The sequence below is a fragment of the Nelumbo lutea genome, chromosome 6, assembly GCF_056320005.1.
Source record: "Nelumbo lutea isolate HS-2025 chromosome 6, American lotus-T2T, whole genome shotgun sequence".
Lineage (NCBI taxonomy): Eukaryota > Viridiplantae > Streptophyta > Magnoliopsida > Proteales > Nelumbonaceae > Nelumbo > Nelumbo lutea.
Genome location: NC_142689.1, coordinates 44,559,857 through 44,631,945, shown reverse-complemented (window position 1 = coordinate 44,631,945; position 72,089 = coordinate 44,559,857). Strand labels below are relative to the sequence as shown.

At 40.2% G+C, this 72,089-nt stretch overlaps 1 protein-coding gene across 1 annotated transcript; it reads right to left on the bottom strand.

Annotated features, from left to right (window-relative positions):
* Positions 1–26,798: 26,798 nt before the first annotated feature.
* LOC148848804 (putative glycosyltransferase At5g03795) lies at positions 26,799–58,157 on the bottom strand. Its single transcript, XM_088951869.1, has 3 exons — positions 57,452–58,157; positions 39,472–40,036; positions 26,799–27,498 (listed from the first exon to the last, which is right to left on the bottom strand). The coding sequence occupies exons 1-3, from the start codon at positions 57,828–57,830 to the stop codon at positions 26,997–26,999; spliced, it is 1,446 nt and encodes a 481-aa protein (XP_088807995.1). The 5' UTR covers positions 57,831–58,157; the 3' UTR covers positions 26,799–26,996.
* Positions 58,158–72,089: the final 13,932 nt, after the last annotated feature.

The following is a 72,089-nucleotide window of genomic DNA, read 5'->3' as shown; positions in this document are numbered from 1 at the left end:
CAAATAAGGAAGCCCAACTGGGCAGCAGTTAGGAAGGCTAAGTGAACACATAACCTTAATGGGCTTAAATCCCATTTCAAACTGGGCTAATTTAATTAGTTAAATATGGGTAGAATTATGGAATGGATTAGCAGATAGGATAGGGTCTTAACCCTATCCACTCAGAGAGTCCAGATTTTAAAGTGATTCAATTCTAGAAACCTCCTAATAAGGTTAGGAGAAGGTTGATCTAATATGTAGATAAGATAAAGGTTTATCCTTATCACCTAAAGAGATGTCTGATCCAAATATGATTTGGATCAGCAACTCCTAATGGGATTAGGAGCTGATCCTTTAAGGTTACAAAAGAAGGAGGGGGCGGTAGCCTTTAGAAGACACATATTCACATCCTCTTTAGAGCTGAAAACATAGAAGGAAGAATTAAGCAACCCTGCAAAATTCTTTCTTGCCGCCTCCTTCCTGTTGCCGCCTACCCTACCAGTTTGATCTCCATTTCAATGGGAGAAATCAAGATTCGATCTTGACATCAGTTCCTTGTGAAGGGACCGATGGAAAGTTGTGCTCACGTGCCATCCTGCTACTTCTTGCGAAGGATTATGTTCTTGGAGAGAACACTACTGATTCTGCTCCATCCTACATTGCGCCATCTTCAGTGGGAGTAGTCTTTGGATCCTTCCTTGGGCGTGAACACCTCCATTGAGAGATAATATTTCTCTGTATCAGGTATAATCTTCTCCTACTGCTTTTTTTCAGATCTGGATCAGTTTATGGTTCAAAATTGATCCTTGAAAATATGATTTTCTAAAATAGGGAATGCGAGTCCCTTGAAGGGAGAGAATTTTTTTTTGAAATTCGCCCACCTTATTCTGCAAGTTTTGGGCATCCATACAATGGATCTCTCATTCCTTCACTTATATTCTTCTTCAACCTTACCTCCCCTGTTTTTCCTCCCCTACCATCGCCACTACAGCTCTTAGTAACGGCAATTTGGATTGGAACTCCCTCACTAGATAACATGGATTTGAAGTCTAAACAATACAAGATGATAAACGTGCATTTGAAATCTAAACAACACAAGACGATCATTACTAATATGGGTTTTAGATCATAAACAACTAGTTTTTTCTCTCAGATCTCTATTGTCGTCGATCTCTCCAGTGGCTCTCATCAGGGTTATCTTAAATCTGGATTCAGATCATAAACAATTACATGATGATCATTTTTTTTCTCTCAGATTTCCAATGATGTCGATCTCTCTGGTGGTTATCATCAGGGTTTGGAAAAAGGAGAGAGAGATAGGGAGAGAGACAGGTCAAATGATCCTTACAATTTTTTAGTTAAGTTAAAATGAGGGATAAAAATGTCACTTCGTTAATTGGTCAAGTGTTTGAATTTAAGGGTAAAATAGTCATTTTACATTTATCCGTCCATGTTTATCGACCTTGGTAATGTTTAGGCAATTGTCAAAAATAGTAGGGATAGCATCAGTCAATTTTCAAACAATAAGGGTACAACACTTAGTCAATTAGCTAAACCATAAGGGTAGTTTAAGAAATTTACCCTAATATATATATATATATAACCCAAAAAAAAAAGAATAAGAGAATAAGAAAATAAAACATAAAATATTAAAAAATATATAAAATAATTTAAGAAAAGCAACAAGCATAGAAATAGGGATAAAAAATCAGAAATGATAAATAATTTATAAAAACGTTAAAGAAAGATAAAATAAAAAAAAGAAAATATAATAATAAAAAAGGCATAAGTGGAAATAAATTAAAAATAGGGAACTAATAATAATAATAGATAAATAAAAAGAATATAAAAAGAAAAAAATAATAAATAAAACAATAAATAAATGAGAAACAAATAATAATAAGATAAACAAATAAAAACTAAGTAGCATTTACTTTTATGTTGGCTTTATTCTTACGGTTGTATTCCTTATTGTTATTTTGTTTTGTTTGTGTTTGTGCTTGTTGGAATCCCATGTGGACTCCACCTATTGGACGCGGGAGAGGGGTGACTAACCCCTTCCCTCTCCCATTTGAGTCTTACTAGGGCTGATTAACTGGTGCCTCAGGCTTTAGAGTCATTATTAAACAAAAATGGTTTTGATATAATTCCCAGAGGTCCCATCACCTCCATTTCACTTGATTGATGGGTGACGACTCCAAATCAATTCAAGTGAGTCGTTCATCGGCGCTCACACCAAGTATGGTCCTTACCCAACTTTTTAGAGTAATAGCATAGTTAAGCCACAAAATAAGCCAATTTGAACAATCCTAAAGCCAGCGGATGGACATATTCAAGCTCAAATAGAACAATCCACAAAGCAATTCCAAAACCAGGTAAGCCAAGTCCTATCCAAGAACCAAGCCCAACCCTCATGGGCTCCATCTTTACGAGTTTAGTCTAACCATGGGCAGAATAATCCAATTAAGCCAGGAGTAGTTCAACCAAGCCCAAGTCCTTATGCAAGAAGCAACAATAGCCCAACCAATCCAGACCCAAACACCCTAATCCTTTGCTCCAACATAGCTAGGCAAAAATGCCATACAAGGGGCAACATTCTTACCCATGATCACAATTGACCCAGGGCTAGACTAGCGATTGACCCACCTCTAGTAGAGCCTTAGCAAGTTGTAAGGCAATAACTTGGATTTATCAAACCTTGACTTGACTGCCAAACATAGGCTACCTCTAGGTTTCAAGTGGCCTAACATGGATAAATACGATGGAACTAGTACCCAAGGTCCCATATCAGAATATATCTGCAAATACTAATGCAATGGGCTTAATTGATAAGCTTCTTGCCAAATCCTTCTTAAGGAGCCTAATTAGACCTACTACGACTTAGTTAACGAACACCGACCCTAACTTAATGAAGACTTGGCCAAGCCTACTTAACACCTTTATGAATCACTACTCGTACAACACAAACATCCTATTATCAAGGTGAAAACTAGAATTGGCCAAGCAAGGACCAAAAGAATCCTTAAGTAGCTGACTGAAGAGGATCAAATTTCAATGATCTTCAAGAGCTTGAATAAAAATATGCTTGTAGGCTGACTCTAACTTATCATAATACTTTTCAAGCTCTAGTTTATGTAGTTTGCCAAGTGGAAGACTCTCTGGCAGTCGAGCATACATTTCCCCTTGAAGTATTGTCAATGACTAAAATCTCATCTCACAATGTGCACATCATAGGTGCTGAGTCATTAGAAATCAATGTGGGCCAACTAGGGAATGAGCTTCAAAATCAAATAGTGATAACATCAAAAAGGAATTTGTGAAATAAGTCGATCCAAGCTCTAGAAGACCAACATCCAATTGATCCTCAAGTCCCAATAAAAGAACAAAAAGCCATACTAAGTCATTAGGTCAGCACTATGCAGCAAAAGAGCTAGTTGTTCGATCCCAAGACCCATCCAATCGGTGGAAGTTGTATTAGAAGCCATGGAAGAAAAGTCTTTTGATCCAACCCAACTCATCAAGCCAATTTTGAGGTCAGGAAAGGAACCCCCAAAATGGTAATGTACATTATCATTGTAATGCAATAGAAGACTGAAGAAGATCAACCCTTTGATCCAACTCAATTCATCAAGTCTATAAAGCATATACACATTAGCAAAGTGGTTCAAAAATAAGAGCATAATGTGCAAATTAACCAACTAGACTTAGAACAAGGATCTATTGTCTCAAGTCAAGTGATTCCTATAAACTAGGGGGAAGAAAATCTTAGTATAGGTCTAGACTAGGGGCAAATTCCACCTCATAATCTCAGTAACTCACCTTTGAATTTGACACAGAAGATTGACAAGGGATAGAGTCGGGATAGAGCCTCATCAAGATGATTCAAATCCCAACTATGAATTTGACTTAGAAGATTGGAATGGTACAAGGCAATTGGAGCAAGACCTAAACCAGGTTAACCAAGACCCCATGATTAAATTAAAATACTGGCATGGCATAGTGCAAGCAAAACAAGAGCCTCAGTAGACTAATCTGGAGCCCAACTCCATTATAGAAATAAAAGACTAGGACGACATAAGACAGGAAGAGAGAGGCCAAAACCAGGTTGACCAAGGCCTCATCATTGGCAAAGAACTAGAAGGCAAGCAACATTAAGAACATGTTGACCATGACCCTAATCAGCCCAACTTGGGGAGTAACTTACAGCTTGAGTCTAGAGATGCAACATGGAATCCATTAGGATGCAGACTTGGATCGGACCAATCTCAAGCCCATCTATGACTCAAATGGAGAAGAAATAACTCCTGATCTCCTGCAAGAAATTAAGCAAATAAAGCATCTCCTAGGATGGACTGTCTCAAATGTTGTCATTAACTCAGGCATCAAGGTAGAACTCTTAGATCTCCAACAAGGTATGCCTCTTGACCCTCTTGACCCACCATGGGTGACCCCTAAATCCATCCTTGATCAAGGACCAAGTTTGAGGCCTCAAAACTTATTACAGTTTTCTAAGCAAGGTAGTTTGTCTCTTGACCCATCCTCAGGTAATTTGTTCACTGGACACTGATGCATCATGGGCTAGTCTTGAGCCCACATTTGACTTCAACCTAGTCTAGGGCTTCACAATTTTTCACAACTACTTGATTCACTAGATCCACCATTGGTTAGACTTAAGCCCACATTTGACCTGGGCCCAATCATAAGGCTTCATAATCTTTCACAACTACTTGGCCCACCTTGGGGTAATCTTTAACCCATCTCTAACTTAGGCCCAAATCAAAGGTCACATGGCTTTTAGGTGCATTAAAACTTCAAGAAAGATTCCATTTGTTTAAGTGTGAAGCAGTCCAAGCAAGAAACAATCACTAACTTAGGCCCAAATCTGGAGCTTTCACACTTTTTTAGGATGAAGACACATTCAACCAAAAAGGAGATCATGATTTAATCCAATTGACCTCACACAAAACAAACCTTTCAACATTCTCGATTAAGCAAAATACAAAGTCATGCATGATCTTTTTTTTCTGGTGGTTGGTTCTTATCTTTACTTTCATCCTCTTATGTGTGTCTTGTTAATAACTTTAATTTTCATATTATTTTTGCATTTCTTCATTGTTTTTCTTTATCCCCTATGCACATAAGTCAATCCAGACCCCTCATTTGGTGTAATAAGTCAACCATTCTTCCAAGTATAGTTATCTTCAATTCTAGAGACTCATTTCTTGATTCAATGTGCCTAAATTTCCTCAAGCATCCCCTAATGGAATTCCTCATCCTAGTGTTTGATTCCAATCCCATAGTTCTTATGTGATGAAAATCCGAGACCTTCATCGATGGTGTAAATCCCTCAGGCCTTAGTTGTCTGGTGAGCAATGTCGAGGCAAAACTTTGAAAAAGAATAAAGGGTAAAATAGTCTTTTTGTTCTTTTTTTATTAACGAATGTTAAGGGGCGCTAACGGTAAGGGAAGTATTAGTCAATTATCATAAACAATAAAGGTATTGTTAGTCAATTTTCAAACAATAAGGGTACACTTAGTCAATTAGCTAAACCATATGGGTATTTTAAGAAATTTACCCTTTAATTTACATGGGAAGTAGGGGTATTTTGGTAATTTCCAAGAAAAATAGGGGTATTTTGGAAATTTTGAAAATTAGGTCAAACCTGGGGTCTTGGTTCAATGGATAAGATTTTGGGTCAAAAATGGAGGGTTAAGTTGGGTCTGAGTGCAGAGAAAGGTTTTGTGTGTATGGGCTAATGAGATTGGCTGAAACAGAATCTTTCTAGGTAGATGGAAAAAAATGGGAGTATTTTTTATTGAAATTTTACAGGGTGGGGTTCTTGGACATTCTGAGTTGATTGGTAGGGTTGGATTGTCCCAATTGGGCCCGAATTGGGCAAATATGGAAATGACTCAATTCGGTTAATCTAGAGTCTCGAAACAGAATCTATGTGTGATCGAGGGGCAAACAAGCTAAAATTTTATAGGTGGGTATTTGGAGGTGTCCGAGATCTGATGGTGATGTCTGATTAGTCTTGGAAGGTAAAGATCATAGGAATTTGGGTCCATGAGATGTTCTAGAACAAAATCTTGGTTTAATGAAAGGGCAAATAGGGGAATCTAAGGTTAATACTTTATGGAAGGGTATTTTGATGTATCCATAATGGTATGGTCGGGTTGGTTCAGATGTGTTAAGATGAAGGGGATCTGGGTTCCAAGTGTTTAGGTTAACGAGAGCCGTCAGAATGAAATCTCGGTTTGATGGACGGGTGAACGGAGGAATTTTGTGTTCAATTTCATGGGTAGGTGTTTTGAAAGGTCTTGTATCTGATGGTTGTGTTTGATCTAATGGTTAAGGTGTAAGTAGGGGTCAATTGGGGCCATCGGATAGGTATTGAGTAGGTTTAACGGTGGTTTGAGGGCTCTTGGGGTGAAATTCAGGTTTTCTGGGTGTTTGGAAAGGATTAAAAGGGTATGATCGGGTGTTTGCTCTTTGTACAAATCCCGCACAAAGATGCAACTCTCTGACGTGTTCCGAAACCCTAGGCCTAACTTGTTCCAAACTTGACGATGCTCTAACTGTTAGTGAAGTCGGACTAGGAGAACCAATCTTCGCAGTTGTTGAGTCGTCGCCAGTGCCTCAGTTTAAAACCTTCCCCTTGGTTGTAGTTACTAGAACCCACTACTCAAAAATCTTTATCAATGGGTCTCTGATTCTCAAATAGCAAAGAGGATTGGTCTTCATCATTGGCATCATCATCGGATGAAGATGAAGTCAATATTGGCATTGCGCCATTACCACCAGCGTTGTGCCGCTAAACTAGGCTACGAATCTTGTTTGTAACAGGGTCTTTGGATTACACGGAAGGGGTGCTCAGTGCTCTTGAACCGGTTCCCCCTCTTCCATCGTTGAAATCTCATTTCTTTGCGCTTTCCCTGTCGTTCTCTTCTCCAGCGTCATAAGGGAAAACATCAACAGCAATGGCAAGTGGTGGCAGTGGTGCTCAATCCCAACCTTCGCAAAACTCCGATTGATTGTTGTTGGGGAAATGAAATTGGAGCTCTAACCATTTCTTCTTATGGTAGCTTGTAAATCATATACAGTGGAGAGCTTCAATTTTAATGGAAACTATGCTCCAAGTCTTGTGATAGAGCTTCAATTACCCCACCGACATGCTCTGCTTGGGATGAACCTAGCTTTCAACTCTAACACCGACCATAACTGGTCTCTAGGCGATGGGTGGGGATTTCACATCTCCCACTCTATCTCTTTCCTTCTTCGTGTGTTAGACAGTTTTTGTATGCCCTTAGCTTCAACCAGAATGATGTACATTATGAATTTATTATAAATGAATAAAGTACATATTTGATTCATGTTCCTTTGTTGTGTTTCTATGTAATACCCTTAAACTAGACACTTAATGAGACTCATGTTAGTTTAAAATGTACATAGCCAGTGGGTCGGTCTGGGGAGATCTATCCTGATAAGGCTGACACTGATGTGCCACCAAGTCGGTTGGGGTGGCCTGTCTCAGCCACCGGGGTGAGACCCTAGGCACATACAGTGTAGGATTAATTGAATCTTTGAACGGGACCAGATTTCCGGTATTGCCCTGGACCATGGAGATTAATGGGCAAAACTGGAAAGTTACACCTGACCCCTAAACTCGACTATGATACTGCACTAGGTGTCGGATTGGGTTGTCTTTGATGTACCAATCAATGAGATCCTTAGCGGGGGTCAAAACCTGGGTAAGTTGGGACAGTTTGAGAATTTATCTGAGTGGGTGATCATAGTGACAGGATCAGCTCCGTTGTCAGACAAAGGTAATGATCGGGGATGCACTCTCACTGATGGAAACCAAGACTACCGGCAACCGATTTCAATCGTTGAGATTTGTTTGGCAAAATATATTTTATATGAGATATAAAAGTATATATATATATATTTATATATATTACGGTTTCCGAAATTTTTGCAAAAGGTTTTAATTCCCAGAATCCATATTAGTAGAGAGTGCAACACTGTTCTGAAAGAATGGTAGGATCCATCTAATGGACGCCAAGAAGGGTGCAGAATGGAGGGCGGATTTAAAAAAAAATCCTACCTTCTTCCAACTGGGAATCATATTCCCTAAATTTAGAATACATTATTCAAGGATTCTACTTGAACCATAATCAAACCAGATCTGAACCAAAAGGAAACAGGAAGGATTATACCTGATCCGGAGAAACAGTGGCCGGTCTGTTTGCAGAAGTGACAGACATCCGATGCCTTATTCTTCTTCTGCTTCTTGGGTTTGGCAGCTTTCTTTTGGGGCTTCTTTGCCTTTCTCTTTTTCTTGCCCGATTTGTTAGCTTCAACAAGAATAACCACAGGCTCATCCTTCTTTAAAAGATCATCGGCCCTCTGCAACATATTGCTGAGTTCCTAGACGTTGACATTCAGCTTATTCATATTGTAGTTCATAGTGAATGCATTGAAGGAAGAGGGCAAAGAATTCAGGATGGCATCCACTTGCATGCCAAGATCTAGCCCGGATCCAAGAGCTTCAAGTTCATTAATATATCCCATCATCCGTAGACAATGGTCATGAACTTTCTGCCCCTTGGACATCTGCACAGCCATGAACAACTTCAGGACCTTCTCTCAAGGCTACCGTCCCCTCCTTCTTTTTGTTAACTTAAAAGATCAGCTCCTAATCCCATTAGGAGGTGCTTATCCAAATCATATTTGGATCAGCCTTCTCTTCTAGTGATAAGGATAAACCCTTATCTTATCTGCAGATTAGATTTGCTTTATCCTAATCCCGTTAGGAGGTTTCTAGATCTGAATCACATTCAGATCTGGACTCTCTGAGTGGATAGGATTAAGACCCTATCCTATCTGCTAATCCATCTCAGAATTCGCCCCTTCAATTAACTAAATAAATAGCCCAGTTCAAAATGGGCTTTAGGCCCATTAAGCTTATGTGCTCACTCAACCTTCCTAACTGCTGCCCAGTTGGGCTACCTTGTATGGCGTGGGACCCAAGCATTGATCAACACATCAGCCACATGGGTTCGGCCCAGCCTTTGTTACAAAGCCTAGTCGAATACACTGTTAAAGGCAGTGCACCCCCTGAAACCCATCAAATGGGCTCTATGGGCCCAACACTTACCCTAAGTGGTCCCTGGGCCAAACCACCTTGTAACACCCAGGGACTGTGGGCAGATGCAAGATTAGCCCATCAGGTATTATTCTCAATGGTCTTACACTTAACCTCTCAGCCCTTAATGATCATACACTGCCCGACAAGAGAGGACCTCTCCCTCGGCTACAAGGAACAGCGTTGCACTCTCCACTTATATCTCATATAAAATATACTTTGCAAAACAAATTTCAACGGTTGAAATCGGCTGCCGGCAGTCTTGGTTACCAACAGTGAGAGTGCATCCCCGATCATTACCTTTGTCCGACAAAGGGGCTGATCCTGTCACTATGATCACCCACTCAGATGAATTCTCGGATTGTCCCAACATACCCAGGTTTTGACCCCCGCTAAAGATCTCACTGATTGGTACATCAAAGACAGCCCGATCCGACACCTAGTGCAGTATCATAATCGAGTCTAGGGGTCGGGTGTAACTTTCCAGTTTTGCCCATCAATCTCCAAGGTCTAGGGCAATACTGGAAATCTGGTCCAGTTCAAAGATTCAATTAATCCCACACTATATGTGCCTGGGGTCTCACCCCTGTAGCTGAGACAAGCCACCTCAACCGACTTGATGGCACCACAGTGTCAGCCTTGTCAGGATAGGTCTCCCCAGACCGACCCACTGGCTGTGAGCTTTCTAAACGAACACGAGTCTCAATAAGTGTCCAGTTTAAGGGTATTACACAGAAACATACCAAGGGAACATGAATCAAATATGCACTTTTATTCATTTACAATAAACTCATAAAGTACATCAATTTTGATTGAAGCTAAGGGCATACAAAACTGTCTAACAGCTCCCACTTGCACTTAGGTCCAATCAGGTATTAGCCGAAGTCCCATGTTTTCCATGTGTTTCTCAAACACTTTCTGTGATAGTGGCTTTGTCAATGGGTCTGCTACATTTTCCGCTGACGCTACCTTCTGAATCAGGACGTCCCCTCTACCAACAATCTCCCGCAGTACGTGGTACTTTCTCTCGATGTGCTTCGACTTCGAGTGGGCTCGTGGCTCCTTAGCCTGAGCAATGGCTCCATTGTTGTCACACAACAATGGGATGGGTGATGTGTCGGACGGAACTACTCCCAACGCATGAATGAACTTCTTCATCCATACGGCTTCTTTGGCAGCTTCACTTGCGGCAATGTACTCGTCCTCGGTCGTGGAGTCTACAGTGGACCCCTGTTTGCTGCTTTCCCAACAAACAGCACACGATCCTATCGTGAAAACATATCCAGATGTACACTTTCTATCATCTGGGTCTGACTGAAAATCGGCATCTGTATACCCTTGGATCTATAGTGAGCTACCATCGAAAACTAGACAAAACTCTTTTGTCCTTCGAAGGTATTTAAGTATGTTTTTCACAGTAGTCCAATGCTCATGCCCAGGGTTGGCCAGAAATCTGCTTACTACACTCACTGCCTGAGCTATGTCAGGACAAGTGCACAACATAGCATACATGATACTCCCCACGGCAGAGGCATAGGGAACGTCTTTCATGCCATCAATCTCCTCAGAAATCTTGGGAGACATCTTCTTGGAGAGAGTGACTCCATGCCTAAAAGGAACATTTCCTTTCTTGGAGTTTTCCATGCTGTATCTCTTGACTATTTTGTCAATATAAGCAGATTGGGATAATCCTATTATCCGCTTTGATCTATCTCTACAGAGTCGAACACCCAGTATATAGGAGGCTTCTCCAAGATCTTTCATGGAGAATTGCTGTGATAACCATACTTTCACCGTAGTTAACATACCAACATCATTCCCAATGAGTAGAATGTCATCTACATACAAAACCAAGAAGGTAACCTTATCTCCACTATACTTTCTGTAGACACAGGGTTCATCCGGATTCTGCTCGAAGTCAAACGATTTGACAACAGAGTCAAAACGGATGTTCCAACTTCTAGAAACTTGCTTAAGTCCATAAATGGATCTATTAAGTTTACATACCATGTTTTCCTGACCTGTAGGAATGAAGCCTTGCGGCTGCTGCATATAGATATCTTCAGTAAGATCTCCATTCAAGAATATAGTTTTGACATCCATTTGCCAAATCTCATAATCATGGTATATTGCTACAGCTAGCAGGATCCCTCTTTCTGAGTGTACCCTTTCGCCACCAGACGAGCATTGAAGGTCTCAACCTTACCATCGGGGCCGTTCTTCCTCTTGTAAATCCATTTGCAACCGATTGCTTTTACCCCGGAGGGTGGATCTACTAGAGTCCAGACTCTATTGGTCTCCATTGAGTCCATCTCTGCTCTCATGGCCTCCACCCACTTCTGGGAATCTATGTCCAACATAGCTTCCGTGTAAGTCACGGGATCCTCCTCACTAGTCAAGGTTTCCACCAAGTAACTATCTTGGTCATAACCATAACGGACTGGTGGCCTGGATACCCGAGTGGATCTTCTAGGTTGGTCACTACCTAGAACTTGTGGGACATCTCCCACTGCTCCTGAGCTCTCCTCATCAAGAACTACTTCCTGACAATGGGTGTCCAGGATATAGTCGGTTTCCAAGAATTGCGCATTACGACTGCAGAACACTTTCTACTCACTTGGGTCATAGAATAGGTAACCTACAGAGCCTTTTGAGTAGCCTACAAATAGGCAACGGCTGGTCTTGGATTCCAACTTGTCTGCACTCATTTTTTTAACGTGTGCTGGACAACCCCAAATCTTCAAGTGTTTGACACTTGGTTTCTTTCCGGTCCAAAGTTCATATGGAGTATTCGGAACCAATTTGGTTGGAACCCGATTCAGCACATAAATCGCAGTCTCTAATGCGTAACCACAAAAGGATGTGGGCGGCTCTGAGTGTATGAGAAGCGACCGGACCATATCCAATATGGTCCTATTCCTCCTCTCTGAAACACAGTTAAGCTGTGGTGTAGCAGGAGGAGCTAATTGTGATACTATCCCATTGTCCTTTAAGTAGTCCCTGAATTCGTTAGAGAGATACTCGCCACTTCGATTAGATCGAAGGGCTTTAATTTCTCTCCCCAACTGTTTCTCGACCTCTTGTCTAAACTCTTTGAACTTTTCAAATGATTCAGACTTGTGTCTCATTAGGTACACGTAACCATATCATGAAAAATCATCTGTGAAGGTGATGAAGTACACGTGTTGATTTTGTGTCCTAACACTCAGGGGACCACATACATCAGTATGTATTAGGTCAAGCATGTCTGTACATCTTTCAGGCTTACCGTTAAATGGTCGTTTCATCATCTTCCCTTGTAGGCAATGCTCACAGGTGGGAAGATCTTCTATAGTTAGAAAATCCAAATGACCATCCTTTACCAACCTTGTGATTCGGTCAACACCGATGTGGCCAAATTGGTAATGCTACAGACACGTGGGATTGAAACTAAGGGCACTTGGTAATGCTATAGAAACATACCAAGGAAACATGAATCAAATATGCACTTTTATTCATTTACAATAAACTCATAAAGTACATCAATTTTGATTGAAACTAAGGGCATACAAAACTGTCTAACATAGCTATGCTTGTTGAAGCTAGCAAGATAGGCAAGAGAAAGATGAAGGAAAAGAAGCCTCTGAAGAAAGTCACTAAGGGTAAGAAGCATAAGAAAGACAAAGCATCGGATGCCTATCACTTCTGCAAGAAAACCGACCACTAGAAAAGGAACTATCCTGCCTACCTGGATCCCAAGAAAGGTAATTTTAAATATTGTGTTATAGAAACCAATTTATTGGTAGCTTCTGCGTCCTGGTGTATTGACTCCGGGGTTACAACTCATGCATGTAACTCACTACAGGGGTTCAAGGTAAGCAGAAGGCTGAGTGAAAGAGAAGTTATGCTCTACTTGGGGACTTCTGCAAGTGTTGCAGCTGTGGCCATAGGAACCGTGGAGCTAATTTTTAGAGAATAAACTATTGTACTGAAAGATGGTCTTTATGTACAAAATTTAAGAAGAAATTTGATTTCTGTCTCAAAGTTATGTGCGGATGGTTATTCTGTCCTTTTCAATAATACGATTACTATTAAAAGAAATAACAGATTCATCACATACGGGGAATTAGAGAACGGTCTCTATGTTCTACATCATTCTCTAGAAACTAACATAACCGAAACTATGTTGGCTAAAATCCCCAAGAAAAGAGTCAGTGATACAGTTAATCCCACATGCCTGTGGCATTATTGACTTGGCCATATCGGTGTTGATCGAATCACAAGATTGGTAAAGGATGGTCATTTGGATTTTCTAACTATATAAGATCTTCCCACTTGTGAGCCTTGCCTACAAGGCAAGATGACGAAACGGTCATTTAACGGTAAGCCTGAAAGATGTACAGGCACACTTGACCTTATACATATTGATATATGTGGTCCCCTAAGTGTTAGGACACGATATCAACATGTGTATTTCATCACATAAACAGATGATTTCTCACGATATGGTTACGTGTACTTAATGGGATACAAGTCCGAATCCTTTGAAAAGTTCAAAGAGTTCAGACAAGAGGTCGAGAAACAGTTAGGGAGAGAAATTAAAGCCCTTCGATCAGATTGAGATGGGGAGTATCTCTCTAACGAATTCAGGGACTACTAGAAGGACAATGGGATAGTATCACAATCGGCTCATCCTGCTACACCACAAATTAATGGTGTTTCTGAGAGGAGGAATAGGACCTTACTGGATATGGTCTGGTCACTTCTCGTACACTCAGAGCTGCTCACATCCTTTTGGGATTACGCATTAGAGACTGCGGTTTACGTGCTGAATCGGGTTCCAACCAAATCGGTTCCGAACACTCCATATGAACTTTGGACCGGAAAGAAATCAAGTGTCAGACACTTGATGATTTGGGGTTGTCCAGCACACATTAAAAGAACAAGTGCAGACAAGTTGGAATCCAAGACCAGTCGTTGCCTATTCATAGGCTACCCAAAAGTCTCTGTGGTTTACCTATTCTATGACCCAAGTGAGCAAAAGGTGTTTTGCAGCTGAAATGCACAATTCTTCGAAACCGATTACATCCTGGACACCCATTGTCAGGAAGTAGTTCTTGATGAAGAGAGCTCAAGAGCAGTGGGAGATGTCCCACAAGTTCCAGGTAGTGACCAACCTAGAAGATCCACTCGGGTATCCAGGCCACCAGTCCGTTATGGTTATGACCAGGATAGTTACTTGGTCGAAACCTTGACTAGTGAGAAAGATCCCATGACTTATGCGGAAGCTATGTTGGACATAGATTCCCAGAAGTGGGTGGAGGCCATGAGAGCTGAGATGGACTCAATGGAGACCAATGGAGTTTGGAGTCTTGTATATCCGCCCTCTGGGGTAAAAGCAATTGGTTACAAATGGATTTACAAGAGGAAGAAGGGCTCCGATGGTATGGTTGAGACTTTCAAGGCTCGTCTGGTGGGGAAAGGGTATACTCAGAAAGAGGGCATCGATTATGAGGAAACCTTTTCGCCTGTGGCCATGCTTAAATCCATTAAGATCCTGCTAGCTGTAGCAGCATACCATGATTATGAGATTTGCCAAATGGATGTCAAAACTCCATTCCTAAATGGAGATCTTACTAAAGATATCTATATGCAGCAACCACAAGGCTTCATTGCTGCTTGTCAGGAACACATGGTATGTAAACTCAATAGATCCATTTATGGACTTAAGCAAGCTTCTAGGAGTTGGAACATCCGTTTTGATTCTATTGTCAAATCGTTTGACTTCAATCAGAATCCAGATGAGCCATGTATTTACAGGAAATCCAGTGGAGATAAGGTTACCTTCTTGGTTCTGTATGTAGATGACATTCTACTCATTATGAATGATGTAGGAATGTTAACTACGGTGAAAGTATGGGTTTCACAACAATTCTCCATGAAAGATCTTGGAGAAGCCTCCTATATACTAGGTCTTCGACTCTATAGAGATAGATCAAAGTGGATAATAGGATTATCCCAATCTGCTTACATTAAAAAAATAGTCAAAAAGTACAGCATAGAGAAATCCAAGAAAGGAAATGTTCCTTTCCGGCACGGAGTCACTCTCTCCAAGAAGATGTCTCCCAAGACCTTTGAGGAGATTGAGAGCATGAGCATGAAGGACATTCCCTATGCCTCTGCCACAGGGAGCATCATGTGTGCCATGCTGTGCACTCGGCCCAACATTGCTCAGGCAGTGAGTGTGGTAAGCAGATTTCAGGCCAACCGAGGGCAGGAGCACAAGGCTGCTGTGAAAAACATACTTAAGTACCTTCTAAGGACAAAAGAGTTTTGTCTGGTATTCCATGGTAGCTCACTACAGATCTAGGGGTATATTGATGATGATTTCCAGTCGGATCCAGATGATAGAAAGTTTACATATGGATATGTTTTCACGATAGGATCGTGTGTTGCTTGCTGGAAAAGAAACAAACAGGGGTCCACTGCAGACTCCATGACCGAAGCCGAATACATTGCCACAAGTGAGGCTGCCAAGAAAGCCATGTGGATGAAGAAGTTCGTTCACGAGTTGGGAGCAGTTCTGTCCAGCACATCACCCATCCCATTGTTGTGTGACAACAATGGAACCCTTGCTCAGGCTAAGGATCCACGAGCCCACTCGAAGTCGAATCACATCGAGAGGAACTACCACATACTTGTTAGACAGTTTTGTATGCCCGTAGCTTCAATCAAATTGATGTACTTTATGAGTTTATTGTAAATGAATAAAAGTGCATATTTGATTCATGTTCCCTTGGTATGTTTCTGTGTAATACCCTTAAACTGGACACTTATTGATACTCGTGTTAGTTTAGAAAGCTCACAGCCAGTGGGTCGGTCTGTGGAGACCTATCCTGACAAGGCTGACACTGTGGTGCCACCAAGCCGGTTGGGGTGGCTTGTCTCAGCTACAGGGATGAGACCCTAGGCACATACAGTGTGGGATTCATTGAATCTTTGAACTGTACCAGATTTCCAGTATTGCCTATGGGCAAAACTGGAAAGTTACACCCGACCCCTAGACTCGATTATGATACTGCACTAGGTGTCGGCTCAGGCTGTCTTTGATGTACCAATCAGTGAGATCCTTAGCATGGGTCAAAACCTGGGTATGTTGGGACAATCCGAGAATTCATCTGAGTGGGTGATCATAGTGACAGGATCAGCCCCTTTGTCGGACAAAGGTAATGATCGGGGATGCACTCTCATTGATGGAAACCAAGACTGCCGGCAGCCAATTTCAACTGTTGAAATTTGTTTTGCAAAGTATATTTTATATGAGATATAAAAGTATATACATTAGGTTTCTAAAATGTTTGCAAAAGGTTTTAATTCCCAGCATCCATATAAGTGGAGAGTGCAACACTGTTCCTTGCAGCCGAGGGAGAGGTCCTCTCTTGTCGGGCAGTGTATGATCATTAAGGGCTGAGAGGTTAAGTGTAAGACCATTGAGGATAATACCTGATGGGCTAATCTTGCATCTGCCCACAGTCCCTGGGTGTTACAAGGTGGCTTGGCCCAGGGACCACTTAGGGTAAGTGTTGGGCCCATAGAACCCATTTGATGGGTTTCAAGGGGTGCACTGTCTTTAACAGTGTATTCGACCAGGCCTTGTAACAAAGGCTGGGCCGAACCCATGTGGCTGATGTGTAGATCAATGCTTGGGTCCCACGCCATACAAAGAAGCCCAACTGGGCAACAGTTAGGAAGGTTGAGTGAGCACATAAGCTTAATGGGCCTAAAGCCCATTTCGAACTGGGCTATTTATTTAGTTAATTAAATGTGCGAATTCTGAGATGGATTAGCAGATAGGATAGGGTCTTAATCCTATCCACTCAGAGAGTCCAGATCTGAATGTGATTCAGATCTAGAAACCTCCTAATGGAATTAGGATAAAGCTAATCTAATCTGTAGATAAGATAAGGGTTTATCCTTATCACTAGAAGAGAAGGCTGATCCAAATATGATTTGGATAAGCACCTCTTAATGGGATTAGGAGCTGATCTTTTAAGTTAACAAAAAGAAGGAGGGGGCGACAGCCTTGGGAAGAAAAATTTTAGATCCTCTTTAGTGCTGAAATCAAGAAGAGAGAATTCTGCACCCTGCGAATACTCTCTTGCCGCCTCCCTGTTCTTGCCGCCCTGTTTGCCAGTTCGATCTCCAGTTGTGGGAGAAGTCAAGATTGAATCTTGACATCAGTTCTTTGAGAAAGGATTGAGAAGGAAGTTGTGCTCACGTACCATCCTGGACTGCGCCATCTACAGTGGGAGTAGTCTTTGGATCCTTCCTTGGGCGTGAACACCTTCGTTGGGAGATATTACTTCTCCGTATCAGGTATTATTCTCTCCCATTCCTTTTGGTTCAGATCTGGTTCAGTTTAAGGTTCAAGATTAATCCTTCAAAATATGATTTTCTAAATAGGGAATGTGATTCCCATTGAAGGGAGAGAAAAATTTTTGAAGATCGCCCCTTATTCCGCAATCTTTGGGCGTCAATGGGATGGATCTATCATCCTTTCAATACTGTGGGAGATTGTTGGTAGAGGGAACGTCCCAATTAAGAAGGTAGAATCAGTGGAAAATGTAGCAGACTCATTGACGAAGCCACTATCACAGAAAGTGTTTGAGAAACACGTGGAAAGCATGGGACTCCGACTTGTACCAGATTGGAATTAAGTGCAAGTGGGAGCTGTTAGATAGTTTTTGTATGCCCTTAGTTTCAATCAGAATGATGTACATTATGAGTTTATTGTAAATGAATAAAGTACATATTTGGTTCATGTTCCTTTGGTGTGTTTCTGTGTAATACCCTTAAACTGGACACTTAATGAGACTCGTGTTAGTTTAAAATGTTCACAGCCAGTGGGTCGGTCTAGGGAGACATATCCTGATAAGACTGACACTGATGTGCCACCAAGTCAGTTGGGGTGGCCTGTTTCAGCCACCAGGGTGAGACACTAGGCACATTTAGTGTAGGACTAATTGAATTTTTGAACCAGACCATATTTTCAGTATTGCCATGGACCTTGGAGATTAATGGGCAAAACTGAAAAGTTACACCCGACCCCTAGACTTGATTATGATATTGCACTAGGTGTCAGATTGGACTGTCTTTGATGTACCAATCAGTGAGATCCTTAGCGGGGGTCAAAACCTGGGTATGTTGGGACAGTCTTCATCTGAGTGAGTGATCATAGTGACAGGATCAGCCCCTTTGTCGAACAAAGGTAATGATCGGGGATGCACTCTCACTGATGGAAACCATGACTGTCGGCAGCCGATTTCAATCGTTGAAATTTGTTTTGCAAAATATATTTTATATGATATATAAAAGTATATATATATATATATATATATATATATATATATATATATATATATATATATATATATATATATATATATATATATATATTATGGTTTCTGAAATGTTTGCAAAAGGTTTTAATTCTCGGGATCCATATAAGCAAAGAGTGCAACATTGTTCCTTGCAACTGAGGGAGAGGTCCTCTCTTGTCGGGTAGTGTTTGATCATTATGGGCTGAGAGGTTAAGTGTAAGACCATTGATGGTAATACCTGATGGGCTAATCTTGCATCTACCCACAGTCCCTAGGTGTTACAAGGTGGTTTGGCCCAAGGGCCACATAAGGTCAGTGTTGGGCCCATAGAGCCCATATGATGGGTTCCAGGGGGTGCACTATCCATAACAGTGTATTCGACCATGCCTTGTAACAATGGCTGGGCTAAACCCATGTGGCTCATGTGTAAATCAATGTTTGGGTCCCACACCATACAAAGAAGCCTAGCTAGGCAGCAGTTATGAAGGCTAAGTGAGCATATAACCTTAATGGGCCTAAAGCCCATTTCAAACTGGGCTAATTTAATTAGATAAATATGGGGCGAATTCTGGAATGGATTAGCAGATAGGATAGGGTCTTAACCCTATCCACTCAGAGAGTCCAGATTTGAATGTAATTCTAATCTGGAAACCTCCTAATAAGATTAGGAGAATGTTGATCTAATATGCAGATAAGATAAGGGTTTATCCTTATCACCTAAAGGGAAGTGATTTGGATCAGCAGCTCCTAATGGGATTAGGAGCTGATCCTTTAAGGTTACAAAAGAAGGAGGGGGCGGTAGCCTTTAGAAGACACATATTCACATCCTCTTTAGAGTTAAAAACACAGAAGGAAGAATTAAGCAACCCTGCGAAATTCTTTCTTGCCGCCTCCTTCCTGTTGCCGCCTACCCTACCAGTTCGATCTCCATTTCAGTGGGAGAAATCAAGATTCGATCTTAACATCAGTTCCTTGTGAAGGGACTGATAGAAAGTTGTGCTCACGTGCCATCCTACTACTTCTTGCGAATGATTACGTTCTTGGAGAAAACACTATTGATTTTGCTCCATCCTACACTGCGCCATTTTCAGTGGGAGCAGTCTTTGGATCCTTCCTTGGGCATGAACACCTTCCATTGAAGATAATATTTCTCTGTATCAGGTATAATCTTCTCCTACTGCTTTTTTTCAGATTTGGTTCAGTTTATGGTTCAAGATTGATCATTGAAAATATGATTTTCTAAAATAGGGAATGCGATTCCCTTGAAGGGAGAGAATTTTTTTTTGAAATTTGCCCACCTTATTCCGCATGTTTTGGGCGTCCATACGATTGATCTCTCATTCCTTCAGTTATCTTCTTCTTCAACCTTACCTCCCCTATTTTTCCTACCCTACCATTGCCACTACAGCTCTTAGCAATGGCAATTAGGATCGAAACTCCCTCACCGGATAACATGGATCTGAAGTCTAAACAATACAAGATGATAAACGTGCATTTGAAATCTAAACAACACAAGACGATCCTTTCTAATATGGGTTTCAGATCATAAACAACTAGTTTTTTTCTCTCAGATCTCTATTGTCGCCGATCTCTCCAGTGGCTCTCATCAGGGTTATCTCAGATCTAGGTTCAGATCAAAAACAATTATAAGACGGTCATTTTTTTTCTCTCAGATTTCCAATGTTGTCGATCTCTTTGATGGTTCTCATTGGGGTTTGGAAAAAGGAGAGAGAGATAGGGAGAGAGAGAGGTCAAATGTTCCTTACAATTTTCTAGTTAAGTTAAAATGAGGGATAAAAATGTCAATTCATTAATTGGTCAAGGGTTTGAATTTAAGGGTAAAATAGTCATTTTGCATTTTCTGTCCCTGTTTAACGACCTTGGTAATGTTTAGGAAATTGTCAAAAATAGTAGGGGTAGCATCAGTCAATTTTCAAATAGTAAGGGTACAACACTTAGTCAATTAGCTAAACCATAAGGGTAGTTTAAGAAATTTACCCTAATATATATATATATATATATATATATAACCGAAAAAGAGAATAAGAGAATAAGAAAATAAAAAATAAAATATTAAAAAATATATAAAATAATTTAAGAAAAGCAACAAGCATAGAAATAGGGATAAAAAATCAGAAATGATAAATAATTTATAAAAAGGTTAAAGAAAGATAAAATAAAAAAGAAAATATAACAACAAAAAAGGCATAAGTGGAAATAAATTAAAAAGAGGGAACTAATAATAATAATAAATAAATAAATAAAAAGAATATAAAAAGAAAAAATAATAAATAAAACAATAAATAAATGACAAACAAATAATAATAAGATAAACAAATAAAAACTAAGTAGCATTTACTTTTATGTTGACTTTATTCTTACGGTTGTATTCCTTATTGTTATTTTGTTTTGTTTGTGCTTGTGCTTGTTGGAATCCCATGTGGACTCCACCTATTGGACGCGGGAGAGGGGTGACTAACCCCTTCCCTCTCCCATTTGAGTCTTACTTGGACTGATTAACAGGTGCCTCGGGCTTTAGAGTCATTATTAAACAAAATTGGTTTTGATATATTTCCCAGAGGTCCCATCACCTCCATTTCACTTGATTGATGGGTGACGACTCCAAATCAACTCAAGTGAGTCGTTTCTCGGCGCTCACACCAAGTATGATCCTTACCCAACTTTTTAGAGTGATAGCATAGCTAAGCTAGAAAGTAAGCCAATTTGAACAATCCTAAAGCCAGCGGATGGACCGATTCAAACTCAAATAGAACAATCCACAAAGCAATTCCAAAACCAGGTAAGCCAAGTCCTATCCAAGAACCAAGCCCAACCCTCATGGGCTCCATCTTTACGAGTTTAGTCTAACCATGGGCAGAATAATCCAATTAAGCTAGGAGTAGTTCAACCAAGCCCAAGTCTTTATGCAAGAAGCAACAATAGCCCAACCAATCCAGACCCAAACACCCTAATCCTTTGCTCCAACATAGCTAGGCAAAAATGCCATACAAGGGGCAACATTCTTACCCATGATCATAATTGACCCAGGGCTAGACTAGCAATTGACCCACCTCTAGTAGAGCCTTAGCAAGTTGTAAGGCAATAACTTGGATTTATCAAACCTTGACTTGACTGCCAAACACAGGCTACCTCTAGGTTTCAAGTGGCCTAACATGGATAAATACGATGGGACTACTACCCAAGGGCCCATATCAGAATATATCTGCAAAATCCTTCTTAATTGATAAGCTTCTAGCCAAATCCTTCTTAAGGAGCCTAATTAGACCTACAACGACTTAGTTAATGAACACCGACCCTAACTTAATGAAGACTTGGCCAAGCCTACTTAACACCTTTATGAATCACTACTCGTACAACACAAACATCCTATTATCAAGGTGAAAACTAGAATTGGCCAAGCAAGGACCAAAAGAATCCTTAAGTAGCTGACTGAAGAGGATCAAATTTCAATGATCTTCAAGAGCTTGAATAAAAATATGCTTGTAGGTTGACTCTAACTTATCATCATACTTTTCAAGCTCTAGTTTATGTAGTTTGCCAAGTGGAAGACTCTCTAGCAGTCGATCATACATTTCCCCTTGAAGTATTGTCAATGACTAAAATCTCATCTCGCAATGAGCACATCATAGGTGTTGAGTCATTAAAAATCAATGTGGACCAACTAGGGAATGAGCTTCAAAATCAAATAGTGATAACCTCAACAAGGAATTTGTGAGATAAGTCGATCCAAGCTCTAGAAGACCAACATCCAATTGATCCTCAAGGCCTAATAAAAGAACAAAAAGCCATACTAAGTCATTAGGTCAGCACTATGCAGCAAAAGAGCCAGTTGTTTGATCCCAAGATCCATCCAATCGGTGGAAGTTGTATTAGAAGCCATGGAAGAAAAGTATTTTGATCCAACCCAACTCATCAAGCAAATTTAAAGGTCAGGAAAGGAACCCCCAAAATGGTAATGTACATTATCATTGTAATGCAATAGAAGATTGAAGAATACACATTAACGAAGTGGTTCAAAAATAAGAGCATAATGTGCAAATTAACCATCTAGACTTAGAACATGGATCTATTGTCTCAAGTCAAGTGATTCCTATAAACTAGGGGCAAGAAAATCTTAGTATAGGTCTAGAATAGGGGCAAATTCCACCTCATAATCTCAGTAACTCACCTTTGAATTTGACACAGAAGATTGACAAGGGATAGAGTCGGGATAGAGCCTCATCAAGATGATTGAAATCCCACCTATGAATTTGACTTAGAAGATTGGAATGGTACAAGGCAATTGGAGCAAGACCTAAACCAGGTCAACCAAGACCCCGTGATTAAATTAAAATACTGGCATGGCATAGTGCAAGCAAAACAAGAGCCTCAGTAGACTAATCTGGAGCCCAACTCCATTATAGAAATAAAAGACTAGCATGACATAAGACAGGAAAAGAGAGGCCAAAACCAGGTTGACCAAGGCCTCATCATTGGCAAAGAACTAGAAGGCAAGCAACATTAAGAACATGTTGACCATTACCCTAATCAGCCCAACTTGGGGAGTAACTTACGGCTTGAGTCTAGAGATGCAACATGGAATCCATTAGGATGCAGACTTGGATCGGACCAATCTCAAGCCCATCTATGACTCAAATGGAGAAGAAATAACTCCTGATCTCCTATAAAAAATTAAGCAAATAAAGCATCTCCTAGGATGGACTGTCTCAAATATTGTCATTAACTCAGGCATCAAGGTAGAACTCTTAGATCTCCAACAAGGTATGCCTCTTGACCCTCTTGACCCACCACGGGTGACCCCTAAATCCATCCTTGATCAAGGACCAAGTTTGAGGCCTCAAAACTTATTACAATTTTCTAAGCAAGGTAGTTTGTCTCTTGACCCATCCTCAGGTAATTTGTTTACTGGACACTGATGCATCATGGGCTAGTCTTGAGCCCACATTTGACTTCAACCTAGTCTAGGGCTTCACAATTTTTCACAACTACTTGATTCACTAGATCCACCACTGGTTAGACTTAAGCCCACATTTGACCTGGGCCCAATCATAAAGCTTCATAATCTTTCACAACTACTTGGCGCACCTTGGGGTAATCTTTAACCCATCTCTAACTTAGGCCCAAATCAAAGGTCACATGGATTTTAGGTGTATTAAAACTTCAAGAAAGATTCTCTTTGTTTAAGTGTGAAGCAATCCAAGCAAGAAACAATCACTAACTTAGGCCCAAATCTGGAGCTTTCACACTTTTATAGGATGAAGACACATTCAACCAAAAAGGAGATCATGATTTAATCCAATTGACTTCACACAAAACAAACCTTTCAACATTCTCGGTTAAGCAAAATACAAAGTCATGCATGATCTTTTTTTTCTGGTGGTTGGTTCTTATCTTTACTTTCATCCTCTTATGTGTGTCTTGTTAATAACTTTAATTTTCATATTATTTTTGCATTTCTTCATTGTTTTTCTTTATCCCCTATGCACATAAGTCAACCCAGACCCCTCATTTGGTGTAATAAGTCAACCATTCTTCCAAGTATAGTTATTTTCAATTCTAGAGACTCATTTCTTGATTCAATGTGCCTAAATTTCCTCAAGCATCCCCTAATGGAATTCTTCATCCTAGTGTTTGATCTAGGCCATTACCATTTTTCAAAAGGGAATTATTTTTCTTAGCATTAGTTTGTTTTCCAAAAAACAAAAGAAAAATCAAATATTTTCTTATAAAACCAAAAAAAATCATAATACAAAAAAAAACAAATATTTTCTAAAAATCCAAAAATAAGAATAAGAAAATAAGAAAAAACTTCAAAAGCAAAAAAGGGAAAATATTAAAAAACAAAAAAAGTTTTCATTCAAGCATCCTTTTTTTTTTGAAAAAAAATAAGGCTTTCATTGTCTCTATAAGCAAGGTTCGAGTGAGGGAATTCATTGGCACTCAAGCACATCAAGAAGGATTCAACCTATTGACATGAAGCTAAACATTATACCCAAGATCAAATGGATCCTAGAAATTCTGAAGTCTAAGGTTCTCTACCATTGAAAGTTGGTTTAAGTGTTGGAATCATGACAAGAAAAAAAAAGTGCATCGTCATTTGCCTACAGTTCATCAATGTTATACCAAACATGGAACAACCATTTATCATCAACCCAATCATCATCATGCCAACACTCAGTGCAACAAGTCATCAACCATTAGTCTAATCCACATCATGGCAAGTCACAACCATGACAAGTCACCTTAATCTGCATCATGACAAGACATCTGATCAACATGACAAATTATCATTCCAATCACATCATCACAAGATTCTCAACATTGTAGACATCCTATCAACTCTTAGTGCAATTCCTCAACATGACATCTCAACAGAGCCACATGCAATAAGTGCCAAGTATGCCATCAAAAAATGGAAGGTGTCATTCCATCCCTTCCCAATTCATCTAAATTACCTATGTTTACACATTCACCACTTGTAACCCAATGAGTGGGCCTTAGCCTTTTCCCCATGAATCATGAAATTTGACCCCAAAACCCTTTTTCCCAAAGTGAATAGCTCACCTTCTCAGTCTCTTAGGCATCATAAAAAAATAAAAAATAAAAAAAGAAAGAAAGAAAGAAACTTTTGAAGCATGACCAAGATTATTGGAGTTAACCACCTGTCTTAGGCAAGGGGTAATGAAAGCCCTAAGTAACCTATAGAAGGGGAGTGCATATTTGGCCCAATACATACCTTGAGAGACTCATTATTACATTTTAATCCCTTGAAAGCCACTTTAGACCCTTTCACCTTTCTTAAAGTTCTGTTAAAGAATAGCCACCCACCTCCATCCAAACTAGGGGGAACATGGTAATGAAGAATTTTTATTATACTATTTTATTTAAATTATATTATATTTTTTTAATTTCGTTTTATTATTACACATAAACAATTGTATACATCAAAATTCATATAAAATAAAATCTCAAGATTTTTTTTCAATTGTCTATTTTTTAATTTATTTTAAATTTTTTATATACCTCTCATGACTTGACCTGACCCATGGCCCGACTTAACCCAAATCTTGGCCCACAGCACGACCCAGGCCCACCTGAGCCTGTGCCACGGGTCGTGCTGGGCCAGACCTTTGAAATATATAACAAGCACGGCCCAACCCAGCCTGCAGGCTAACACAACACAACCCGCCAAAAGCATACACGACACGATTTATACCTCCAGGCCAGACACAGAGCAACAAGCCACTAACTCCTACTATATATGGAATCTAGAATGTCTGCAACTCCGACACCGATCTGGTCATCAATCTCTTTCATGGCTACAATGAGGTCAGGTGACGACTGTTTCAATTAGACATTTTAAATATTAGAATCAACCCTTTTCGTTTGTTACAGGAGTATTTTAATCTCCCGTTACGGGACGTCATATGGATGTTGATAGGCGACAGGCCTGTAAGCAGCCAAAGTTTGCCCACGGAATATGCCCCCTATGCCTGCTCTTCCAGCATTGCCCAGCTGGAGATCTCCATTCCATCAAAACTTTTTCTACAAGTCGACCTCATTGTAAAGGGACTTTTTACTCCTTTGCATAGAGCTGTCTATCAATCGATTGTGTTTATCCCACAAAATCAAACCGACCCAACAAATTATGCAAGTTATGGTTTTATGGTTTGTTTGTTTGATTAATAATAATTGGGTCAGGACCGGTTCTCATTGTTCTGAACTGAATACGTAATTAAATTGAGGTCACTTGGTCTTATTGTAATTATTGTTATATTTCATGTCTAGGACAAATTTCTTAAACAGCCCATGAGAAAATTTCCATTAAAAACCAAGGTTCAAAGTATCGATCGATACTGGCCGAGTATTGACCCTTTTTTTTTAACTTCCAGTTCTTTTTTTTTTCCGATTTTGATAAAGGGGCCAGTTTAAGTCTCAGCTACCCTCTGAACCAGGCCCTGACCCGATACAACCCTACATATCGAGAAGGGCCCAATACAATACGTATCGGCTGATACGTAACAATTTTTTTATCCTTGTTAAAAACACTTGTTTAATAAGCATAAAAACAGTTTATGATTCTAATGTCATTTTTATTAAGGTTATATTATCAAAAATGATGTTTTAAATTGCGATCCCAATTGACAATCGGTTCAGTTCTCGGTCTGACATCCTTACCTTTCCTGGATGATGTTAAGTTAATTGTTGATATTTATGCATGCATGCATGTAAACATATATGATGCTGAATTGCTAGGGTAAAAGGTATTAACTAATTATGCAAATTCTCATTTTACCCCTTAAATATTTATCTATATTAAATATGGATCAACATTGGTTAATGGCCTCTTTATAAAAAACAGATCAATGAGTTGCTTGCCAACTGTAAAATCTTTTCTCCTTAAAAGATCGAAACAAACAAAAGGAACGGCGCAAGAATATCGTATTAGGTCAAAATGTGGTGGTACATGCATACAGGTAGAACTTGATCAGAGCTCTACCCATCCATTCAATGGAACTACAGCAGAACTTCGTCGAAGCCAAAGCTCGTACATGACCATATAGAAAGCATCATAGTCTACTGGAAAAGGATGCCACTTGAAATGTTTACGCACCTTCAACAAGTTCCTCTGCAATGTTGAGTACTGATCATAGCTTACTGACCGTAGGATTTTCTTCAGCAATGGGATGTCTAATGTAGCAACAGTAAGTGAGAAGTGTTTCCAATTCAGTATGTCTGCAAAAGGTAGATCATAGAAGTTCGCTATGATAACAGGAATACAACCAAAATACATTGCATCCCCAATACGTGCAGTGTTCACTTCAAAACCCTTGACATGGAGGCAGAATTTGCTTTCAAGAAGCTCATCAGTGTATGGTGTCTTGAGACGACCAGAGTGCACAGAGATGTCAGTGTCATTTTCCCATGATTCAATAAGCCTTTGGCGTACTGGGGAGTTTACTGATCCAGCAAAAAAGGCTAGTTTTTTCCTGAAATTTCATTTTTTTTTTCATAACCATGTAAGAAAAAGATAATGGTGTCGGAAAGCCCCACGGTAGTAGTTTAATTAACAGGGCAATAGCATCAAATTTATTTCTAATTCGGAAATGACACTACATTTCTGTCTCAATGTTGTAATAAAGATGAATACTTACAAAATAATACCCAAGAATGGAAAGAAGAAATGAGATTCAAGGAGAGTGTGCCACTTTTCATGGCCTGAAGTTTATGGACGAGGATCAAACCTATGAACTAATTTGGTTGGTGAGGATGACATGCTTTTACAGTAAATTGTGTTTTTAAAGATCCATTTTGGAAACTTAATAATCAATGAGGAGGGATACTTAATAGAAATAAGATCTCTAATCCCTCAAAAGAAATAGAAATATGACCAATTTGCCTACTGCAAAAATTTTGAATTTATAATGATCAAACAAAAAATATGAGCACGCTGGAAGTCCTTTTGGTGGTTGAAGAGATTGAGCTGTAGTCGAATTCATTGACAATCAACATTACTGTGTTGAGTGTCATTCTAGACAAGGAGAGGAATCCAAGGAAGCATCATGAAATCATCATCACTGGTGTAGCTCAAATGAGTGCACAACAATCGAGACTCTAGTTACATAAAGGAGATAGCATGGTCCAACCATGATTGGATGCTCAAGATTCTCTGCAAGTTGAACCACGCATAAAAATATTGGCCAGAATGACTTGAACCAGCATGCTCCAAAACCAAAGAGACTAAGAGAACCCTTCCACCATTTCAATCAATAAAAAACATATTAATAGCGTTAGAATCCATGATAGACCCAAGTGCAAAGTTGTACTTCCAGATTCTATTATAAAGGTTAAACTGTAGAGATAAAGAGAGTTAGCCGAGGGCTATTTTTTGTAATTTTACTCTTTGTTGTACTTCAGTTTCTTTTGTACACTACTATCTGTATATTAAGGAGAGATTGGTCCTTTTACCTTTTAATACAAATATCTTTTCCTGGGTGTCTACCGACACTTTTGGCACACCTACAAATCTGCTCTCTCTCTCTCTCTCTCTCTCTCTCTCTCTCTCTCTCTCTCTTTGTTCTACAGTTTCAGATCTGACTCTGACATGGTATCAGAGCATGTCACAATCTGATCAGATGCTGAGAAGACACCTTTGTTCTTTGAGTCTCCTGGCATTTAGGGGTCTCCCTAACAGTATTTGGGAAGCTCTTTTATGCCCTTGAATATCCCTTCTCAAGGCTGTTTTGATCAGCCCTTGACAGACCTGGAACTTGGAGAGTTGCGCCACCAGCTTCACATTTTTCTTTAGATCCACACTTGAAGATTCCAGATCTGGTGTTGCCCAGAGGAATCCTTGTGATCTCTTTCAGTTTGGTTGGAATTGGATTAGTTTAAGAAGGGTTTTCGATCCCTCTCTTGGTTCGATCTACTACTACAGCTACCTTTTTTGGACACTTGAGTGAAAGGTACTTCGCTTTTCTTTCTTATTTGAAACCTGATATCTTCTTTGAAAATCAGCACTGTTGTTTCACTGTTAATGGCTTTGGAAAGAATAGATGTCCTTCCTATCAAGTTTAATGGATAGAACTATGCCTTGTGGAAATTAAACTTTCAGTTTCATGTTGAGACAAAGGGACTTTGGGGGTATTTAGATGGGACTACATCTAAGCCTGATGACTCAAACATTAAGGCCCTAAACCAGTGGAAGATTGACAATGCAAAAATTGCATCATGGATCCTTGGATCTGTTGAGGTTGGAATTCCCGTCCCTATGAGAGGTACCAAACTACTTATCAAATGTATCAATACCTTGAGAAGGTATATCAACAATCAAATCTTTCTAGACAACACCATATAGAAGTTGACATATTTTCTTATCATCAAGGGGAGAGGAAAGTTCAAGAATACTATGTTGGGCTCATTAACCTTTGACTAAACACAAGCTAGTGCACATGGGTGAAAATCCTTCAGATTGTTGTGTGAAGTTCATGAAAACACATTTTGATAGAAGGAAAATTATGCATATCTTAATGCATCTCAAACCTGAATTTGAAGTTGTTAGGTGTAATATTTTCACCCAGGAGACTTCCCAAGAGACTTCCAAATCTTGATACTATACTTGGGGAGATTTTGAGAGAATAGACCAGGCTAGTTACACAAACCACAACTGATGGTAGGAAGGATCCTAACATCGATGTTATTTTTCTTGCAACAAAGCCTAAGGGAAGAAAGATTTTCCCGAATTTAGTGCTATGAATGCAAAGAATTTGAACATGTTATCTCACACTACAAGAAGAAGAATGCATGCACATATTGTAAGCAACAGGAACATATCGTCATAGAATGCCCCACTCGACCACCAAAAGATGGTGGGTCTAATCAGAAGAAAGGGTCCTATAAAGTATAGACTTTCATAGAGAATTTAGATGCCTCATCCTGTATTACCTCAGTGGCTTCACAGAGTGATATTGGTCTGTCTGGTAAATCTCATGTCCTTGGCTATCTCTTCCGCCTTTTTTGCTATTGGTCTGTCTGGTAAATCTCCTACCCTCTGCCCTTCATCAAACCACCTTTGGATCATTGACTCAGGTGCCACTAACCACATGGCAAGGGCCTCCTTTGGTCGATCTCCTAAACCCCATCTCCCTAATAGACATATTGTTACTACAAATGGTGAAAAAATTAGATATACTTGGTTGTGATGATGTACACTTATCTACTTCTAAGTCCTCTGACATTCACCTACCCAAGACCTTATTTGTACCCAAATTAACCATTAATTTGATTTTTGTTGGTCAACTTATGGAAGATGGTAACACTATCTTGTTTTCCTCTGATGGTTGTTTGATACAGGACCAACAAACTAGTGAAGGGGAAGGGGCTTAGATTGGATTAGTTGTTTGCCCTGGAGTTTGAGAAGAACGCTAATTTTGTTTCTACTTCATGTTTATTTTCCACTACTTCTAGTTTTGAATCTTTTAATTGTAATAATGACTGGCATTTGTGGCATAGACACCTTAGTCACCCCTTTTCTAAGAAACTTGATTATTTGTTTGCTTCTAGTAGTTTATCAACTTCTATTGCTTCTCTTAAGAATGTTAATAAAGCCTGCATTACCTATTGTTTGTGCAAGAGTCATATTTTAACCTTCCCTTTTCGTTCGTAGCATGCAACAGTTCCTTTTTATTTAATACATAGTGATGTATGGTTGTCTCTAGTTACTTCTAGATTGGAATACAAGTATTTTGTGACTTTTATTGATGATTGCACTCGGTTTACTAGGATTTATTTTCTCTACAAGAACTCCAAAGTTTATTCTACATTCAAACTATTTCATATTGCTACCCAGTTTAGATATGTCTTGTAGTCATATTCAAGGGAAGAGTACTTTAATGGGGATTTTCAAACCCACTTGAAACAACGAGGCATCCAACCCTAAAAATCTTGTCTTGGTACTGCACAACAAAATGGAGTAGCAGAGACACATTTTGAGTATAGTCAGAACCCTCTTGGTTTTAGGTGGAGGCGGCTAGCATTACTATATCTCATAAACCTTCTTCCATTATCTTTCTTAAACAATACTTCCCTTCCAGTCACTTTTTCACAAACCTCCAAACCTCTCCATGCTCATAGTATTTAGTTGTGTCTACTTTGTTTACCTTCCGCCCCAAAAACGCACTAAGCTAACTTCACAAGCGATTTTGTGTGCTTTTGTGGGCTAGAGTCCTGATCACAAGGGATTTCTTTGTTATGATCCCATAGCTCGCTACATTCGGATTTTGATAATGTTATCTTGAGAATGTATCTTTTTTTGAACATATTGTTAAATTTCCTTCTCCCTCCATCTCTTTGTTACACAACTTTGACTCTACAAACAAATCCTCCAAGTGCATCAACATCACCCTTGAAACAACTTCAAACTTACTTCAGAGTGTAGACCTAGCAATTAGGTTGGGTGGGTCAGGTTCGAGTTGGGTCAAGACACTTCGGGTTGATTTCGGGTCGAGTTGAATTTCGAGTTGGATTTTCAAATGCTAAACCCTAACCCTAAATGTTCGGGTTAGGATTGACCCATGGGTCAATTCAGGTCATCCCAAAAATAAATGAAGTTTTAAAAATTAAAGAGAAAATACATGAAAAATGCCAAAATTAAAGGAATTAACCTAATTCCTAAAATAAAATAAAAAAAATGAACATTTAACAATTCAAGGAGTAGACAATATAGAGTAAAGACTAAATAGTAAAAATTAAAGAGTGGAAACTTCTAACAATGCATAAATAGTTCTAATTAGACCTGACAATCGGGTCAATGGGTTGACCCATGACCCAACCCAACCCTTTTTTTTTTTTTGGAGTTGGTTCGGGTCAAGTCATTTTGAAATTTAGGTTGCTAAATATGAGACCCTAGCCTGTTCTTTCGGCTTGGGTTGGGTCAGGTTGGCGGGTTGGGTCAACTTTTTTCCATGTCTATCAGAAGGCAACGATCTACATCAGCTCATATGCCCCTTTCTTCTCCACCACCAGTTGTTGATCCAGTCACTCCATTTATTCCTGTAGGTGCATCTAATCCTCCACCTAACCCCAATGCACCCACTTTGTGTCGTTCTTCTAGAATTTCTCACCCTCCTAACTGCTTGGTTATTCACTAGACCATAGCTCTTTTTCTACTATTTTGTCAACCACAAATATTCCTAAGTTTATCAGCTGGCTGCAGCAATTCCACATTGGAAAGATGCCATGGACTCTGAGATCCAAGCCCTTCTTGAGAATGACACCAAGGACCTAGTTAAAGCTCCTCCTGAAGCCTCTCTCATTGGTAGCCATTGGGTTTACTCAGTGAAGAAGTCAGATGGGAGTCTAGATAGGTACAAGTCTAGACTTGTTGCTCAAGGCTATAAATAGGAGTACGAGATAGGTAATGAGGAGACCTTTGCTCCTATTAAAAAGATGATTGTTGTTAGACTTCTATTAGCCATCTTTACAACAAAACATTGGACAATTCATCAAATAGATGTGAAGAATTCATTCCTACATGGGGAATTGAAGGGAATTATGTATAGATCCACATCTTGTTTGTCGACTCACTAAGTCTTTGTATGGCCTAAAACAAGCACCCAAGGCCTGCTTTGAAAGATTTTGATTTGTCATCACTGATTTTGTCTTTATCCAAAGCTCCTTAGGTCATTCCCTTTTTACTTTGCATCGGGATCAGAGTGTGATAGTTCTTCTCTATATTGATGATATAATCATTATAGGGAATGATGCAGAAGGAGTTGCTGATTTGAAACGACTCCTTAGTGAATCCTTTAAGATGAAGGGCTTGATGATATAATCATTACAGTTCTTCTCTAGAGATCAGCTGTAATTCTCATGGTTATTTTGTTTGTGAATAAGTAGATTAATCCTATTCAGTTCAGGTTCGAAGTAAGAAAAGAAGAGGAAGAAGAAGAAGAAGAGAAAGAGGAGAAGGGTTCGTCCAGAAGAGAAAAAGTCACTCTCAATTAGATGGACAAAAAACCAAAATACCCTTGTACTGTCAACTCTAACACTCCCCCTCAAGCTGGAGAATATATGTCATATAGTCCCAACTTGTCACATATGTAATCTACTCTGCCCCGAGACAGCCCCTTTGTAAATAGATTTGCCCACTAGTTTCCTAAACTCACATGCGCTGTAATTATCACTCCACCAATCACTTTTTCTCTTACAAAGTGGCAATCAACTTCAATATGCTTTGTTCTCTCATGGAAGACTAGGTTAGAAGAAATGTGTACAGCAGCTTGACTATCACAATATAACCTCATGGGTCTGTCAATTGATAATGCCATCTCTTGTCACAAATTCTTTAGCCATACTAGTTCACATGTAATATGATCCATAGCCCTGTACTCAGCTTTTGCACTGCTCCTTGCCACCACTGTTTGTTTCTTGCTCTTCCAAGTTACCAAATTGCCACCAAGGAAGGTACAATACCCTGTAATTGACCTTTGTCTGACACGAAACCAACCCAATCAACATCTTTATACCCTTCTACCTCAAGAGTTCCTCCACTTTTGTATAACAGACCATGACCTGGAGCACCCTTTAGATACCTAACTATCCTTAGAACTGTTTTTCAATGTGGAACCCGAGGATGTTGCATAAACTGACTCACCATACTTATAGCAAATGATATATCTGGTCGTGTGTCAGTTCAATTTTCCCACCAACCTCTTGTACCTTCCAGGATCATCAAACTCTTCACATGCATCAATACTTAGCATTCAGTTCCATAAGTGTTTTGGCTGGCTTAGCACCTAACAGCCTTGTTTCTTCAAGAAGGTCAAGGACATATTTCCTTTGACACAAGTTAATTCCATGCCTTGACCTTGTAGCTTCTATTCCCAGGAAGTATTTCAGCTTACCAAGATCCTTCGTGTGGAAGTGATCCTGTACGAAGTTTTTCAATCTGTCAATCCCATTGTTGTCACTGCCAGTTATGACAATATCATCCACATACACCACTAATAAGATTTTTCCATCTTTTGAGTCACGGTTGAACACAGAATAATCACACTGTTTCATCCCAAAGTTCTTCACTACTTCATTGAATCTACCAAACAACACACGTGAAGATTGTTTCAGCGCATAGATTGCCTTTTTAAGTCTACAAACTTTACCATCCTCCCCCTGAGCAACAAACCCTGGTGGTTGCTCCATATATACTTCCTCAATCAAATCACCATGCAGGAAGGCATTCTTGATGTCTAGTTGCAAGAGAGGCCAATCATACATTGCTACTAATGAAATTAATACCCGAACTAAGCCAATTTTAGCCACAGGAGAGAATGTCTCTGTATAGTCAACACCATATAACTGAGAATAGCTCTTGGCTACTAACTTGGTCTTTAAGCATTCCACACTGCCATCTGGAAGATATTTCACTATGTAGACCCACTTACACCCAACAACATGCTTACCGAGAGGGAGAGTAGTAACTTCCCATGTGTGATTGTGTTATAAAGCAGACAATTCCTCTTCCATTGCTTGTCTCCACCTTGGAGAGGTAAAAGCTTCCTGGATAGTCTTGGGAGTGGAAACAAAGGAAAGCAAAGATATAAAATGGCAATGGGAAGCAGAAAGGTGAGCAATTGAAACATAATGAGAAATAAGATGAGATGTACAACTACGTTTACCATTCTGCTTGACGCTTCTTGCAATTTCTACAATGTGTCTATTCTTCCTTTTTGCTACACCATTCTGCTTTGATGGATTACTCCATGCTCTGATAGATACAATGCTAGGTTTTTTTCAAAATATTCCTTGGCATTGTCCAACCTGAACACTTCCACTCGTACCCAAAACTGTGTTAGCACCATCTGATGAAATTGTCAAACCAAGGATGGCACCTCATCATGGGATCTCATCAAGTATATCCAAGAGTACCAAGAAAAATCAACCACAAATGGAAGAAAGTACCGACAGCCACCCATAAAAGAAACATGGTATGGTCCCCACACATCAGTATGAACAACATCAAAAGCAGAGGAACATCTTTTATTACTAGCCTTAAAGGAATGTCTACAATGTTTTCCAAGTTGACAACCTTCACACTCTAAACTAAACAAGTTAACAGACTCAAATAACTTTGGAAACGAGAAACGCAAAGAAGTAAAAGACAAATGCCCTAACCGATTATGCCTAAGCATAATCTGACCCATAGACTCTGACTCAAAATCCCTGCTGACATGATGATTCTGATGACTAGGAAGCGCATCAAGCAGGTAGATTCCATTCACCTAACGACCACTCCTAATTGTCCTCTTTGAATCCAGATCTTGCAAAACATAATGACTAGGAGAGAAAGCCATTGAGCAATTCAAATTCTTTGTCAAACTACTAACAAATAAAGGTTAGTACTCAATCTAGGAACATGGAGAACAAAGGGTAGGGAAATGGTATCGGTTATCTTGACCTGTAGTAGAAACATTATCTCTGCCAGAGCAGAGGTTGTAAGAGGAGAAAATGGTAGAAATGTTGGTCATATGCTCTGAGGCTCCTAAATCTATAACCCAAGGAGGTCCCTCCTTACCTGTAGTAAAAACATAGTTTGCAGTGGCATGTGAACCACCTGTGTGTGCAAAAGAAGTAGAATGACCACCTCCTGATCCACTTGTACCTTGTTGTCCACCCAACAATGGGTTAGAGCTGACTTTATCTCATTGATTAAGCAAGTACCCATATCTCTCCAGTTCGGCCCTCACTACAGCTATTGCAACAGACTCTAGGGAAGTTGTAGTAGGAGTTCCAGACAAGTCACCAGTTACTGCCATGTTCACATTTCCCTTTTTGTTTATAAATCAGCTCGACGCAAGGTGAGGGTGAAGCTTCCAACAAGTATCTCTAGTATGTTTAGGCTTCTTACAGTAGTCACAGATCAGATCCTTCTTATCTTCCTTCCTGAGTTCATTTCCACCCCTATCCCTGCTCTGCTTAGGTTTCACTATGCTAACCATAGTAGACTGCTCAAGACTTGGATTCCTCATCGTCACATTCCTCCTACTCTCCTCTCCTAATACAAAGGCACATGCCTGAGAGAGAGTAGCACTGTCTCTGGAAAGAATATGTTGTCGTGCAATGCCATACTCAGGGTTAAGTCCAACAAGAAACTCAAAAACCTAATTCTTCTCTAATAGTTTATGGTAGGTTGTTGCATCCTTGCTACTTTCCCAAACCAATCTCCAAATGGTCTATCTCCTGCCATAAGGTTTTGAGGGCTGAAAAATAAATAGAAGCAAACTTATCTCCCTGTCTGATAGCAATTACCCGGTTTCTCAACTGGTAGGCTCTAGCAACATTCTCACTCTAAGAATAGGTTTCTGCAACTCCATCCCAAATCTCCTTCGCTGTGATAGCCCATAAAACGTTTTTACTTATATGGGGCAGCATGGAATTGCATAGCCAAGTCATTACCATATAGTTCTCTTGTACCCATCGGGAGTAGTTTGTCTCGGGTTTCACTTCCTCACCGATGACATACCCCAACTTCCCACGAGCACCAATGGCCATCTTTGCAGATTGTGACCATTCTAATTAGTTTGTACCATCTAACTTAACTGTAGTAATGGTCACATCCCCGAAAAGGTCTCTAGCACCTCCTCTCCCTTGCCCATCTCACTCCCCGGTTTGTTTTGAACTCCGCGGACCTCCATTATTCCCGTGAAAGGGTTAGAAAATCACTTTGAGATGAAAAAATAGGTATTTATCTCCTTCAGGCACCACAAACACCCTCCTGGTTGCCTAGAAGCTCCTCCCAACAAAGATTTCTTTTTCACGGGAGCAGGAGAAGACAAAGAAGAAGCAGCCACTCCCTCCAGAGGCCTCCAAAAAAAGTGGGACTTGAACCGCCCCCTTCAGAAAACTCCAAGGAACCCTAAAAAACTAGGGAGCCACTTCATAGGTAAAAAATGAAGAGTCCTACTAAAACAGGACTCTCCCCTTTCTCTAATTCTTCTTAATTTTGGTGAAAAACCCTAGACCAACTACAAGGAGTTGCAGATCCACCAAAAACTCCAAAAATTGGGCTTACCTGAGGTCTTCGATCAGCCTTTCGCCTCACCATGCAGTCAACTGATCTAGAGCTGCATGATGGAGCAGCTCAAGTAGTCTTCGATCCGCTCCGATACCAAGTAGAAAAGCTTGGTAGTTGTTTTGATATAAACTTTATGAAAGAAGAAAGAAGAAAGAGCCAAAAAGTTTCATCTAGAAAGAAAGAGAAGAAGTAGAAGAGAATGACAGGAAGCCAAAAAGAATTAGTTTTGGCCACCCCCTTCCTTTTGATTTATATACTTCATAAACGGAATGTACAAGTACAAGAATGCCCTTAGTAGGTCAGATACTTGTCAGTAGCTGAAAAGAAACAACTTAACATGAACTAATGGGCCTAAGGCCCAATAACTTCCTAACTGAATTATGTAAATAAAAATAAACAAAGCTGGCCCAATAACTCAACGAGCATCATCATCATTCTTCCACTCAATACTTTGATAATAATCCAGTTCCTTCCAAATTGAGGTAAGAGCTGAATAGTAAATAGACAAACTCCGTTCCCCCTGCTTGCAACTGATAAATCCTTGCGTAGTGTCTTTGCTCTAAATGTGTAGACTTTGTTAGTTTGCCTGTTCCCAGATTTCATGGGTTGCATCTACCCACATAAAATTATTTTGGATAGATGGCAACATGTAGAAGTGAGGAGCTAAGACATGATCAAATAATTCTTCTGATCCCACTTATCAATTCAGCAGCCCTAGGCTTTGAATTCCTCCACTTTTGCAGTAATACGTCCAGCCTTACCTCTAGCCATGATGCACAGATTAATCTCCTTGGACCATGATAAATATTCAGGCCAAGTGGAACGATAGTCATGGGGAAACTCATTTGGTCCACTCCACCATTCAGCCCTCCTAGAGTAGAGGTAAAACTTAATGCAGCAGTATCATCAGTTGCCATGGAAACAACACCTTAAAAAGGTATGCTCACAACACTAAGAAGATTGATGGAAAAACACTACTGAAATATCAGCACCTTCTTAAGAGCCTAACAGCACCAAGTCCACTCACACAGAACACTCCTAGACCTTTTCAAATGCAATCCAGGCCACTCACAGTCCCAGACATAGACAACTCAAACCACACAATCACCAAACAATGGAACACCACTACTGTTACTGTAAAAACGGGTTATACAAGACCTAAAGAAAACACATACCTTGCTACAACTGGAACACACAATCCACACAAGTGGTTGGAAGGCTTCTAAACCCCTTCGCAGCATTCAGCCACCACAAACAATGAGTTTTCTTGGTGCTACAACCAAGAAGAAAGAAGATGAAAACATCAAAGGCTGTTTCAGACCAGGCCAATTAAAGTTTCTTGAGTTTCAATCCAAAAAAGGTAAGAAGGAAGAAGAAAACTCAATTGAACTGCTCTCAGATCCCAGAAAGATGCTCTAATACCATATTATTTTGAAGGAAACAAGAGAAAAGAGAAAAGAAAAGAGAAGAAGAGGCTTTGGGAGCCAAAAAGAAAGGCTGGTGGTGCCTTGTCTATTATTTATATTAGAGCAGCATTACAAATAAAAAAAGGTAAAAGACTAAAGTGCCCTTGCAGCACATACTGTTAGATAAATACAACAGTGCAATTAGAAACAGTTTTGCCTTGGGTGGACAGCTAAGTTTCTCCTCCAGAGGTTAAAACTTCATACAGGAACTTTTGATCTATGAGATTAATATAATTCATTGGGTTCACGGTTAAGAAAACCTATGAACAAACACCTGTGTGAGAACATTCTACTTTCATCTAAAAGGGGCTACGGCTTTGCAGTGAAAGCATAATACATCCTCAAAGACTAAAATGTCATTGCACTGGTTTTAACTTTTGGATGACATGCCTTATCCACTTAAGGAGGATATCAGGATACATGACAGCCCTACCAATAAGTTCAATAACAAACCTATTGGTAGTGATCCTAATTGATAAAAAAAAAAAAAGACTAGAACTTCACCAAACTTCTGTTAAACCTAGATTCTAATTCAGAATAGGAGTCACATGCAAATTACAGAGATGCACTTTGAAGCATGAAACAACAAAAGAATAAAATGAAGCAAGCAAACAGGAAAGATTAATTAAAGAAATTAGACGCATATTATTTCTACAAAAAAAGTACCTTTCTGATAAAATCCCTAATAAGCAGACTGGAATTAGAGTCATAATTATAAGGTAAATTTATACTTTTCGAGTGTGCAATTTAGACATACTGTAGGGGCACCATGATCAAGATTCTTGGCATCCTATACATATTATTTAATATCAGGAAACAAATATCTACAATTCTACATAGTACAAATATACAACCTAAAACTCAATGCATGCAGTAAACCAAAACTGTAATGCACAAGAAACAGTAATTGAAGAAAGCAAGTTTACCTCTTTGATGAGAAAAAGTTTGGTGGATCACCTTGTCTCGGCCAAATTTGAGGCAAGGATGCATCCTTATGAGCAACATACCCAGAGAGAAAATAACTTGACGAGCACACAACTTGAATAGAGTTAAATTTCACTTCATTTGTTTTTTCCATTGCTGATCTTCCAATTGAATGACAAGCAACATAGAAATGGTCAGCCCCTCCAGTCCTATTCCAGTAAGGATAGGTATGGCTAATGTTGGAGATGTATGCCTTGATAAAATCTGGAATTCCCCCAACATCTACTCTTGGGTCATGCCGCAACCTTGCAATGGAGAAGGGCAAAAAGAAGAGATCCGCCTCTGAAGGGTCCTTTGTGATAAAGTGGCTTTTCATAAGAACTCTTTTGAAGTAACTTTCACTGGCATAATTACCCCCAGGTTCAAAATCCACTGGCAAGAGTGCATTTGCAAAGGGATCGTCTTCCCTGTGAGGATAAACATATATCTTAAAGCTTCTATTCATCTCTTCATAGTCTTCGAGAAAGATATCTTTGTCATGAAAGACCTCGTTATTCACAGGGTTTCCTGAGCCATGACAACCAAAATTTCCAATTTCCAGGGTTAAGATTTAACCTTTGCATACGCTTAATTTAAGTTTTCATTTCCCATTAGAAGCTGTCTAACTTTGTCAAAAGCAGTTCAGCAGGAAGACCACCTGACGTTTCCCATGTTGGAGGTTCATACAGTGAAATATGAATAAGATTACTAATACAACGACTTTTTTATTCTATTCTATTTTCTTACCAAGAGACTGTTTACACACAGAGACAACAAAAGAACAAAGAAAAAAATAGAACAAGAACAAGACAACTGTTGTAAGGGGTGCTTTTATGAATATTTCAAGCACCACTCTGTAATTATTTGTTTTATTAATATATTAAGGTGAAGTGGGATCTGTCACTAACCCATTCAACTTTTCCCTCATTCTGTTCATTGCCCTTCTTCTCTTCTTCTCTCTTCCTCTCTTCTCTTATATCCTAGAATATTCTATGACTGATCACATGGTATCAGAGAAATAATCTGTCATAGAATATTCTAGCTTTTCCCTTCTCTTTTCTTCTTCTTTAACACATCAGTTGATTTCTCAAGAAGACATAGATTCTGACTGTTCCTGTGATCTGATTGCCACATCAAGCTTCTCATTTTCCCTTTCTTGGTCATTGGTTGTAGGACCAAGTGGTCTTCTCTGTTTCTAGGTTGATCCTCAAGTGACCAAAGAATGTAAGAGGACTAAAGAAGTTATATATTTTCTTTTCTTTTTTCTTTTTTCTTTTTTTGTATTTATGATCTGGACTGTGTTTATAGATTGGTTGATGGCTGTTATGCACAAGAAAAGGTGCTTTCTTAGCAGGTCTGAATTCTTTTTATGAGCCTATTAGAATTTAGATTTTGGGTGATAAGGAGTTTCCAGGTCTTGAGGAAGTGTTTGCTTCAATGTTTTAAAATGCAGAGGCATGACACGAGGCACTCTACTACCTAGAGGCATGAGGCATAGTTCAGAACGTAAGAGGCATAAGCCTCCCGAACACAAGGAAGCGTAAACCTCCTTAAGAGGAGGGGGATGAGGAGGAAAGAGGAGGAAGGAAGATCTCATTTAAGATTATTTTTAATAAAAATCTTTTATATTAAGAAGAATGAAGCATAGCACTAGTTGAAGGGGGGGGGGGTCTTCCCTTCACTTCCCTTTTCTTTTCTTTCTTTTTCTCTTTTTTTCTTCTCTTTCTTTTCCATTCCTTTCTCTTTTTTTCTTTTTTTCTTTTTTTTTTCTTTTTTTTTTTTGTCTTTTTACATGAAATGTGCATGAGGCACATGAGGCGTACGCCTCAAAGGTATCAACAACACCTCTAGCATATGCCTCGGAGCATTTTGGGGGCATACGCCTCCCACACCTTTTAAAACACTGGCTTACTTTGGTGCAATCTATGGAAACTAGGAGGGCTTCTATGAATCCTCCTAGGGGAGAGCAAGTGGCTTTGTTGTCTAAGGGTGACAGCAAGAGTGAGATACAGAAGAAGGGAGGAGGTGACAAAGACAAGTTTTGGTGTTCTCATTGTAAGAGATCTGGGCACACAAAGGAGTTTTGTTGGGATTTGGTTGGCAAACTTAAGAAGTTTCAAGGGAAGCAAAACAAAGGACCTAACAAGGTTAATGTTGCTTCTTCTGCTACTAGCCAAGACAGTCAACAGTCTAGTTAGGGCAACACTGCTCGAATTCAACCCCTGGTCTTTGTACCTGTTGAAAGGTTATTATTCTGTAAGTTTAGTACCACAGGGGTACTTTGGTACTTTCAGCACCTTTTATTTTAAGTTGTGTCGCCCTAGTATAAATAATAAAAAGCTGGCACCGCCAGCCTCTTTTGAGTGTCTGAATCTCTCTCTTTCTGCTCTCTTCTCTCTTCCTTCTTCCTACTTCTCTTCTGGATAACATGGTATCAGAGCAGGACTGTCAGATCAGAAAGAAGAGATCAAGCAAACCTTTTCTGTCTTCTCCCTTCGCCAGCTATACTGAAATTTATTGAAGATCCAGATCCAGATTCAGATCGGACTGAAGTACTCTCTCTCCCTTTCTCTTTTTTTTTTTATTTTTTTCTAGTCGTGTGCCAGAACAGAACCATTAATAGGTTCAGTTTGTTAATGTGAGGTGCATAGCACCCTCTTCTTTCCTTTTTTGTGGGATCGGCTGATCCCTGTAACAGACTGTAGGTCGGTGATGACCTTTATATGCTGCGACAGCAGCCTTCTGGTGAATTTGTAGGTCAGGGGATGACCGGTATATGCTGTGACAGCAGCCACACTTGATTTGTAGGTCTAGAGAGGACCTGTACATGCTACTACAGCAGCCATACCTGATTTATGGTAGGCCAGTGATGACCTGTGAGTTCTGTAACAGCAGCTGATTTTTGTTTGAAGAACCGAGATTTAAAAGAAGGGAAAGGAGGGGAGTGGTTGTCTCTAATTCCCTGGTGCAAAGGTTTTTATTGGGGTGTTCAGCTGCTTCTTTTTGGTCTTTTTTTGTTCAGTTGGAGTGTAACCTGAAGTTGTGATTACGAGTGGTGAAGACTGCCATATCTGGAGTCTCCTCGATGCAGAACGGAATAAGTGGGGATATAGATTTATCCTTCCCTATGGATGTTATACTCTTAGATGGTTTGAATTATTTAGAATGATCAAGGGGGATCAAGTTATACATAACAAGGGGAAAAATAGGGTATATAAATGGGAGAATTAAATAACCGAATTCCGGGAGTGCTGAGTATGACAGATGGAACCAGGAAAACAGCATGGTTATGTCTTGGCTTTTGGTGTCTATGCAACCTCAGGTGAGAAGGAACTTTATGTGGGCTGAAACGGCTTATGAGATTTGGAAGCAGGCAAAATCGACCTATTCTGAACTGCATCACTATGCAAAAATCTATCAGTTACAGGCAGAAGCATCCACTTGTAAACAGGGGGAGAGGAAACTTTCTGCGTACTATTCAGATTTGACCTCCATCTGGAAGGAGTTAGATCACTATCAGAGTGTAGACTAGAAGTGTGATGAAAATGCAAAAGCATACAAGAAGCTTGTTTCCCAACAAAGAGTGTTTGCATTTCTCCATGGTTTGAATCCAGTACATGAATCCATCAGTCCATATCCTAGGCAGCAAGGATCTTCCATCTGTCCAGGAGGTTTATGCAATAGTATAGTCGGAAGAAAGTTGAAGAAATTTAATGAACAGCTCCGGAGGGGATGCAGTTGTGTTGGCAGCAAAAGGGAATGTTACTACAGGTGGGGGAAATTTTTTTAAGAAGGGGGACCCTCAAAAAAGGGAGGAAGACAAAGACAAACTATGGTGCACCCATTGCCAGAATGGGCCCAGGAATTAAGCAAGAAGCAAGGTTCAGATCTGAATAAGAAGTCAGGACAGCAAGGTCCGAGAAAGTTCACCACAACAAATATGGCTTCTCCGGATAATCAGCCCCCGACTACTACTATGACTTAGACACACACTTTTGGTTCTAACCCGATGGAGGATATTATTAATTCCTTCCGTGACCATTTGGAACTCTATGGTAGAGCAATTCGTCAGATGGATTTTTCCCCTCCTTCAACTTCATTTGCATCTACATCAGGTAACTCTGCCACAGCTTTCCGTGTATCGTCTCATCCCCCTGACTCTCCTTGGGTAATTGATTCTGGAGCGTCAAAGCATATGACTGGTAAGTCCACTTATTTCCAGACCTACCACCTCCTCTCTGGAAGAGACAAGGTGAGACTAGCTGATGGTTCATATTCTACCATAGCTGGTCAAGGAACCATTTCTCTTCCCTTTGGCCTCACCCTGACTAACGTCTTACATGTTCCAAAATTCCCTATTAATTTGTTGTCTATTAGTAGTATCACTAATTCTTCAAACTGCTCAGTAACTTTTTTCTCCTTCTTATTGTGTACTCCAGGATATGACCTCGGGGAAGATGATTGGTAGAGAACGTATGGTGGATGGACTCTACATCCTGGAGAATAAGGCTGATCTTACAGTCACAAATTCTAAGAGTCAGTCCAGTACAAGTCAAGTCTATTTATGGCACTGTCATCTCAATCATTTATCTTTTGAGTCTTTCAAATTGGTGTTTCTAGAGTTATTTAAGTCAATGTCAGTGTCACAGTTTACATGTCAAACTTGTCAATTAAGCATTGTAGAACTCATATTTCTTCGAAGAATAATAAATCTGTATTTCCTTTCTATATTATTCATTCTGATGTTTGGGGCCCTGTTACTTTACCATCCAAGAGTGGCTACAAATATTTTATTAACTTTATTGATGATTTATTCCAAATACACATGGATATATCTCATGCGAACCAAGGATGAAGCACCAAAAATTATCCAAGATTTCCACTGAATGATCTTCACCCAATTTCAAACTGAGATCCAAATTTTCCAATCCGATAATGCCAAATAATATTTTCATAATGATCTCACGGAATTCTTTGCTTCGCATGGATCACTTCACCGTAGTTCCTATGCCCAAACACCACAACAAAATGGTGTTGTTGAAAGAAAGAACCGACATCTTCTTGAAGTGGCCAGGGGTTTACTCATTCATATGAATGTCCCAAAACACTTTTGGCTTGAGGCGGTCCTTTGTGCTACCTATCTCATTAACTGTATGCCCTCTCGCTGGTTAGAGTGCAAAGCCCCACATCAACTTCTTTTTCCCAAGGCTCCTCTTCTTTCTATTCCTCGTCGTGTGTTTGGTTGTCGTTGCTTTGTTCAAAATTTGGCGCCCACCCGTGGGAAATTGGATCCTCGTGCCATTCCTTGCATCTTTTTGGGATACTCCCTCACTCAAAAGGGGTACCGATGCTTTGATCCCGTCTCCCAGAGATTATATTTCTATGGATGTATTTCTTTGAGAGTGAACCTTTCTTCCCTATTTCTCCTCAGGGGGAGTGTAGAAATGAGGAGAAACTGGTTCAGCTACCTCCCCTTCCTGATCCTCCTCCCTTTCGTGTTTTCTTTCGACGTCACAAAGGCCAGCCAAGTTCAAGAGTTGTGGAGCACCCAGAAGATGTACCACCAATGCCATCAAACTCTCCAGGGGTGGATCCTTCCCAACCAGGTACCTTGGTTCCCATTGATGTTCCTAACCCTATTGCCATTGATACCTCTATTGCTGATGACCTTAACCTTCCTATTGTTTACCAGAAATGTGTTAGGTCTTGTACCACTTCCTTTTAGGCCTTTCTCTCTTCCATTGACAATTTGATACCTGAATGAACAGATGCCATGAAGGAAGAGATTAATGCTTTACATAAAAATGACACATGGGAAGTTGTAGATATTCTTGAGGGGAAGGAACCAGTTGGGTGTAAATAGGTTTTCACAATAAAACATAGGGTTGATGGCACAGTGGAGTGGTATAAAGCTCGTTTAGTGGCAAAGGGGTTTACACAAGTGTCTGTAGTGGATTATGTAAAAACTTTTGCACCCATTGCTAAGATGAACTCCATTAGAGCTCTTTTCTCTTTAACTGCTAATCTTGATAGGAACCTTCATCAACTTGACATCAAGAATACATTCTTAAATGGTGACCTTGAAGAGGAAGTATACATGGTGCAACCCCCCGGTTTCAGAGCTCAAGGTAAAGAACAGAAAGTGTGCAGGTTAAAAAAATCATTATATGGCCTGAAACAATCACCGAGAGCCTAATTCAGTAGGTTCCATGTAGCAGTTCAGCAAAGAGGATACAAACAGTGTCAATCTGATCACACACTGTTTGTGAAAAAGGGAAAGGAAAGACTGCAGCACTGATAGTATATGTTGATGATATAGTTATCACTAGTGATTGGAATAATGAAATTCAAAAGTTAAAGAGTTTCCTTGCTACCCAGTTTGAAGTGAAGGATCTAGGTCCTCTAAGGTACTTCCTTGGGATTGAAGTTGCCCGCTCACAAAAGGGTATCTTCATTCCCCAAAGAAAGTATGTCCTAGATCTACTCCAAGATATAGGAAAATTGGGAGTGAAGCCTATTGATTCCCCAATTGATCCTAACCACAAATTAGGAAACTGTCAATGTGAACCCATTGAGGATGTGAAATTGTTTCAGAGACTTGTAGGAAGATTGTTATATCTTTCTATGACTCAACCAGACATCGCTTATGCAATGGGTGTTCTTAGCCAGTTCATGCATGCTCCTAAGACTACCCACTTTGAAGCAACAAAAAGAGTTCTCAGATATCTTAAGAAGTTCCCAGGTGCAGGCTTGTTGTTCCAAAAGCATGGGCATTTGAAAGTTGAAGTGTATACCGATGCAGTTTGGGCAGGACCCTTGATCGGAAGTCAACCAGTGGCTATTGTACCTTTTTAGGAGGGAACCTAGTTACCTGGAGAAACAAAAAGTAGAATGTGGTAGCTAGGTCTAGTGTTGAAGCTAAATATCAGGCAATGTCTCATGGGGTGGCTGAAAATTTTGTTGAGTGAATTGGGCTTTCCAGTTGATAGACCTATGTGTTAGACAGTTTTGTATGCCCTTAGCTTCAATCTGATTTGATGTACTTTTGTTATTTAGTGGAAATAAATAAAGTGCATGTTTGATTCATGTTGTTTGGTTTAATTCTGTGTAAAACCCTAAAACTGGACATTTATAGAGACTCATGTTAGTTTTAAATGTTCACAGCCGTTGGATAAGTCTGGGGAGATTTATCCTGCCAAGGCTGATACTGGTGTGCCACCAAGTGTTGGGATGGCCTGTCTCAGCCATCAGGGTAAGACCCGAGGCACATGCAGTATGGGATTACTTGAATCCTTGAACCGGACCAGATTTCCAGTATTGCCCTGGACCTTGGAGATAGATGGGCAAAACTGGAAAGTTACACCTGACCCCTAGACTCAATTATGACATTTCACTAGGTGTTGGATCAGGCTGCCTTTGATATGCCATTCAGTGAGATCCTTAGCGGGGATCAAAACCTGGGTATGTTGGGGCAGTTTGAGAATTCATCTGAGTGGGTGATCATAGTGACAGAACCAGCCACTTTGTCGGACAAAGGGTAATGATCGGGAATGCACTCTCTCTGATGGAAACCAAACTGCTGGCAGTTGATTTCAATCGTTGGAATTTTGTTTTGCAAAATTAATATATTTATATATATATATGTACGGTTTCGAATTGTTTGCAAATAGTTTTAATTCCCGGAATCCATGTGAGAGGAGAGTGCGGCACTGTTCCTTGCAGCCGAGGGAGAGGTCCTCTCTTGTCGGGCAGTGCTTGATCATTAAGGGCTGAGAGGTTAAGTGTAAGACCATTGAGGATAATACCTGATGGGCTAATCTTGCACCTGCCCACAGTCCCTGGGTTTTTATAAGATGGCTTGGCCCAGGGACCACTTAATGTAAGTGTTGGGCCCATAGGGTCCATATGATGGACTCAAGGGGTTCATTGAGTTTTTCAGTGAATTCGGCTGGGCCTTGTTTTAGAGGCTGGGCCGAACCCATGTGGCTGGTGTGTAGATCAATGCTTGGGTCCCACGCCATACAAAGAAGCACAACTGGGCAGCAAATTGGAAAGTAATTAGACACTGAACACTTAATGGGCCAAAAGCCCATTTCGAGGTGGGCTGATATGATCACCCATCCTTGGGGCGAATTTGAGATTAAAGTTAGTAAAAAGATTGGGCATTTAGCCTTATCCACTCTTAGAGACCAAATTCAAATTAGATTTGAATCTGGTAACCTCCTGATAAGATCAGGAGTAAGCTAACTCTATCTGCAGAAAGGATTAAGATTATCCCCTATCCAAATACTGATTTGGATTGGGATAACTCCTAAAAAGGAGGTTTCTTAATCAAGAAGAAAGGAGGAGATTTCGAACCACCTTGAATAGGTATAGGATATCTCCTGCGAATTGAGAGAGGATTTCATTCATACTCTCCAGAAAAAGAGAAAAAAGCAGTTCAGCTTTTTTCGTTTTGAAGATCTCCTCCTGCCGCCGCCATCTGCCATTGCAAGATTAGATCTTTGCAGAAAAGAAAAGTCATGAAATCTGTTCTTGACATTAGTCTTGCAACAAAGACTAAAAGGATTCAGTGTTTAGTGTTTCCAGAGGATTCTTGTGAAGGATCCAGTGTGTAGGACACACCCTGCTGGTTCTGTTCCATCCACAACTGTGTCATCTTCAGTAGGAACGGATCTTGGAGCATTCTTTGGGCGTGAACACCAACTTTGGGAGATACTGCTTCTCCGGATCAGGTACATTCCTCCCATTTATCTTTTGGTACAGATCTGGTTTGATTATGGTTCAAGTAGGATCCTTGAATATTGTATTCTAAACTTAGGGAATATGATTCCCAGTTGAGAGAAGGTAGGAAATTTTTGAAATTCGCCCACCCATTCCGCAACCTTTATGGCGTCCATTAGATGGATCCTACCATTCTTTCACTATGACTCTTTACTGTGATAACAAAGTAGCCATAAACATCGCTGATAATTCTGTGTTGCATGATAGAACTAAGCATATCGAAGTTGACAAACATTTCATCAGAGAGAAGGTTGTCACAGGAAAAGTGTGTACTCCCTATGTCAGTTCTGAAGACCAACTTGCAGACATCTTCACAAAAGGGTTACATCACTTGCGACATTATGATTTATGTGACAAGTTGAGCATGATTGATATCTATGTCCCAACTTGAGGGGGAGTGTTGAAAGGTTATTATTCTGTAAGTTTAGTACCATAGTGGTACTTTGGTACTTTCAGCACCTTTTATTTTAAGTTGTGTTTCCCTAGTACAAATAATAAAAAGCTGGCACCACCAACCTCTTTTGAGTGACTCCAAATCTCTCTCTTTCTGCTCTCTTCTCTCTTCCTTTCTTTCTACTCTTCTGGATAACAGTACCTAAGGATGGTCTTTTAAGTACCATCATGATCAATTTGAACAGTTTGGGCATGTTCTCAAACAATTGGACAAAACTTCTATTACTCCACCTCGTATGCAGCAAATTCAGGTAACCAAGCCAATGTTTTCCATGTTTCCTCAATTCCTTCTCAATCTTCCTAGAACATTCATTCAGGTGCTACAAACCATATGACTGGTAAGTTTTCCCTTTTCTCTTCTTATCGTATTTTGTCTAGAAAAGACACAATTTAACTTAATGATGGCTCTTGTTCTTTTGTTTCTAGATAGGGAGTTGTCTCTCTTCCAAATGGCCTAACCCTGTATGATGTTTACCATACTACAAAGATGCCTATTAATCTCTTATCTATTCGTTGCATTACTAAGTCTTTAAATTGTTCTATAACCTTTCTCCTTGACTCTTGTGTATTTCAGTATTTGACTTCGGGGAGAATGATTGGTTGAGGTCGCATAATAGACAAACTCTGCATTTTGGATTTAGTGGCCTATGATTCTTCTAAGAGCACCAATTTATTGAGCCAGTCTAGTTTGTGTAAGAGGTAATGTAATAATGACAATATTTACCTCTAGCATTGTCGTTTGGGTCATTTGTCCTTTGTTTCTTTGAAGGTTTTGTTTCCAAACTTGTTCAAGTTAGTGGTCTTTGTCATCATTGGAATGTACTAGTTGTTAGTAAGCAAACAATGTAGAAACTTATATCCTCCTATTAACAAAAGATCTGCCTTTCCATTCCATATTGTGCATTCTAATGTGTGAAGCCCTTTTTCTATTGTGGCTGAAGGTGGATATCAATATTTTATAAATTTCATAGATGATGGCTCAAGCTACACATGGACATATTTGGTGTGATTTCATGATAAAGTTACTAACATTCTAAAGCATTTTTATCGTATGGTTTATACACAATTTCATGTCAATACTCAAATTATTCACTCAGACAATGGCAAAGAGTACTTTTCCAAGGATGCCAATGCCTATATTCTAGATAATGGAATACTACATCAGGGATCTTGCTCTAAAACACCATAACAAAACAATGTTGCTAAGAGAAACAACAAGAATTTATTCGAAGTGGCTTGTGGTTTTCTTATCTAGATGAATGTTCCAATGTGGCTTTGGGGTGATGCAGTTTTCACTGCAGCCTACCTAATTAATCACATGCCATCGAGACTATTGCACTCTCAGGCGCCGCATCAGTTGCTTTTCCCTTAATCTCCTTTGTTTTCCATTCCTCTCTACATGTTTGGCCATCAATGTTTTGTCCAGAATCTTTCTCCCTTATCTAGTAAGTTGGAGCCTCGTACAATTTCTTGTGCATTTTTTTATAATTGAAATGCAATTTCTTGTGCATTTTATGGTTATCCTTCTACTCTCATGAAGTATAAGTGTTTTGACCTATGTCTCACAAGGTTTACATCTCCATGAATGTTTCTTTCTTTGAGTCACGTCCTTTCTTTACTACCTCACCTCAGGGGGAGAGTGATGGTGAGTGTCAACACCTGATTTTTTATCGGTCCCCTCTCTAACCCACTTCTTGCAACCCAGATGCCCAATCAGACGTCACCAATCTCTTTAGAACATGCCAAAACCCCAAAAAAACCAAATTTCAACTCAAATAAGCTCAAATCCACCGTTAAATCTACAAGCTTCCCTTCCGACAGTCATGATTGTGTCACATCACTGGAGAGGTCAGCCCACTCTCACTTAACACATCTAAAAACCCTAAAAATAAAACCCTAGCCGCCCCCTCTCCATTCCCTCTAGAAATTCACATTTGAATTTAAATTTAAAGTTCTAGACATTTAATTAAGGGGACAAGAAAGAGTGTTTCAAGGAGGCTTGTATGGCCATTAATGAGAGGGAGAGGAGCAAACCTAGACAAGGGGGTGTCTAGGTTCATCCCAACCAAGAAAAGAGAAAAGGAAAAAGGAATAAAAACACAAAAAATCTAGAAATGCCCCACCCCTTAGATAAGCATCAAAGCATCCTATCCCTTCATCCTCTTGAGCACTTTGACCAATCCTTAAAATGCCCTAACTAAACCCCAACTAGACCCAAACCCATTTGGTCCAAATGTGATCAAACCCTCCCCCCAAACCAAACTAGGAGCCTTCCCATTTGATTTTGAACTAAAAAAACCAAGAAAAACTGAAAAAAAAAATCAAAGAAAAAGAGGCTATTAGACCCAAATCCGAACCTAAGGGGCTCTCACACCCATCTCTCATCTTTTGCCTCTCCTCTCCACCCTCCTCCTTCCTCTCGCCTCTCACACTCATTCTCACTCCCTCTCACAACCAAGAACCAAACCAGCACCACCCTCATCTCCCTCCTCCCTCCAACCTATCACTATCAACCTCTCACCCAACCAAACTCCCCCTTCATGAAACCTCCATGAACACACCCACTATCTTCATCCTCTCTTCTTGGACCACCATGACCAAACACTAGACCATCTTCTTCTTCACATGAAAACCCCCACCAAACCCTAGATCATCTCCCCCTCTCACTTTCCACCATCAAACCAAAACAATTAGGCTAGGCCATTCGACCATGTGGAAGGAAGAAGAGAAGAAGAAGAAGAAGAAAGTGGAGGAAGAAAGCACAAGAGGAAAGAAGAAAGAAGAGGGAACCCCCATTTTCGACCAAGGAAAAAAACAAGAACCCCCATTTTCGGCCATGTGAAGCAAAGAGAAGTAGGAGGAAGAGAAAACTCGGCCTAAGAACTCAAGGACCGAGTCAGTCCATGGAAGCCAAGGAAAAAAAAGGAAGATGTAAGACGAAGATAGAGGAAATTCGAGCCAACCCCTCACCTATTTGGTTCAAACAAAGCATCACTCACAAGAGGACTGAACATTTCAACACCATCATCTCCAATCAAAGTTGCCCCATCCTCCACCTTTGCTTTCGAAGTGTTTGTCAAAAGGCCACAAAGAGGTGAGCTTCTCACCTTATCCTACTTTTTTTCTTTTTTATTCTTTCTTCTTTCTTTCATTTTATACATTGGAATTTTTTTTTGCTAAATGAAAGACAATTTTATTAATAAGATAGAAAAGGTGTACAGACACCCTAAGAGGAGGCACAAGATGTAACCCCCTTAGGAAAGAGAATATAAACACACTCTTAACAGAAATACACTTATAAAGTAGCCAAAACAAATCACCCCTCGAAGCCCCTTGTTTAGCCAAGGAATCAGCCATAGCATTTGCTGATCTGCTAACCCACTGAAAGCTTACTGTCATGTTTCTTGTCAGCTACTTAACCTTCTTGAGAAGATCCCTGTAACCCCAAAAAAACCGTATCCAGATCTGACAGCCAACCTACTACCACCTTAGAGTCCCCCTCAACTATCAAGTGTTCCACCCTAAGTTGGTTTACAACCTGTTAGTGATGCAGTTCAGAATAGGTTGATTTTGCCTGTTCCCAAGTCTCATAAGTTGTTTCAACCCACATAAAGTTCCTTCTCACCTGAGGTTGCATAGACACTAAAAGTCAGGACATAACCATGCTGTTTTCCTGGTTCCATCTGTCATACTCAGCACTCCCAAAAGTAGGTTATTTAATTCTCCCATTTATATATCATATATTTCCCCTTGCAGTAATGTATAACTTCATCTCTTTCGACCATTCTAAATAATTTAAGCCATCCAAGGGTATGACAGCCATAGGGAAGGATAAATACATACCCCCACTCATTCCATTCTACATTGAGGAAACACCAGATGTGGCAGAATCTTCACCACTCATGATCACAGCTTCAGGTCACACTCAAAGTAGGCACAAAAAACCTTAAAAAAGAGCAGTCTAACACCCAAAAAAAAAAAACTCTTTGCGCTAGGAGACTAGAGACAATCACCCCCCTCCTTTTCTTTTTGAAAACTCAGCACTTCAATCACAAAAGAAAAACAGTTACTGTTACAGCACTAACAGGTCATCACTGGCCTGCAATAAATCAGATATGGCTGCTGTTGCAGCACATACAGGTCATCTCTTGACCTACAAATCAGATATGGCTGCGGTGGTACCATATACAGGTCATTCCCTGACCTACAAATCTATCATAAGGCTGTTGTCACAGCATAAAAAGGTCATCACAGGGATTGGCCGATCCCACAAAAAAGGAAAGAAAGAGGTTCTGATCACCTCACATGAAACAAGTGAACCTACTACAGGTTCTGTCCTGGTACACGACCAGAAAAAAAAAAGAAAAAAAGAAAAAAAGAAAAAGGAGGAAGGGAGAGAAGGTACTTCAGTCCGATGCAGTATTTTGGATCTTCAATAAACCAAACAGTAGTTGGCGAAGAGAGAAGACAGAAAATAATCTTGCTCGATCTCTCCTTTCAGATCTAATAGTCCCACTCTGATACCATGTTATCCAGAAGAGAAGAAGAAAGGAAGAGGGAAGAGAGAGGAGAGAGGAGAGAAGAGAGATTGAGAGTCAAAGGTGTTGCTGGCAGTGCCAGCTTTTTGTATTTATGCTAGGGTGACATAAAACAAAATAAAAAATGTAGAAAGTACAATAGTACCACTGCGGTACTAATAAGCTTCCCAACAAAAGATAGCAAACTTTAGGAGGTATAGGCCTTGGGCATAACTCTTTGACAGGGAAAACCCCAAAGGAAGAAGAAGACCAAAGGGATTTGAAAAAAGAAGCAAAAGTGAAGGAACCATTAGAGGTCATAGTCCAGATTCTTTTATCAAGTTTGAGATGATCCAAACACACAGAGTCTAGAAGAAGTAGAAGCTCAGAGACCATGGTTTTCGAACCGTCGTTGACCGGGACGTTTGGACCATTCAACTTGGGAACCATCCAGGCAACCGGTTCCGTTTTACCCCAAACCTGGTCCTTGGCCAAAAACCGTTGAATCGGTCAACAACCCGTTGACCTGGGTGATAGAATCATTGACCTGTTTAATGGTTTTGGCTGTTTCTAAATTTTAATTAATTTTTTATTTTTTTAATTTATTTATTTTGTTAGAACGGGCCATCTGTTCCAACCGCACATTCGAACCGTCGACCTGGAAACCGGTGGCTAGAACGGTTCCGGTTCTGGGTTGTTTTTTAAAACATTGTCAAAGACACAAGATTATTCTTCATCCTTAAAACTCTACAAAAACCAAAATCCCAATTTAAAGCCAAAGGAAGAACCGAAGGGGAAAGGAACCTTGAAATAGGCTTCTTTTTAAAAAGGGAAATGGAATAGAGAGAGGGAATGAGATCTTTTAGAGGTTAATTACCCACCCAAACATCCTCCCAAAACAGAACAGAATTTCCATAGCAAACATCATACCTTACTTTTCTACTTTCAGCATTGGATATTGTTAATGCTCTAATTAGTTTTCTACTTTCAGCATTGGATTATTTTGTTGTAGGGAGATGTTATGCATTTTTTTTAAGTTAGTTTCATCATAGTTAAAAGTAGAAACATGTGAAAATTATTGACTAGAGGATTTTGTTGATTAATATATGTCTTCATAGTCCATCTTTATCTCATTTCAAATTACTACCATGCTGAAATCTCTCTAGCTTATAGGTTTTTTAATTCGGTTTTGTTTAGGTTAAGAGTATATGCATGCTTGAATGTCTTGCTTGGGGTAGTAGAATCATGTTAGTCACCCCCATTGATTGGTTCAATCATTTTTTCTAATGTCATTTGCTTCAACCATGTGGTGTTTCCACTTTATCCTTTGTAGTATTAGCCAACAAATTTTTTTTCCAATATACAGTAACATAGAATTACACAGCCAAGACCTCACCATGTAATTCTCCTGCAACCACCAAGAAGGATTTGAATCAGGTTTCTTCTCCTCTCCAATAATATACCCCCTTTTTTTTATGAATAATATACCCCAATTTTCCAAGTGCACCAATAGCCATCTTAGCTAATTGTTCCTGTTCTAGATAATTTGTACCATCCAATTTAACTGTTGTAATAACCCCAGACCCAAATGGGTCATTGGCACTTACAAAATTCTAGATCTCTAGTTGACTTATGCTCAACACTAGACCCCTTCATATCAACTCACCAACTTAAAACAGAAAGGAAAGCAATTAAAAAACACTCCAAGATAGATCGATCTCACAGAAAAAGATAAGGGTCCCTTCTAGAAGTCAAAAACCTACTCTGGTGAGAATTCTCCCTTCCTATGGAGGGAAAGAAGAGAGAAAAAACCCAATCAATCACTCTTAGAGGCTCAAAAAAGGCCAAAAACTGAACTTCCCTCCATTGAATCCTCCAATCTGTCTGGAAAAACCTGAGTGCCCTTCACCAAGTCAAAAATAAAGAGTCCAATCCAACTAGGACTCTTCCTGTCATTCCAGTTCATCCTGATTTTGATGCCTAACACAAATCACCCTCCTGATTACTAAATCCCACCAAAAAACTGAGCCACCCTCCAATTAGGGGTTTTCATAGTTTGGTGGCCTATTTTTGAAACCGAACCAGTCCTACCAATTTCTAGAAAACTAGTTACCGAAACCAAACCGAAGTCGATCGGTAACTAGTTGACCGGTTTGGTTAACCGTGGATTCAATTCGTCAGTTTTTCGGTTTTTTATATTTATAATATATATTGTAAAAAACATATAAATATATAATAAAAAATAGAAATATATATAAACTATTATATTTTAAACAATAAATAATAAATTATATATTATATATAATAAATATATATTTATATAAATAATGCATAATTATTAATTTATAATATATAGAAAATATAAATATATATATATAAAATATATAGAAATATATGTATACCGGTCGGTTCAATTAACTACCGGTTTTCTACATTGGTTAACCGAAACCGTACCAGTACCTCTAGTTTTTTAAAAGTATCAAACCGGTTTTTTGGTTCAGTTTGGTTTTTTGGGTTTCCAGTTTTTCTTGCTCACCCCTACCTCCAATCCCACCAAAAAACTGAACCACCCTCCATAGAATCCTTTAATGTGTCCGGAAAAACCTAAGTGCCCTTCACCATGTCAAAAATAAAGAGTCCAATCCAACTACGACACTTCCCGTCACTCTACTTCTTCCTAACTTTGATGCCTAAACAAAAATCACCCTCTTGATTACTAAATCCCACCCAAAAAATCCAAGAACTAGGCAATCCAGAGACAATTGACCAGCACTCTATTCCCTCATGCAGTCAGCTGACCTAGGGTTGCATGGATCACCTCCAAGAAAGCCTAACTAGGCTCTACTAGCAAGTAGAAATCAGCGGAAAATCAAAAAAGATATAAAAGAGAAGAAGAGAAGAGAGAATTTGTGAGAGAAGATAAGTGATGAAGAAAGAATGAAGAAAAGAAGAGAAATTCTGTAATTGATCAAAAAAAATTTGCAATAAGTGGGAGAATATCATTTCTTATACTCCTCTTGCTAAATAATTTTACTTCTTGTATATGAATCACAGATATCACATCATGTAGCCCCTTCATGTATGGGGATTTGTCCCTTCATGTTATTGATCCCTATGGTTTATTAAAATTGTACCCTATAATGTGAAATTACTTAAGAAAAAACTTTATAAGTAAAGGAGTAAAACAAGTTTTCTCTTACTTTGTCTAAATTTAATAGTTCTTTGTTTAAAACATCGGTCAGAGCTTCCCCAATTGTTTTGCTAAGAAATTGATCACTCAGAAAAGACATTATGTCATACCAGGTTTCCTCCATTTGTTGCAACAGTGTACTATTGTAACTAAAACGGACAGAATTTCCAGTGCAGTGGTTGGTTCAAAAATACAGAAGGAAGATTTCACATTGGTAGCACCTTTAAATTTCATTATTTGGATGTCCATGCCACCCAGAGAGGTAATGTGCATACACAGAATAAACCCTTTGGAAGTTCGCATTGACAACTTTCCCAAAGAACAATTTGTTTATGGCCATTTATCAATAAAAGATTCATTCTAGTCATTAAGATATATTAGCATATAATACTTTTCACTTGTTATGGAATTCCTATCTAAGGCATATCAATTTATCTAATCCTACTGAACAGGCATTCCACAAATATAACAGGACGCATTTCCTTTGCAAATATAAGAAGAATTTAGTAGACATAATCACATAATCCATTTGCAGAAATGAAGCCAAACCTAAGGAAAATTTCCTGGAAGCTACAATGTAATGGGATAAAAATAAATGGGTTCTAACACAAATGTAGCATCTCAACCTATAACATAAATGTGTTCAGCAATCTGAGCTTTTTTTAATGAAATTTGCCTTTTTAGGCTTTGAAAAAAAAGAACGATAACTAAAGAACAGAGTATGGAATTCTGAAATGAACTTTAAATTAACAACTCAAAAGAAAGTAGCGCAAGGTGCCATCCAGCAGGTTGGTAAGGTTTCCTGCTAGTCGTAGGGGAGACTTGGGATCGATAAAAAAAATTAAAAAAAAAAAAACAACTCAGAAGAAAGTACGTCTTCAATAATTTGAATGTAAGATCTATATTGTTTGTGACAATTATACATTTCAACAAACTGCATTCCAAGCAAATTCAAAGAAAAAACTATATCCATAAGAACAAAATTAAAAACCAACACACCATTTGAACCAATAGGCTGGTGACTTTCCATATACCGAAGATTCTCAATTCCTTCACGAGTGTAGTTCCAGAGCGGCAGGATTTTACTAGCCTCAAGCGACTCGGGAGGCACATCGGGAGCACTTGCAGAGGGACTGTGAGACGAATCATGTGCAATTTGGTGTGTCGTAGGAGGTATTCTTGAAGAACCGATTGGTGATTTTATCATAAGATGTGGATGGTGTTGATGAATGAAAAACTTTGAGGTTGAAGAAACATAAACGAGAATGAAAAGAGAAGTAAGAAGAGCCAGGCATGTCGGTATGAAGAAAAAACTTCTGAAAGAATCCAATGATCGAAGGCCAGAGAAATAATAAAGCAGAAACGGAAAAACAGCCATAGAGATTGCTAGCTTCTCTGGGGAGAGAGAGAGAACAGACTGAGAGACGAAGAGCCAGAGAGTGAGAGAGTGCCTGGTGAGGGGCTGAGGGTGAGACAAAAGGGGAAAATGATCCAGGAAAGACACGGTACCGAAACGGCTCTGACCAATTAAAAACCATCAACCACCGGATTGGTTATCACGTTTATGATACCGGTTGATTGGTCAGATAATGTCCTTCCCGTATCATAATCGACCGAATTCTTCACGTTAATTTATATTTTTATACTTTTTTTTATTATTTTTATCGGTTATTCGACCTCAGAAATCGAAATGGCCGATGGCCTTGTACGGTATGCGAATTGAATTGATAGGGCGCTTATAAACTATGATATTTGAGCTCTATTAGATTCTTGAACTCGAGCTCGAGCTCGAGTTAAAGGTCATAGGTTAGAGCTTGGCTACATACCTTTGATTGCAGGTTTCTTAAGCAGCCGAGGTTCCAAATCGAGCTCTTCCTCAGTTGCTGAAGTGTCGAGCTAAGGTTTTTCTATTAGACGAGGTGTTTGAGCTAAGGTCTCTCTTAATTGATAAGGTGTTGAGCTGAGGTCTCTCTCAATTGTCGAGGTGTTGAGCCAAGATCTCCCTCAGTGACTAAGGTCTTCTTTAGTGGTTAATGTGTCGTTGAGCTCATGCTCGATTCAAATTAGAGACTTGAGCTTAAGCTCAGAAGCTCGAGCTCAGATCGGTTCGAACTCGACTACCTTTGATTGTAGGTTCCCTAGCAACCGAGATGTTGAGCTGATGTCTCCCTCAGTTGGAGAGAGAGTGGCATTCTTGTAATTTATAAGGAGAGAGAGAGAGAGAGAGAAAGATGACATTCTTGTAATCATGGTTTTTAAAACCGATCCGGAGACGGAACCGGTCAAGGGTCCGGTTACTGAGTTGAACGGTCCGATCGTTCGAACCAAACGTTCGGCCCGTTAGAACCAAATGAACGACTCGTTATGACAAAAAATAAATAAATAAATAGAAAATGGTCAAAATGCTTCGAACGGTTAACCTCTCGGGTCAACAGTTTGCTAACCAAAATCAACGGTTTTGGGCAAATTTCCCATTTTGGGGAAAACCAAAACTGGTCACCTGATCGGTTCCCGATTTTTTTAGTCCGATCCTCCGGTTTGGTCCAGTTTTGAAAACCGGGTCTTGCTTGTAATTTGTAAGAAAGAGAGAGAGAGAGAGAGAGTTGGTAGGAGAGAGAGTGGCATTCTTGTAATTTAAAAGAAAAAAACAAGAGAGAAAGAGAGTTGGTAGGAGAGAGTGGGATTCTTATAATTTGAAAAAGAAAAAAAGCATAAGAGAGAGAGTTGGTAGATAGTGGCATTCTTGTAATTTCTATGAGAAAAGGAAAAAAATATTGTTAGATTCCATTTCACTCATCCTTAGGCCTTCTTATGTACACATTTCAATTTAATATATTTATATTGATTACGAGTTGCTCCACCTACACTCACACGTCAGCTCTGCACTTGTTAATGTTAGATTTGATCGAGTAAGGATAGATTAGTCTTTTCATTATGTTTTAAGTTATATGATGATGTGGCAATTCTAGTATTACTTTTGTAGTTCTCTTGTCCCATACTAGGGGTAGTTTTGTCCTTGTACACTAATTACAATATAATATACATTATGGTCGACTAGTAGGGTTTAGACTCTCTAGTTCGATAACTTCTTCTTCCTCTTCTTCTTCTTCTCTCTCTTCTTCCTTCTCTACTGGTTCGAACTGTTGAAACATGGTATCAAAGCACTAAACAAAGGAGAAGAAGGTTGCGGCTTCAAGTCTTCTAACCTACGATCTCTCCTTCTTCTCTTTTCTCCTTCTCTAGGCTACAAAATCTAAGGCACACAACTTGGTGGATGCGGCACTATTTTATTTTTTTAGGACCGTTGTAATCCCTATTACAAGTGTTATGAAGGGGCGACAACCCTAGGATATCAGTTTAATACCGGTGTCACCATGAGTGACAACCCTAGTCGTGTGGTGGTGTTGGTAGTGCTTACCCTCTATTGAGCAATTTCAAGAGGGTTTGTGTGGTTGTTTGAGTTGTTGTCATGGTGATTAATTGTTGGTAATGGTGGGAAAAGAAAAAAAAATCTTTTCAATGAAAGGAGTGGCTGAATATGTTTGGATGGTAGTTTACATCAATGTTTTTTTATCTGAATGGTAGTCAAATCTCTCTAAATGGTTGTTTACATCAAGTTTTTGATCTAAATGTTAATTTACATAAAACTTGTTGTTTTGTGACTGGTTGCGAGACTGTTATAAGTGATTTGGAGACTGTTGTAGTATTGCCTTGACAACAATATTTGTTTGGTGGTTTGAGAATTCAACATTAGAAATAGTATTGGGGAACACAATGACAGCAACTAGAGATGGTGGTAGTGATCAGAAATCTGGTGTGATGATCCCCTCAAACTATCTAGGTGTGCAGATGACTTCAATTAAACGCAATGGTGAAAATTATGTGCCATGGGCTAAGTCAGTGGAAGTTTTTTATCAAGGTAAAGAGGAAAATGAAACATGTGAAGGAAGATAAATCATCAGCTGAATCTCTGGGGTTTGATGACTAAGAACAAGAAGATGCCCAAATCACATGGTTGTGAAACAGTATGGAACCCAAGTTAAGTGTCAACTTTATGTTCTTAGATACAACTAAGGACATATGGGAATATGCCAAGAAACTTTATTCTGAATAGGATAATACTACGAGAGTATATCAACTATATCAGGAGTATTTCAATCTACAGCAAGGGAATCAAACCCTAGAAGAGTATTATGCCAGTATGAGAAATCTTAGAAATGAACTCAATGTCTATCATCCCCTAACTCCAAATGTTAAGGTTCAACAACAACAGAGAAAGCAACTGGATGTAATTAGGTTCTTAGTGGGGCTGAAATTAGAGTATGAACCAGTTAAAGTACAAATATTGGGAGGTTTTGCTCTTCCTACACTTGAGGAAGTATTTGCACGGCTTTGCAGGATTTCTTTAGGATCCACAGAGAGTACCACACCATCTAACAGATCAATATTTATTGTAGCAAGAGGAAATGGACGTGGTAATAGAGGGGGAGGACATGCATCTCGAGGAGGTCATGGTGGTTCCATGTTTGGCTGTGATGGTGGTCGTAACTCAAGAAGGAAGGCGTAATCCATCATATGGATGGCCGAACCATGCTAGATGGTTGGACGAAATTTCAAAAATTTTCTTTCACCTTTCAGGAATCGAATTCACAGTTCTAGAAAAGCTTTATTTTAAAAGGATTGTTCTTGCATTGAAACCGAATCATATTTGAAACCAAAAGGAATGGAGAAATATACCTGATACAGAATCCACAGATGTAGCTCCCAAAGTGGTAGTTCACGCCCAAACCGAATCCCAAAATCAGCTTCCATTAAAAATCACACAGCTTTGAATGAAGCCGGTTCAGCAATGTAGTTTTCAATAAAACTGCAATCCAATAGTATGGATCAAACAAGGAGGTGAGCATGAATTTTTTCTACAATTTTCGTGCAAAAGATAATATGAAAATAGAAGATAATTTGGAACAGTTTGCCTCATCCCCTTTTATAAGCTTTAAGGAGCACCACTCCTAATTAAATTAGGAGGTTTCTAATCCAAATCTTTATTTGGATTTAGACTCTATAAGTGGATAAGACTTATCCTCTTATGAGAATGGGTGCTCCATACCCATATCCAAACCCATATTCGCCCAAATCACATGATAGCTTAAGCAGTCATGTGACAAATTTATTAATCTTATTAATCATAGGCTTTAGACCCATTAAGCAAGTGGCTCACGTCCCAAGATAGTTGCTGACCCATTAGGTTCAATTTGTATGGTGTGGAACCCCAATAATGACCTCACATAAGCCCACATGGGTTTAGCCCAGCCTTTGTGAAAATGATTGAATTCACTACTAAATGTAGTGAACCTCTGAGTCCATCAATATGGGCTCAATATGGGCCCAACATTTACAATTAAATGATTCCTGTGTCCAACCATCCTTTGAAGGCCCAAGGATAATGGGATGAAGTAAGATATAGCCCATCAGGTAAACATCCATTAATGGTCTCTTACACTTAACCTCTCAGCCCACAATGATCAAACACTGCCCGACAGGGAAAGACCTCTCCCCTGATTGTAAGGCGTAGTGTCACACTCTTTGCTTGGATGGGTGGAATTAAAACATTTTTGCAAACACTTTTCTTAAAACATAATATATATATATATATATATACCTTAGAAATATATTTTGCAAAACAAATCTCGAACACAGTTGAAATCGTCAGTAGTTTTGGTTTCTATCAAAGAGAGTGTAGTCCCGATCATTCACTTTGTCCAACAAAGGGGCTGATCCTATCACTATGATCACCCACTAAAGTGAATTCTCATACTGCCCCAACCAACATACCCAAGTTTTGACCCCCAAAGGATCTAACTAATTGGCACATCACTGATTGGCACATCTCATACTTCCTTCTCAATCCTTTCTCAAAGAACTGATGTCAAGATCCAATCTTGACTTCTCCCACAACTGGAGATCGAACTGGCAAACAGGGCGACAAGAGCAGGGAGACGGGAAGAGAGTATTCGCAGGCTGCAGAATTCTCTCTTCTTGATTTCAGCACTAAAGAGGATCTGATGTGTTTCTTGGTCTCTCTCAAGGCTGCCGCCCCCTCCTTCTTTTTGTTAACTTGAAACACTACATGTGTTTCGGTCTAACCCTAGCATCCGAGATAGGCTATCCCAACCTCTTTGGCAGCACATTAGTGTCAGTCTTGGCAGGATAAACTCCTAAAGTCTATTCAATAGCTGAGAATATTCTAAACTAACACGAGTCTCATAAGTGTCTAGTTTAAGGGGTAATTACATAGAAACACACAAGATAACATGAAACAATTATGTACTTTTATTCATTTACAATAAATATATTTGTACAATCTAATTTGAGCTAAGTTCATACATTGTTTAATAGCTCCCACTTGCACTTAGGTCCAATCTAGTATGAGCCTTGGTCTCATACTATCCACGTGTTTCTCAAACACTTCTCTATGTTAGTGGCCTAGTCAATGGGTCTGCCACATTCTTCGCTAATGCTACATTCTGAATCTGGATGTCCCCTCTACCAACAATCTCCTGAAGTATGTGATACTTCCTCTCGATGTGCTTTGACTTTGAGTAGGCTCTTGGCTCCTTAGCCTGAGCAATGGCTCTAGTGTTATCGCACAACAATGGAATGAGTGATGTGCTGGATGGAACAACTCCTAATTCTTGGATGAACTTCTTCATCCAAACTACTTCCTTGACAGCTTCACTTATGGCAATGTACACAGCCTCGGTTGTGGAATCTATTGTAGACCCTTGTTTGCTACTCTTCCAACTAGTTGCACAGGACCCCATCGTAAAGATGTAACTAGATGTAGACATTCTATCATTTGGATCTAACTGGAAGTTGGCATTGATGGAGGGTGATTTGACTCGACCCCTTGAGACGATGACACATGGACATGACTTAGCACGAGCAATAGCTCAGCACCACAGCCTGACCGCGACTAAGTAACGAGCCCACAAGACAGCTCGCCACGCCATAGCTCGCCATACCGCGAGCTAGAGGTCCCCCGAGCTACTGAAAGGGAATACTCCAAGACAAGTCTATCCCAGCTCGCGAGGTTGGGTAACCAGCACACTTCAACACTTAGGCAGAAAAACTGCCCCAAAGTCGACCTTGAGACAGGTCACCTCGAAGTACCCCAAGGAGCTCGCTACAAAGTAGCTCGCGACAGGATAGCTCACGACTAAGCGACACGATGCTTTCAGGAAGCTTCTGTCTGACAAGACCCTACTCGTCAGACTGTGCCCATGTCTCCTGCCTGACAACACAGTCCCTGCCAATTCAACAGACTGCACCCTCGTCTCTCGACAGATGGTGGCGTGCCTGTCCTCCCGGGATGTGTCACTCATCTAGTTGGGTAGTACCCTGCAACGGTTACTTGCGCAGCCCTGGAAGATAACGGTTGCGACAGAAGGCCAGCGACGGTTATGCCCAATTTGACAAGAATGCCTATATAAGAGTCCCCTAGTTGAAGGGAGGCTCTCTCTCGAACATCTAAGATCTTATCTTGAACTTACTTGCTCTCGAGCTAACTCAGTGATCTAGGCGACCTACATTCTTAGCCTTTTTTACACTCTTCTCTATTTTCTCCAGCATTCTAACTTAAGCATTGGAGTATTCCCACTGGGCAAGTCACCCGGGAATTCTTCATCGTCTTCTTCTCAGGTGCCATCCATTGCTAGTTAGGAACCAGTCCGCAGCCAGCTAGGAGTGCCCGGATCGCGTAACATCATTTGGCGCCATCTATGGAAAACGCTTCAAAAAGCCTTCCTCTAAGCTTCTATAGTTTGCTTTTTGAAAACTCATCATTCATGGCCTCCTCTAGCAATGCAGAATGTGGTGCCATCCAGAACGCTTCAGGGGAGTAACCCCAACTTCCCATTGTCTATATTGGATAGTTCACCGTCCCACTCTCCATGGATGGAGTTCCCAGTTTGAACATACCTCTCATAGTGGCACCCGTGATTGCTCCACTCCCTTCCACGGTTGGAACAACCTTTGTTGAACCTTCGATTGTGCCCCCAGTGGCCAACCCGAACCAATTGGAAGACTTAATGCAATGCATGCGAGCCATGCAAGCTCAAATGCAACAATTTCAGTAGTTCCAACTCTACCAACAACAAATGCTGCATCAAGGTCTCCCAGTACCAGTAGCAGTTTCCCTCCTTGCCTCAGGCCCAACCGCCACTTCCCCCTCGGCATCCAGCTTGAAGCAAGCCAAGCCCTCTCACTGGGGAGAGGCCTCCCAAGCCCAAGATCTCTCCAAAAGCCAAGTCTCTTCCCATGGTTGGAAGGAGAGGCCAACCACCCCCGCCTCGCAGCCTGTAGGCAGGTCGGGGGCCTCCCAACTGATCAAGCCCGTATCGCCCCAGCATTTGCAGTTTGAGCTCCCGCTCGCAGAGAACCCATTTGAGGTCCTGGCCACAGAATACAGGCAGGGACCTTCGGTTCAGAACCACCACCAGTAGTCTGAGCCCATCAAGCTCGGCGATACTGAAGCATCAAGCACCAATGCTGAGTTGACAAAGCAACAACGAAGATGCTAGCGAGCTCGCCGAATTGCTACCTGAGTCTCTCCCAAGCTCAAAGGAAAAGAGGACAGGTGAAGTGAAAGCTACCCCTCTTGATGTGTGGCTCATTGTGACACTAGCAAGTGCACTAGCCGTTCAAGTAATAAAGTAGTGAGTAAAGTATCGTTCCCACGAGGATTTAGGAAACAATTACTAATACTAAATTGAGCACTTCTTATCTGATCAACAAATAAATCAAAACTTTAATGAAAGCTAAAAAAATCCTAAATTAAAATCTATCTAAATCATTGGCCCAATTGCCTTCAAATCAGGTTAGAAGAGTAAGCAGTAAATGTCAATCTCAGAATTCAGCAATCTATCAATTTGGATCAGTCGAATAAATCATGATTGAGCCTTGGTTTGGTGAAACCCCAAGGTCATGAACAGCCTCTCTCAAGCGCATGTTCATCCTATGCATGAGTGACGGTTCTTCTATCTCTAGCAAGAATCTAATCCCCATGCATGCATTTCTTCAAACACTTCTAAGGCATCAATTCAAATCTGAATTGATCACCAACTGAATTGTGCAAGTTATCTCTAACCTTGCACTCAATTTAGTTCTTGAATAGTAGATCTGAATTCCTAAAGTCTCTCTCAAGCACTCTAGGAATTCCAAGCTGTAGATTAATTCGGCCAATCTGAAAATTGCAGATCTGAATTCTCTTTCAAGCAATTCAGATCTTGCAATCTCAGATCTGAGAATTCAGATCTGAGTTTTGAAGGTTAGTTGGCCGAATTGATCTACAATAACACCATTATTTAAGAAACTTCAAGTACAATTCATGACCATTTGAATGAATAAAAAAGAATTAGATTGCTGAACTGAAATTTTACAAGCTGAAATACATCAAGGAAGAATGGAAAAAATGAGAAAGAAGAAAGAAAATATAACAAAGAAACTGAATTCGAATCAAAAGAGAATGAAACTACAAATGATTTATTACAAAAGATCTTTGAATCACAAACCCTCAATTCGAACTCACCTTCTCTTCTAGCTTGCTTGTCTTGAACTTCCTTCAGCCCTTCTTCTTCTTCTTCCTTGCGCCTAGCCTTTTTCTCTTCTCTTCTCTCAAGGTGGCCGAACCTCTAAGAGTGGGAGAGCCTTCCTTTCAAGCAATTGAACACCTCTCTCTCCTCCTAGAGGCCTCCTTATATAGTTTTTCAAGGGGGCTCTTGCCCCTTCTTGAAGTCTCTAGAATTGGGTGTATTACACCCCTCATGAACCTTCTAGAGTGCTCCCTCCTTCTCTTCAAGAAACATCTAGGAGTTGCTGCCCCTAGCTCCCTTTGGGCTGCTATTTGGGCTACAACTTAGCTTGCTTTTGAGCTCATGTGGGCTACACTCTAGGCTGTTATTTGGGCTAAAAATGGGCTGGGCCGAAATTTCCTTCTTGCTAGGCTTCTTCCCTTGGGTTTTCCAAAGAGTTAGCTTGCACTACTTGGGCCGAATGAAACTCCCTTGCTCTCATGGCTGGGCCGGGCTGAACTTGATAAATTTTGGGCTTTCTTTTCTTGCTTTTGCCTTCTTTTTGTTGGATTAATTATCCATGAACTTATTTTTAGCATTAAGCTAAATTAAGGTAAAAATTAATAAAACCGGCATAAAAATCCATGCTAAAGTCCTCAAAAATTATAGATAAATTGTAAGTTCATCACCTCTCCTCTCAGTTTCTTCCCCACTGTCCCTAGAACTCCTTGTTGTCCCAGTGCCAAAGGACTTCAAGCTCCCCCCCACTGGACAAGTATGACGAGTCTTTCGATCCAAATGATCATGTGGATGCCTTCCAGTCCTAGATGCACCTGGCAAGTGTTAGACAGTTTTGTATGCCCTTAGCTTCAATCAAAATGATGTACTTTATAAATTTATTGTAAATGAATAAAAGTGCATATTTGATTCATGTTCCCTTGGTATGTTTCTGTGTAATACCCTTAAACTGGACATTTAATGAGACTCGTGTTAGTTTAGTATGTTCACAGCCAGTGGGTCGGTCTGGGGAGACCTATCCTGACAAGGCTGACACTATGGTGCCACCAAGTCGGTTGGGGTGGCTTGTCTCAGCTACCAGGGTGAGACCCTAGGCACATACAGTGTGGGATTAATTGAATCTTTGAACTGGACCAGATTTCTAGTATTGCCCTGGACCTTGGAGATTGATGGGCAAAACTGGAAAGTTACACCCGACCCCTAGACTCGATTATGATGTCTTTGATGTACCAATCAGTGAGATCCTTAGCGGGGGTCAAAACCTGGGTATGTTGGGACAGTCTGAGAATTCATCTGAGTGGGTGATCATAGTGACAGGATCAGCCCCTTTGTCGGACAAAGGTAATGATCGGGGATGCACTCTCACTGATGGAAACCAAGACTATCGGCAACCGATTTCAATCATTGAGATTTGTTTTGCAAAATATATTTTATATGAGATATAAAAGTATATAAATTATGGTTTCGAAATGATTTGCAAAAGGTTTTAATTCCCGGGATCCATATTTGAGAGAGTGCAACACTGTTCCTTGCAGCCGAGGGAGAGGTCCTCTCTTGTCGGGCAGTGTATGATCATTATGGGCTGAGAGGTTAAGTGTAAGACCATTGAGGATAATACCTGATGGGCTAATCTTGCATCTGCCTACAGTCCCTGGGTGCTACAAGGTGGCTTGGCCCAGGGACCACTTAGGGTAAGTGTTGGGCCCATAGAGCCCATTTGATGGGTTTCAGGGGGTGCACTGTCCATAACAGTGTATTCGGCCAGGCCTTGTAACAAAGACTGGGCTGAACCCATGTGGCTGATGTGTAGATCAATGTTTGGGTCCCATGCCTTACAAGGAAGCCCAACTAGGCAGGAGTTTGGAAGGCTTAATGAATACATAACCTTAAATGGGCCTTAAGCCCATTTCAAATTGGGCTAATTTGATTAGTTTTTAAGGGGCGAATTCTGAGATAAGATCAGCTGATAGGATTGGGCCCACACCCTATCCACTCAAAGAATCCAAGATCTAAATGAGATTTTGATTTGGAAACTTCCTAATTAGATTAGGAGCTGGCTGATCTAATCCACAAATAAGATAAGGATTATCATTTATCTTAAAAGGGACTTCTAATCCAGATATGATTTGGGTTAGCAACTCCTAATGGGATTAGGAGCTGATCCCTTTAAGTCTATAAAAGGAAGAGGGGGCGGCAGCCTTTAGACATCCAACAATCATTGGGAACAATCTTGTCTTCAGAGCTGAGATCACAGAAGAGAGAATTTTGCACCCTGCAAATTCCCTTTAGCCGCCTCCTTCTTGTAGCCGCTGCCTATAGCAGTTTGATCTCCATTCCTTGGGAGAAATCAAGATTGGATCTTGATTCTGATCTTTTGGAGAAAAAATTGGTAGAAGTTGTATTCACAAGCCGTCCAGGTGATTCTTGGGAAGAATCAGGTTCTTAGGAAGGACACAGCTGATTCTGCTCCACCTTGCACTGCGCCATCTTCAGTGGGAGCAGATTTTGGTTACTACCTTGGGCGTGAACACCTCCATTGAGAGATATTATTTCTCTGTATCAGGTATTATCTCTCTCTCCTCCTTTTGGTTCAGATCTGGTTCAGTTTATGGTTCAAGAATGATCCTTGAAAATATGATTATCTAAATAGGGAATTCGATTCCCAGTTGAAGGGAAAGAAAAATTTTTGAAATTCGCCCCCTTTATTCCATAATCTTGGGCGTCCATATGATGGATTTCCTATCCCTTCAGTGGTATCAGAGCCATGGTTCAAATCTTGAACCATTCTATTTCAGATCTGAACCTGCGCAAATAGGGAGAAGGCGTTCTACCTAATTTGCACAGATATGGGTTTTGGGAAATTTGTTCCCAAAACAGATGGGAAAATAATCTGAAATTAATTTTAAATAAATCTGATTATTATTTAGAATAGTTCTTTATAATTTTCTTGATTTATGGGTTGTTCGTACAAGAGGAGATCGAAATCCTGGTTTGCGCAGGGAGAACTGCAAGATTTGTAGTTTATTGAATTTATTTATTACATTTGGTCTGTAAATAATTTTTATTTTTATTTTTAGACTCAATGTACATGCATTCAATCTGATGTAATAATTAATAGAAATAGAATTTCTATTTTTTTTTATTTCTGGGTCGAAGATGGCGGCGCAGAGAAGGAGATTTCGCAGATAGGAGATTCGCTATCTGCGATTTGCAGTTTGAGAAATTGCAATCTGTGATCTAACCTCTGTTTTGTAGGATGGAGTGTGCGAACAACCCTGATTAACTGATTTTGTTTTTTTTTTATCAATTATTGAATTTAAGATTATTTTCTTGAATTAAGGATTTAATTAAAAATCTAACCCTAGACCCATTCGAACCAAGATTGGTTCAAACTATTTGGACCAATTCTAGGGTTTAATCAAGGTTGAAAGTCAGCCCTATTTTTCCCACTAATGGGCCTAAGGATTGATATTTAATTAAATGGTTAATTCGGCCCAACCTGTAAAGGCCCAATTTTAAATAGTTAAAACTGCAAAAGCCCACTTTAAAGGATACAAGCTATATGGGCTGAACTGGGTAACCCTAATTCAGCCCACAACAGTCAAGCAAGGTATTACTCATAAAGAGTTCAAGTGGCACATAGTTGTTAATCAGCCCAAGACCGTGACCGAGTTCCTCAGGCTCACGGATCGGTTCATAGGGATGGAGGAAGAAATCAACCAGAAGGGCGAGCAGGCCCTTGAGAAAAGGAAGAGGGGACCAGAGCCCCCAACTCAGGGTGATAGCAAGAAGGAGAAGGACCAAGCTCAGGTGGCAAAGCCAAATCAGCCTTTCCGAGCTCTAGCAGCAAAAAGGGACTACACGCCCCTCAACGCAAAGTGGGCCGAGATCCTCATGGCGATCAAGGATGCCCCGCACGTGAAGTGGCCACCTCGGTTGAAAGCGGACCCTAATGTTAGAAATAAAAATCTATAATGTAGCTTTCATAAAGATCACGGTCATGGTACCAAAAGTTGTAAAAATCTCCGCAACGAGATAGAAGAATTCATCCGTCACGGATATCTGAGAAATTTTGTACAAAGTAATAATAATAGTAATAAAACAGGTTGGCAAGGGTAGTAGAGTAGGGACGCTATCGAGTCCAGCAGGCAAGCGGAACAGCCACAGTAGCAGCCCCCCAAAGAGAGACCAGTTCGGGGGACCATCCACATCATAGTTGGAGGTTTGATCGTGGCGGGCTGCACCTCAGCTACAGCTCGCGCATCAGCTTGTGAGGCCGCTAGGGAAGAACAGAACCCCCCAAAGCGGCCAAGGATGGAAGACCCCATCTTCTTCACAGAAGACGATGTGCGCGGGGTCCACTACCCTCATGATGACACGCTCGTCATAAAGGTGAAGATCAACAACTTCGAAGTCAGGCGCGTCCTTGTCGACTCAAGCAGCTCAGCAGACATCCTCTTCAAAGTAGCCTTCGACCAACTTCAGCTCCAACAGAGCGGCCTGAAGCCCACGAACATTCCCCTAGTAAGCTTCAGCGGAGAGGAAGTCAGGCCCCTAGGAAGGATTACAGTACTAGTGGAAGTCGACACTTGGCCTAGCATAGTGAGGCTCAACCACGATTTCTTGGTGGTCGCAACCCCCTCCCCGTATAATGCCATAGTAGGTTGGCCGATTACCCATGCCTTACGGGCTGTGGTGTCCATTTACTACTTGGCCATGAAGTTCCCCACGGACTTCAGAATCGGGATAGCGTGAGGTGACCAGCTTGAGACTCGCAAATGCTATGTCGCCGCCCTCAAAGAGAAAGCCAAGGTGGTCGATGACCTCAAGCTGGAGTGACCTACGGAGCAGAGCGAGGAGCGAGCTACACCCACCGAAGAGACCGTCTCCATCCCAGCTTCGACGGAGGACCCAACCTGAACGTTTCAGAAAAGTGCTTCCCTTGAGGAGCCTCTGTGATCTAAACTGGTATGCCTTTTACTTAAAAATGTAGATGTTTTTGCATGGTCTGTAGCAGAAATGCATGGCATAGACCCTAGCATTATAACTCATAAGCTTAATACTGATCCTGTAGTTAGGCCCGTTAGACAGAAGAAACGCAACCTAGCCCCAGAGCAATGGAGGGAAGTCGATGAGGAGGTCGGGAAGCTCTTTGCAACCGATTTTATCAGAGAAGTCCATTACCCGAGCTGGGTGACAACCCTGTTCTGGTGAAAAAGGCTAACGGTAAATGGCGCATGTGCGTCGACTACGCCGACCTGAACCAAGCTTGCCCAAAGGATTGCTTCCCACTCCCCAAGATCGATTGTTTGGTGGACGCGACCTCAGGGCACGAGTTGCTGAGCTTTCTAGAAGCCTATTTGGGCTACAATCAGATCAGGATGGACCTGACAGATGAAGAAAATGCTACATTCATAACCGAGCTTGGCCTGTACTACTACAAGGTCATGCCCTTTGGGCTAAAAAATGCCAGGGCAACCTTTTAAAGACTTGTAAATAAACCGGTTGAGCCATTGATTGGCCAAAAAGTAGAATGTTATGTAGACGACATGGTCATCAAAACCCAGTTTTCGTGTGACTTAATACAAGACTTGCATTCAGTTTTTGAAATTCTATGTAGATTTAATATGAAGTTGAACCCGAATAAGTGTGTCTTTGGCATCACCTCGGGTAAATTCCTGGCATGGCATTGAAGCCAACCCGGACAAAATAAAGGCGATCCTAGATATGAGACCACCTCGGAAAATGAAGGAGGTTTAGAGGTTGAATGGCAGAATAGCCGCTCTAAGCCACTTCATGTCCAAGTCGGTAGACTGTTGCCTACATTTCTTTAAGGAAATTAAAAGTAAAGGGTTTGAATGGACCCAAGATTGCCAACTCGCATTTGACGAGCTCAAAAAGTATCTCGCTAGCATAACGGTCTTAACCCAGCCCGAAGAGGGTGATATTTTAGAGCTGTACTTCTTGGCAAGTGATGAAGTGGTCAGCTCGGTACTAATAAAAGTAGATCGGGTCCAACGACCTATCTACTATGTTAGTAAAGTGTTGCA

Excerpts from the sequence above, each read along its gene's own strand:
- LOC148848804 (XM_088951869.1), bottom strand. The coding sequence starts at position 57,830 with ATGGCTGTTTTTCCGTTTCTGCTTTATTATTTCTCTGGCCTTCGATCA. Across the intron at positions 40,037-57,451 it reads CCAGCCTATTGGTTCAAATG|GAAACCCTGTGAATAACGAG; the intron begins GTGTGTTGGTTT and ends GTCATGGCTCAG. Across the intron at positions 27,499-39,471 it reads AACTTTTTCTCATCAAAGAG|GAAAAAACTAGCCTTTTTTG; the intron begins GTAAACTTGCTT and ends ATGAAATTTCAG.